Source organism: Balearica regulorum, chromosome 5, assembly GCF_011004875.1.
Source record: "Balearica regulorum gibbericeps isolate bBalReg1 chromosome 5, bBalReg1.pri, whole genome shotgun sequence".
Lineage (NCBI taxonomy): Eukaryota > Metazoa > Chordata > Aves > Gruiformes > Gruidae > Balearica > Balearica regulorum.
Window position 1 is genome coordinate 507,470 of NC_046188.1, and position 72,089 is coordinate 579,558.

The following is a 72,089-nucleotide window of genomic DNA, read 5'->3' on the forward strand; positions in this document are numbered from 1 at the left end:
GTGCTCCCTGTGCAGTGTCCTGCAGGGAACCCCATGGTCTTGGAGACAACCAAGGACACAGGGGTGACGGGTCCTCAGTGCTTGGGACTCTGCGTGAGAGTTTATTTTTCACCTTCTGGCAGGTGTCCTCTGACAGCAAGGGCTTTCCAGCAGGTATTAAATTAAGGAAATCAGGGGAATTGGCTGGTGCCAGTCACACCCATGCAAATTCCAGAGCTGCTTCACAGGCAGCTGGATGCTCTTCTGAGGGAGAGCACCTCCTTTTCCCACCCCCGGGGGTGTCTTCTTCAGCCTTGGATTAGTCTCCTGCTGGAATGCTGTTCTTTCCTTTAGCTTTTAGTTAATATACTTGTTGCTTTCTCAGGTTTCTCCGGTTGAACCACCTGGCAGGCACAGCAAGATGCTCTGCAGCGCTTTCTACACAGTAACCATCACCTGCTTGCCAACAGATGAGGATGCGGTGGTGGGGCCTATGCTTTCCTCTTCTGCACTCATTGTTTTTTGAGTGCATCTATTAAGAAAGCACTCACGGCAATTTTCGTGCTGTGCTGCAGAGCAGGGCAGTCTGGTGGTCGGTCACTAGTGCTGTGTATTGACAGCACGGTCGCTTTACATGGTGGGGCAGAGTTTGACAGATCCAGGTCCTGATGCTAGTGAGACTAAAATTGAGCCTGTAAGAATGACTCAAAAAGTCATCAGAGAAAAAATTGTGTGCGGGAAAAAGAAGGTATGGGAAGAGTTACAGAATAAAATGTTGAACTGCTCAAATGTCATGCTCAGATGGAGATTATTATGAAATAGCTGTACAATCCTGGATCCCTGTGGTTTGATTGTCTTCTCACGGGCCTCAGTAAAGAGCAGAGGTTTCTGCATCCTCTCATTGCTGCCCAGGAGCTGTGTGAGTCTAACTGCACAATATCTTTCGATTAAGAGGTCTCTGTTTACTTGGTGCTTTTTAACCACATCTGGAGTGCTGCTGTGCACTGCAAGGGGGTTGGACGGACCCCCCTGAGGTCCCTTCCCACACACATGGTTCTGTGGGTCTGTAATTTTTTCCACCATTATTCCATGTTTAGTGTTCTCAGCACTATTTCGCTGGTTTACCATTCATTTCTTTTTACACTCCCCAAAACCATGAACATGAGGACATGCTCTTGCTTCGATTTTAATTAGCTTTTATGGTAAGAGTCTTTTTGCCTTTACTTTTACTGCTTTCTTTTTTCTGCTCTTCCCTACAGAACGACAGTGTGGTTAAGCAGAACATCCTTGCGTCTCCTCACCCCCGGTGCTGCTCGCCTTACGGCAGCGGTGTGCCAGGACACAGCGACAGAGCACCACCGCCGCTTTCCCTCGCTGCCCTGCTGCAGGGGACCTTATTGCAAACCATGCACAGCACTCGTTTTCTGAAAAATGTTGTCATAAACTCTTAGGAAAAAACCCAAAACAAGCCCACACACAACTATATGGTTGTTTTTACTATGGCGTTTGTTGTTAGGCATTTCCATCCCATACGCTGATGCCGTGGTACCTGAAAATTGTCAGTGTTAATGATGTAAGACTCATCCCCCTCTCCATGAGCAGGGAAGTTTAACTGGAATAATTCCAGTAGTGAGTTGTCATGATTTTGAGAAGACATTGATGAAATGTTGAATTCAAAAGACAAAATGTCTAGTGCAAACCTGTGCAACATGGAAGAGGAGTGCACCAAGGTAAATACTCTGTTCAGCTCAGCTCGCCGTTCAGCCATGTTTCGAATTTCAGTTCAGTGGATCTCGGGATTTCGCTTTTCAATTCACTGCACCCAGTCCAGAGAATCAATATGAATTATCAGTAATTTGTCAGGGGTTGATAAATGGCATTATGATGTGGAACTGCCGCTAATCCTTGCATTGTCCTTGCTTGTTAGGTCAGCGGCATTTTTTTTTAATCCTTTGAAGTCACAGTGATATGCTATTCTACAGTAACTAATCTGCTGGCTTCTTAGGAGGTTAAGCAAACAATGGCACCGTCGACAAAATATGTTCCTTGTAAAGACATGTGTCAAAGCAGGTGTAGGCTTCCTTACGTTTTGAAATAACGGTCACATGCAATGTGGAAGCAATTATCTTCCCACGTGGCAATTTTCATTTTGTTTCACAGGCAGGGCAGGGCTTTGGGGGAGGAAGGCCAGGAGAGGCTGAGGCTTGTGGCAGCGATGGAGCAGTGGGTTGTCCAGGGGTCTCGGGACCCCCTGGGCGCCCCAGCCGTGCTCACCGCAGCAGCCGGCCCTGCACACACCCAGCCTGCGGCACTGCGGCGTCGCTTAACGTGCAATAACCCACTTCAAGAGCCTGCCGATACTGAAGGACTAAGAAGATATTTAACCTGAAACTGGAGTTCGGCTACATAAGACTGCTTATTAAAAATGAATGGATTAATCTGATAAGAATTGTAATCCTTGCTATGTGATGCAGTAGAAGAAATGGGTCTACTATTTTCTGCCCTGGTCTTCCTCAAGTACAGTCACTCCTGTGTCTCTATGTACTGAAAATACACGTGTTTTGCTTTTTCGCTCAAATTCCCCACTTATTGATCCCTGTTCAGACAGAAAGTGCAAGAAACAAAGGAAGAAGCTAAGTGAGACCTGCACAGCAGCTCCTTGGTACTCCTTGGCCACGCAGCCCATGGAAATGTCCCTTTTCAGCTGCTTTCGGTGCACTTGCACGCTTCAGGCCCACTTAGCCTTTCTTGGCCACCTTCCATCCCACTGGACATTCAAGTTTTGAGCCTCTGGGTTAGGGCTAATGTTTGTAATTGCTGTTGCTGACCACACAATAAAACCAGATACAGGTTAATTAGCACCTGTTAACGTGGTCCTTCAGCTCCGTTAGCAGCAGTGCAGAGACTCATGGGGCGACTTGAGCCCAGCAGAAGAAACAGTTGTCTTGTGTGAGTAAAACAAAAAAGATAAGCTTTCGCAGACTAAAATCTTAGCAGCAGTTTATTATCCCTGCCCTAGCTCAGTCTGCAAGAGCAAAATGATGGGCAGATGTAAAAGATATCAAGTTCCAGTAACCTTTCCTCCTGGAGATTTATAACTCAATTATCAGTTTCCCGTCCTGATAGGAGTAGCTTGCAAGTTCATTATTAATATCATTTTGTAGCTGCTGTGGCCAAACAGAATAGCAGAAGGTTCAACATTTTTGTACTGAAATGACTTTTTTTTAAAAGAAGATAAAGAAATTGAAACACTTTTCCAGACGTGAAATAATAAGAATTTCTCACAGATTAAAAATTCCCAGTCCTACACAGGTCAGCTCCTGATTTTTACTGGTCTGCAATCATATTCGTTGCTATCCTCATAAAATTAAACTGCGACTTACCTGTGCCTCCCCTCCGAACTGTGGCGTGGCTCAGCTGCTCCTTGCCCCGTCCCTGAAGCAGGGACGTGGCGGGTGCCCCATGGTCAGGCAGCAGCGGGGCTGGGGCAGGAACGGCCCCGATCCAGCGCGTCCCCATCGTGCCCACGTCCGGCCGACCACCGGCGGGCACACAGACCGTGCGGCGTGGGACAGGGAAAAGCTTTGCTTTATTTGCTGTGAGCCTCCACCGCAGCAGTTTCCCTTGCCGATGCAAAGATAAAAGTGATTTTCACCTGCAATTTCCTGCAGCTGAAGCTGCTCTGGAAAACGACACTTTTGTCCTTGGTCTGCGCAGCCCCGGTGAGCAGAGGAACTTCCCCGCTTCCAGCTTGCCTGGGCGCTGTTTCTGGATGCCAGTACATGGACTGCGCTTTGGGTCTGCATTAATGACGAGTCTGTCATTTTACCTCAGGTTTCATCACATCCCTCGGACTGGAAGACCTGTTATGTGGTCCTCAGAATGCGCAAATGAAAGAGGAGTGTGATATTTTTGTGTCTTAAGGTCAACAACTGCAACCCCCTTCTCCCCTGTGTTCTGTCTCTAACATCAGTGGTTCATTTGCACAGCTGGTGGCCAGTGTGAGTAGATAAACGTTAATACAAATGGTCCCAGCATGGACAGATGGATGTGTGCTCCAGTGTAAAATACCCACAGTGGAGCTCGAATCATAGAATAGAATCACAGAATCACAGAATCATTTAGATTGGAAAGACCTTCAAGCTCATGGAGCCCAACCGTTACCCCAGCACTGCCCAGCCCCCCACTGACCCATGTCCCCCAGCACCACATCTACACGGCTGTTAAATCCCCCCAGGGATGGTGACCCCACCACTGCCCTGGGCAGCCTGTCCCAGGCACTGACAACCCTTTGGGTGAAGACATTTTCCCTAACAGCCCATCGAAACCTGCCCTGGCACAACTTGAGGCCGGTTCCTCTTGTCCTATCGCTTGTCACTTGGGAGAAGAGACCGACCCCCCCTGGCTACACCCTCCTTTCAGGGGGATGGAGAGAGCCATCGGGTCTGTCCTCAGCCTCCTGTTCTCCAGGCTGAACACCCCCAGGTCCCTCAGCCGCTCCCACCAGACTTGATCTCTAGACCTTTCACCAGGTTTGTTGCTCTTCTCTGGACACGCTCCAGCACCTCAGTGTCCTTCTGGTAGTGAGGGTCCCAAAACTGAACACAGAATTTGAGGATGTGTGCTCTGACATCCTGAGAAACCCCAGACCTGAACTCCTGCTTGCTCTGCAGCTGAGGATGGTCTCGGCATCTCAGAGCATTCCCGAGTAATGCAAACAAAGTTGTGTTTGCATTGCAATGGAAGTGAAATGCAAATGAAATCAAGTTAAGAAAGAAGGAAAAAAGATTTCAGCTGCCTGGCTCAGGCCGAAGAGGTGATTGGTCTGTCCCTGCCCCTCTGCCACCCTCCCATGACTGGGGGATGCCAGCGCAGTCCCAGGGCTCCGGGCAGCCACTGGCATCCCCAGCGTGGTCGAATGGGAGGGACCCTGCGCCCCGGGCCAGCAGCACCCCAAAGTGCCCCGTGGCCGTGGGGCTCACCGTCTGAGCTGCCTGCAGCCTTCCAGCCCCTGGAACACGTTGGCACTTTGAATAACTCATTGGAGGAGCTGGGTTTAAATGATGGTGGGTTGCTGGTGCGGAGGAGGTCTGGCACATGCCAGATAAGCCTGGAGAGCCATCGCTCCCACGTCACCTGGGGCAGATGTATTTCTGTGTCCCAGGTGAAGAATGAGAAATTTCATCTCTCTCGTTACGCTGAGACGAATGGTACCCTGCGACTGTCGAACGAGGAAAGAAGCAAGGCTATTTTAAAAGCAGGTAATTAGGTCTGTTAAAATGGAGCTGCATGAGGGAAATAGCTCCTGCCCTTCCCTTTCCTCCTTCAGCATTGACAGGGGAGAGCTGTGAGGCAGAGGAAAGAGCGGGCATCAGTGTGGTATTGCATTACCACAGAATTTCACTTTTTGTCTAAATTTTAAATTGAGGAATAAACCCGTGCTGTCCAGGAGCCAGGGCCACGGCTGCGTCGGGGGGAGCGGAGCAGGAGCCAGCCCGGCATGGGACCGGCGCTGCCCCCAGCCCTGTGCCACGGACCGCTGCACCCGCAGGGGTCCCGCCAGCGTATCTACAGCTGCTGGGCTGCAAACGCTGAGCAAGAATTGACAGACATGCACTGGCCACCCCGCATCCGAGCAGCTTTGTCCAAACGCCGTTAAAATAAACAGATGTTCTCCTCTGTGCTGGCTCCAGCTCAGCACCTGAAGCCAGTGGTTGCTTCTGCCTGCGTTCATTAAACCATCCCTGACAGCCATGTTTAGAAAGCTATGTCAGATACTGCCTCACCTTTCCTGCTTTTTTGTTATAGCCAAGGAAGAGATTGCAGAGAATCATAGAAACATTTAGGTTGGAAAAGACCTTTAAGATCATCGAGTCCAACCGTTAACCTAACACTGCCAAGTCCACCACTAAACTACTTCCCTACGTGCTACATCTATGCGTCTCAAACACCTCCCCCACATTTCGGTCAACACTTTCTGGAAATTGCAAGAGGAACAACTGTGATTTTTTTATTTTTTTAATTCTTATTTTAAAACTCTATTCAGTTTGCTCATTTCCAAGGGAGATGTTATGCCTGAGTCTTTTGCCTGGAGACTCTCTTCATGGGCACTGAGGGTGTCTGTTCGTATTAGAAATGGTGCAGCAAATAGAAATTACATGCAGCATTTCATCAAAATCTCCAGGCTAGAGAAGGATACCCCTTTTGTTTTATCCATTGCTTTTTTTTTTTTTTTTTAATTTGTTTTGGTGAGATGCAATGTAGAAAGAAGAAAGTGATCCTAAAGGAATTATGACTCATGGAGATTAGATAAATAAGACAACTATAAAAGCCATGTTAAAAAGCAGTTTTGCATACAAGTCCTAAGAATTGTCTAGTGGTTTGTAATTCCACCATGTGAATGCAAAGCTATTTCTGAGACAAAGATTTGGGTAATAACTATGCACTTGAATTTTAGTTAAGAAAATAATATGTCCTAAGGGTACATATTCTTGAAATCATTTTGCATGCATGCCATGTTCCTTTCAAAAAGAACTGCTGTTATTTGACAGCTAACTACATAAACTGAGAAAATTAATAAGAAGATGTACTCAGAGCACGTGGCTTATCTCCAGGGACAGGCTGCTCGGCAGCGGGCTGACCCGGCGGAGCACCCAACGGAGCACCCAACGGAGCACCCAACGGAGCACCCAACGGAGCACCCAACGGCCGGTGACCGACGGGCACGTGGAGTGAGCAACCTGGCTGCACCGTGAGCGCCCCACCGAATACGTGGCTGGGGAAAACTGGGACTTAGATAAAAAGGGAGGATGATTGTTCCTCAGGGAAATTACACAAGCAATTTGTTCACCAATTTTGTTGTTGAGTTTTGGATCAAAAATAAAAAAAAGATTTTTGCGCTCTGCTTAGCAAATGTTTTTGTTATTCCAGTAATTGTTTTTTGAGGAATTGAAAAAAAAAAATCAACTGACAAGAGTTAAATGGCAACTTGAGAGATCGTGGTTATTACCTCGAAAGGGAAAGAAGTCTCGGGTGACCTTTCTCGTTCAGAAAACTGCTATCGGCTGCATTTTATACACATCTGAATAAGATATGTGTAAGTTTAACTGAAACATAAGCCTCCCGTCGGGACCACGTCCGGCGAGCCTGCCAGGGATGTCCTGCGGGGCCGGGCGCTGCCCCCAGCCAGGGTGGGAGCAGCACGCCTGGGGCCGCAGGGCTGCAACACCGCACGCCTTCAGGCACGGGCACGGGCACTGCACCCCCACGGCTTGCTGGGCTGGGCCTGGAGCTGAGCGCGGAGCTGAGCGCTGAGCACGGCCGGGCAGGGATGTCACCCAGCCCACGGACTGCCACGCGTGCAGCATTCCCCCCGAGCAACGCTGCCCAGGGCAGTGGACGCTGGGGTGGCTGCAGTTGTGGAGTGCGGTGTGGCAGGATGCAACGGGTGGCGCGCTCTCTGCTAACGAAGAGGTGCCACCCCCCGTCTGATTACGTACGGAGCCTGTGCTGAAGGCAGAAGCCCGTGGGAGCAGAGTGATGCTGGAGCACCAGTTCAAAATGAGAGGCTCATCTCCTCTCCTAGAGCTTCACCCTACTGAGACAACTTCTCCCATCCTTGACAAACTCACTGGCTCCTTCACTAATTTTCAGCACTTTAGCTGCTGCTCCACCAATCCCAATCACTTTGGTTACTCCCAGCCACCCCTAAAACTCCCCTCTGCCAGGGGTTTTCTCCCGAGCATCCTTGCACAGCTTCGGCTCTCCACCATCCTGTCTGCCCAAGCCTGCCTCAGCTCAGGGAGGTCCTTCGCATTTTTTACTGGGTCAGCAGGGTCAACACCTGAGCTCTGTGATTTGTCCTCATTTCCCAGTGGTTTCGGATTATGTTTCCAAAGTTTTGCCTGCTTTTGGGCTCTTTACTAGCTTTTGAGACTGCCTTGCTGGGCCAGGCAAGATGTAGATGTTGGCCTGTTCTTTCCTGCACTTGGCGAGTGGAGACACATCCCCAGGACACCCCGACTGCCATGTGCCAGCGCTGGGACCCCCTCCTCGCTGTTACTGGTCTGGTTTGGGGATGAAAACCATTCTTTCATGATTTATATTTAAGCAGCTCTACCTGTGGGGCTGAATTTAGTTCGACTTTTTTTTTTTTTTCATATTTTTTCAGTTCAGGTTCCTCTAGCATCTGTCAGTAGAAATACTGATTAATAGAGGTGAAGCAATAGAGGTTTTGTAAGGTGTGAGGGGCTGTGGAGGTGCCCAGGGAGGGGACACTAAACCAAGCACACGCAGCACCCTCATCCTGGTACATCTGAGCGCCAAGAGCAGGGTCCTGTCCCAGTGTCCCCATTGCTGGTGGAGACCTCCATGCACCAGGGCAGGAACGCGGGGGGAGTCTGCGAAGGGGGCTGGACACCCCAGCACTGCTCTGGGTGCAGGGGATGCCAGGGAGAGCCCGTCTGTGCTGTCCGGCGCAGCGCTGGAGTCGGGCAGCACCAGCCAGGGAGCAAAGCCACGAGGAGCAGCCAGCGCCAGAGCCCCGGGCTGGGACCCCCGTCCCGCTGGGGACGTGACCAGGCGGGCAGAGCCTTAAGGGCAGCGTCTCAGAAACACGCGGCCAGCTGCAGCTTTATTTTTGTGTTTTTTTCTCCTCAAGTACTTAGTGGCTGGACATGAGAGTATCTGCTGCAGCAGGGAAAAATCAATATGATTACTATGCCATCGAGCTACATCTCACTACAAAACCCCGGACAGGCAGGAGACACATCATTCACGGATAATGCTGCATTGCAGGTGAAGGGGAAATGTCGTGGCTGGAGGGGAGTGTGCCGGAGAGAACAGGACTAGTAGCAAAAAGCAACCCAGACCATCTTTTCCCATGAAAGCAATTACAAAAGGCAACAGACATTGACATGACTCTGTAATTAACAGGAAGGCAAATGGTTAAAGCTTAGTGGCTATTAACGAGATGCTATGTATGCAGCTTACTGGCCCTGTGCTCTAGCTGGAGGTGTGTGGGCTAGCTAAGCAGCTTGTGCTTTTGCATAGGTGACCTCTCCTCCTGATCCCGAATTTAATTATTAGTAGACCAAAACCCATGCTGACTCACAGCCGTAATTCTCAGCGGAGATGCACACCGGCTGGAAGAAAGCCAGAAAGCCAGGCCGATTCGAGGAGCCCGAGGAGTTTATGTTTGCACATATCCTTTGGGGTGAAGGGAAGGGTGGGTGGAGGTTTGTCTCCCCATTAGCTTGTTTTGAGTTACCAAGTAAAAATTAAATATTTCCTCTCTCTTCCTCTACTTTCCTCCAAGCAGAACAGTAACCTTCCACTCACCTGCCAAAACCCGAACGTGACATCCTGCAAGCAAATACAGCGCGGCTGAAAAGCATTCACAGGGAGCTGCGTGCAGCCTCCCAGGGAGGGGGGTGTACGTGCCGAGGGAGGGCTACCCCCCGGCTCTGCTGCCAGCCCGCTCGGCCACCAGTGATGTGGCAGATGCTGGCCAGGACCCACCATCCCCGATGGAAAGAAAGTCAGCCCGTGATGTTCTCCTCCCCCGGTGCTGAGCACGCAGCTCCGGCCAGGTGGCCGTGGGTAACTGCTGTGACCTGCCTCAGGCTTTGTGAAATATTTGCCCGTTCAACAGTTTGCACTGTACAAAAGTAGCAGAGGTCCCTCACTCCACACATGCAAACTAAGGCAGAATATTTTTCTGTCCTGAATTACGAATCCAAAAGTACGTATTAACCCCTTGCTGCACCAGTGCAGGTGAGCAAGTAGGAGAATTTCTTCATTGAAAGGGAGGTATAGCCTCAGAAAAATGGGATTTTTTTAGAAAGCATACTTAAATCGCTAGCTGGGCTCTGGGTGACATGGGCAGAGCTATGCTAGACCCTACCCCCAGCTCCATCTGAGCTAGGGTAGAAGAAAGCCAGCAGAGCTGCCACAGCTCCTCCCTTCCCACCCAGAGTGCGTGGAGCACATCTGCCCCATCGCCCTGGCAGACGCGCTGGAGGCTTGCCCAGCGCCGGTGCCGTCCCCGCGCCCGCCTGCTGCACTGCCCAAGGTGTTTATTTCCATCGGCAGAGGCCATGGGGACCGGTCTGTTTTGAGCAGGTGGGTGAAGGACATGGTTGCCCATAGGTATGCAGTTAGTGGCAGACACATAAAGGAGCAAGAACAGAGCTTTGGAAAACTTCTGGAGAAGGAGTTGTGAGTATGAACAATTCCTCTGGGTGGACAGGTTGGCTGAGGGATAGTTGGTCTCCACAGTTTTTACATGCATGAGGTGTTGCAAGGGGTGTCCCCGGGTATGTCCTCCCTCCGACCCATAGTCAGGTATTGCAGAGGGATGCTCCAGGCAGCCAGAGCACGTGTGCCTGCCGCTCCCGGTAGGACAGAAAACTTTGTATGAGGATGTTGAGAGTGTAAATGCACAATCTGGAGATCAAAGTGGGGGTGAGCTTTGTGTACAGGCACCTTGGCTGTCACGCAGGGTAGACTTTGCCATGGTGTGTACCACCATCTGCACAAACCTTCATCAGTAACGGCCTTAGAGTACTTATACATTGAAAAGTCACAACAATGCTAATAATACAGTTAAAAGTGTAGCACGCATACACACTTTTCTCATTTTCTATCCCCTCTCACAGGGCTGTGCTCACCCTTGCCCTGCTCCTCCGGGTCTTCAAGTCAGCGGCTTTGGACAGCTGGAGAGGATGACACTGTCTGTTATCAGCGTCAGGGTCCTTCGCTGGGAGGAACATGATGCTCATGCTGATGGTTTCCTCTTCCTCCTTCCAGGACTCATCTGGGGTCATTTTCACAGGTTTGCTAACATGCTTTTACGCCTCTTCCCTTTCTTCACTGGTCTTCGTTGGTCTGCAGCTCCAGGTTGTCTATCATACATGATGCCTTTTCAGTAGGCTAGATGTGTTTCCTTTGTTCTCTTTGCTACCCCGAAGCCATTTTTGTCCCTCTGCAGCTGGCAGTGAGTGAGGGCACTTGTCCCCTTCAGTGATGGAGGAACAGGCACTACCCCGTTGTGTACACTTGGCTTGGAGACCAGTGTGTTCTGGTAGAGTGCAAGGCCTGGCAGGAGCGGGAACATTTCCGCTCAGAAACCTGCCAGCACCATTTCTCTTAGTACTTGACTCCTCTCTAGGCAATTTTATGAATCTTTATTACACTTTGATTCTGATTATCAAAGAAAAAATCCATGGTAGGCTTAAATAAACAGATTGCCTGCTCTTTACTTCGTGTATTAATTGCTATGCACACCACAAGCACTTCAGCGATGTGAGGCATCTCGAGCTTATTTGCACAAACCCTCATATCTGGACTACCTATCTGCATGGCTAAGTTTTAAATATTTAAAAAATATATTTACATATGTTAAAATATTAACTGTTTCAAATACAAATATATTTAGCAATAACATTAAAGTGGCCACTGAAGATCTTCATGGATTTTGTGATATTCTGTCCAGATTTCTAGCACTTAACTTCTACTCATTGTACCAAAAGCATACTCTGCTTTCAAGGTCAAGGGTGGATAATTCCCTTGCCACCTAAGTAATTCTCCTTTTGAAGGGTGCATGCAGAAAAAAATGCCAGTAAAGGGTGATGATAGGGATATAGACTATCATGCTGCAAACGGGTTTTCCTCCTGCAGCTTTCCACGGGAGCCAGGAGGGAAAGGACGAGGCGGAACGGAGGGGAAGGACGGAGCCCGGAGGGCAGCTGGACCGCACAGGAGGGAGCAGCGAGGCACTGCCTGCATCCCTCCCGGGGGGCTCAGTACCCCCCGCTCCCCGGGACAGCCCTGGGCACCCGGCAGGGACGCACCCTGCCCCCCCAGCTGGGTTGTCTTGGAGGACACCTGGGCTGCTCTCGAGGAGCCCGGCCTCGGGGCCAGAGGGTTTCTGGGGCAAAATTAATTTTGGTAGCTGTGGTGTTCGCCCAGCCAAGGAGCCTCCTACCCGCAGTGCGGTGTGCCACGGCAGCTCAGCGGGGCTCAGGGACCCTCCCTGGTGTCACTACAGACCTCGAGGTCCTGATTTGGCCACCAATCCCCCTCCCAAGGGATGTGTGGTCCTGGGAACTGCTTCTGTCCTTAGATGCCCTTTCTGTCAATCAGGATGAGAAAAAAAGCCCCAGTTCTGATTGCCTATTTGTTAAGGTACGGATAATAATGGTTTACTTGGTGGGGTTATTTTTTTTTATTCATTTTTGACATTCAGGATCTAGCCCAGTCTTTCCGTCGTTCATGTTCTTAGCACTTACCCAAGGCCTAGGACGAATAGGAGGTGAAGGGGTGTTGGAAGAGGAGACACCAGAACAGGAAAGGGAGGAAGACAGAGAAGAAAGCTGCCCAGCTCTTGCTTTACAATAAGAGTTAGTGGAAGAACTAAGTTGAATAAATCTCAGAAATCACAGTCTCCTAGTCCAAGTGCGTCGCTTACTGGTTGCTGCTTGATTATAGCTAATAATTATAAATTTGTATTTAGAGCTGGCTCTATTCTAATTGCACTGTAATATGTAATTTTTAAAGCTCTTAAAAAACTATTGATGATCTTTCTCTGGAGCCCTGTTTTTAGTCTGAGAAACTGTGGACCTGAAGAGAGCATCCTTGGAGGACGGTCTGTCGGTGGTGTAGGAACCAAGGGTTGTGTTGGGGGTTTTAAGCACAGCCCTGGCTTGCAGGAAGGTTTCTTTGCCTTTTCCAATAGAACAGCTGGCAGAATGAGCTTGTAACGTCCCTGCGCTCCCAGACAGGGAACCTATGATGAGAGCTGTTGCTGTAAAGGGCATCGGACCTGATGGGAAGAGCGCGGTGAGGGGAGCAGGAGGGTGGTCCTGCATCCGCAGGTGGTCCTGGCGCAGCAGAAGGGAGCTGTGCAGCACAGGCAGCAGCCAGCTCACCGCCGTCCTGCCGAGGGGTCTGTGCCAGGCAGCGAGCCGGGACGCAGCCCAAACTGCACGAGCCGGGAAGCATCCCGTAACCTTCCTGTCACGCAGAACTACTCACGGGAAGGGAAGCGGCAGGGGTTCCTCGAGAAATGCTGCTTTCATAGAGGCAGGGCAAGCTGAGCACCCGTCAGCAGTGGGACCTAAAACCCGGGACAAGCAAAAACCAACTCCTGTTCTGGAGTCAGCCTAACCCTTGGTACCGCGTGATGGAAGTCTGGTTTAGCACCGGTAAAACGGGACGGCAGTGCAGGACAGGCATGCTGATACATGCCCCGCTCCTACCCGGCGCAGTGCGCCTCGTGCAAGGCTGGGGGGTCTACAAGAAAGAGACCTCTGACCTTTCCAGGATGCCCCAGGAGCTAACACTCTTGTCTGAGGACCACAGTTCTGCATGTGCCATGTACGAGTGCACCCCTGCCACAGGTGTGCGAGCACAAAAAGGGTGAAGGACCTCAGAGTCCTCTTTTTGTTCTTTTTCTTTTTTCTTTTCTTTTTGGACTGAAAGAAAAGCTGCTGTGTGCAGGATTTCATTCCTTTCTCTTTCTTGTACCTATTGGCAAAAGTAATGAAAATCAGAGCAGGCTATCTAAGCCTAAAATGGAGCTCACGTAACTGTCAGTTTTTAACTGAATCTCATTTTTCCCCACTTCATAATATGTATTAATTGCATTACGGATTCAGTCTGGGTAATTTTCTGGCTTACGCTATGTCAAGGACAGGCTCGGTAGCCACCGAAGTCTCTTCAAATCTATTAATGCACTGTTTTTGAACTGTGCATACCACCTAGTGACTTTCTATAACTGGATGAATCTTAGAGTCTGTGTTTATGAACCCATCCAAAGTAAGCATCACTGTTTTCCCATGTGCTGAAAAATACAACCCAAACCCAAACGGTTTCTGCCGTTAAAATTCCGAGGGTGACAGGACCTGCCTGCCGGCGGGTTTTGTCACGGTATGAAGCCTGTGCCGTTTGGAGCAGTCTCAGCCGAGCCGGCGTCACCCACCCGCCGCACACCAGGCTCCCCCAGGGCAGGATGTCCCCGGGGCGGGACGCGGCTCTGGGCTCCTGCGGGGCTCAGGCTCATCGCACGGGTTGGTACGGCTGGTGGCATGGCCTCTCGCCATGCAGGATGCTCATCTCCAGCCCCTCCATCCCTCAGTGACTCCAGGAGACAAATGTGGGGCCAGGAGAAGTGGTTTGTAACCACGTTTGCCCTCAGGTCACCTGCTGGACTGCGAGGCAACATTTATCAGTCATCTCTATCACAGAAAGGCGATGCTGCTGCTATGAATATTTGTAAACTGTCATTTAATTTAATGTCCTGTCTTCCCTGAGGTGACGGGTTTCACTGTGAAGTGGGACTATTTATCAAATTCACACTTCTAACTCACCGTTACTCATCTCCATTTCTAATTCCAAACGACATGTTGTGATTTGAAAAATGGAAAATTGTACTGGGCTGCAATGCCTACCTGCTGTTACACCTTTGCCTGCTAAACCTCTCAAGTGAAAACTCTGATTTTCAGTTGAATTGTAGCTCATCAGATGTGGTTTTGCAATAATTTCACTTATTTATCTCAATTTATCAGAAGCCATCAATACATAAAATGGGAATAATAGACCATAACACAAACCCCTGTGTTTCTCCTTGAAGATGTCTTAATGGTTACTGCAAAACTCTGTGTTGTTGTCATAGTCAGGACATATTTACTGGACCTCTTCCTCCTACAAACTACAGATTATTACTAATAATCTGAATATTTTGCAATACCTTGATATAGCCAAATAAGGCTTTATTATAAAATAGATGTACAATTTTTAATTAGATTTTATACCATTACAATATATTTTTTCTATGAAAAAGCCATTTCTATCCTGTAGTCTGGAGAAGGAGGGGGAATCGCAGAACTCAATGCATAGTTACCACCGTTACCACCTTTGAACTGTAAAGCTCACTTTTATGTAAACAAAATCGTGAGGTTTCTTACCTGATTTTCAAATTGCAAGGGCAATGAAAGTGTCTCAGTGTGTCCTGAATTGCTTGCTTTCTATTACTCGCTCAGCTCTAATGCTCATACATTACTTCGTCATCATATTAAAACACGTGGAGAAGGGATGGCTCCATCACAATAAAGCAAAGTAACAAAAATCTGTATGCATTTTTTATTAAAGCGATAGTAATATTCTCACACACTTCCGTACGCTGGAAGAAGCGTGTGTATAGCCTGGTATGGCAGGGATTACCGGGTTGTCCCGGTGAGCCGCTCCCCGGACCTGCGGAGCTGGGGATGCTGCGCGGCCGCTGCCCTGGGATGCGGAGGCTCCCGTGGGAAGGCAGCCTGGGCAGCCCAAGGGCGCCGGGCCCCGCGCAGAGCTGAGCGTCCCAGCGGGTGATGCCTGCGGCCCCGCCAGGCGTGCTGGCGCTGGATCCACCAGCAGACCTCCACCCACAGCTCACGTGCCCTTTTCTAATCACTCCTGTTACACCCTGTATCCCCCCCGTCATGACGATCACATCCTGGCCAGACCAAGTGATTGAAATGTTTAGCTGTGTCAGAAAGAGGTTAACGGCTCTTTAAGGATGAGAAAATATTTTTGCATCCTCACGTGAAGCATTATATTGCTCTGCTTCTTCTGGCTAGAGAAGAGCAACGCCTACTAAACATCTTACCACGTTGCTCTAGCAGTAGTCCTATTCTGCGTTGGGAAATTTTTTTCTTATGCATATACTTAATAAAAGATAATCTTCCTTATTAAGCCATTGTAATTAACAGACAAATCACAATAAAAATACATGGTTTTTTTATTGTCTCCTCATGGACAGTCAGTACGTGTAATCACCAGCCTGTCCCCCAGCCAAGACCGGTGTCGGAGGGACCTTGTGCCAGGGCTGGGGATGCTGCGGCGAGCGGGGCTGCTGAGCGCTGCCGTGCGCAGCCGGAGAGCAGAGGCGACGCCGTTCCCTTCCTGCTCTGCTTGGTGTCTCCTGTCAGCCGCGGGGGAATGGCTCCTCAGCCGTGGCGGGGGGGCCCCGGGGAAGCAGGAGCCTGCACCCCCCGTCAGCATCCCCCGACGAAGCAGGTTTCTCAGCGCGTGTGACAGAAGATGCTGCGCGGTCCCCATCGGCAGGCGGGCTGCCCGCGGGGCTCCCGTGCAACGCTGCGGCTGTAATCGCATTACCCAATTAACTCTGCTTTCCTGAAGTGTATTCACGAATGAAGGAGCCATCGTGAGCAGCAGTCAGAGCTCCCTGAGGACCAACAAAACGCCCCTCATCCCTTACGCTAGACAGCCACGAGTCCAGGGATATTTCACGGTCTAGATTGTGTATTACAGCATTTCCTGAAAAATACCTTGATATCGAAAAGTTTTCTGTAATTATAGAAAGTCTGAAATTGCCGGTGATAGCAGTATTCACACATCATTTTAATGTCTATTGTATCATACCAACCTGATCTATGATAGCCTTTAATAACAGTCTTTATTCCTGTTGTCCTACAGAATTGCAATGTCACATCAGGCAGCCGAGCAAGGCTTACAACGAATTGATTTGAAATTAAAAATGAAGACAGCCATTCACTTTTCATTACTCACCCTGTTTTTCAGAAAGTAAAGGTAAATCACTGTCTCTGCTTCTTAGCAGATCGAGACAGCTTAAGAAGCCACGCGCATCCCCAGGCTATTTGAGATGGCTGTGTGCGTGCTCTCCTGCACTGCCTCCTTAACCATGGCCTGATGCTTCGGGCTGAGGTTTCCATTTCCGCAGCAGTAGTTAATTATGCAATATACCATCCTTAACCGCTGGTGCCTCCGTCCTGGAGAACAAGATTCTGTTCTTCTGGATGCTGTGAAGCAATGTATGCCGTATAACCATAAACACCAACATCTGCCATCGATATTCCACGTTCTTTGTGCTTTCGACTTGTTTCCTAAAATTCTGCTGTTGTTTTGAACAGAAGTGTTTACCTACTTGCAAATATTTTGCATATATTGTCTTACAGCCTCGCTATTTACATCTGTTGCGTGCATATCCCAAATCGGCACATTTTCATTTAGCTTCTATCATTGCACGGCACAGCACATTTGGGTTTCTGAATAATTCATCACAATCTAATCTGTGTTATAAACTCTTGTAGCTTTTGAGCTCAGCACTCAGCTTGCATACTGTGGGCAACAGTTGGGGTTTTTTCTGAAGAGGAAAAAAAAAAAGGTAAATTTCTTATTAATAAATAAACTGATAGCTTTGCAAAATATTTTGGGTTTAGTGTATAGCTATAGTGAAGTGAATCACTAAAAACTCCAAATCTGAGCTTGCCCAGTTTCTCTGCAGCCTTCACCCAGTGCCAGGGTGTCCCCACCAGTCCAGCAGAGAAGGGAAATCTGAGCACAGGGCGAGAGAAAAACAGCCGTTTCTCGACCATTGCTGCATCCCTGGAAAGGAGTGGTCTGGTCTTTGCCCAGCGCTGCAGAAAGGATTTGGCAAGAGCTCTGAAAAAAGGCCAAGGAACATGATATTGAAAAGAAACTAGTTTCTTGATAATCTTAAACTGTGTTCATGAACACAAGTTTCTGAAATCATTTTATCTCATAAAAACATGATAGTACCAACAAGCTAGAAGTACCAGGCTGAGAGCTATGGGTTGGCAGAGCACTGCCTCTGGACAAATGGAGGATGGGACGGGATGGGATGGGATGGGATGGGATGGGATGGGATGGGATGGGATGGGGCTTGGCCGCCTCCTCCACGCCAACGCCCAGACCCTGGAGCACGCCCTTCATGCTGCTGCAGGCTGCTGTGTACGGACACACTGCAGGGTCCTTTCCAGAGTCCGAGCCTTCGTCTCGGCCAGTGTTACACTGGATGATTGCAGCTTTTGCTCCTGCCTTCACAACCTGGGAGTTAGCTAGTGTTGTGCCAGTTTACCCTGAGTGAGTTGTTGGTGCATCTGGCCATCTATCTCATATCCTCTACGGGCAGCTAAAAGCAGAGAGAGAGAGACGGAGTGTCAGTTTTTCCCTCTGAAAGCAGATGTGATCAGTAGCGCAGCCTCTGTAAGAGACCTGCTTTGGAAACACCAGCTCCTGTGCAACTGCAAGACGTTGAGGCTGGGATGGTTTGGGTTCCTCCCCTCGGAGAGACCCTGGCACCAAAGGGGGTGAGCGATCGGCGTGTGCTCGTGCAGTGACCTGTCACTGGGCAACATGATCATTAGTGCATTAAAGAACTGTCACACCTCCCTCTAAATTGTTTTCATACATGTCTATGCAAAGGGCATATGTTTGCATATTATCTCTTCTGTCTGTATGCGTATTTTCTCTTTAAGCTAACATGATATAAGATGAATAATTTTATAGATCAGATTTTGTTTATTATTAGTTTTTCAGACAGCCGTCTCTGATTCACCTGCCTTTCAAGACTGACAGTAGTGTTTTGAGGGGCTGGGATTTTTTCCTGAGGTACAAGGATGCCTTCAATGCCTGGGATGGTGACTACCATGCAAACCTACCAGTTAAATTCAGAGCAGTGTTGGATCAATACAAAAACCTTTCTATGTGCAGCAAAACACATTTCTGCTGTATTTAATCATGTGGTTTAATCAATTTGATGTGTGCTTCTTCAAAATGGCACTGAATCCAGGTCAAAACTCTAGCCCAAAGTCTCTGCTGGAAAAGTCATAGTGAAGTGAACAGATTTGCAGACTAAATATTGCTTTTCTAAGAGCTGATGCTGTTTGTCAGTGTCTTCCAAGGTTTCGGTGCAAGTTGTCACCGAGCTGCAGTTATTTTGACTCTGTGTGTTTTAGCTAACTATGAAGCTGATGAGCCTCACCTTGTATTTTTTGGACTGTGGCTGTTCCCTCCACCCGCCTGCTTATTGCATGTTAAATGGCACATTCCCTTCGTTTCCCAGGTAGCAGTGTATGAACCAGGCCGTGTACTGAGTCTCGATGGTAGAGGTTTGCAGTAAGTTTGTTAAACTTGATGTACGCTGCTTGAAAACCAGTCATTTGGGTTTTCTGTTTGTACCTCTACACCATTTCTTGTCCCCAGACAGGGGGCTGAGCTCCTTAAAGCAGATTTTCAATGTGAGTACACTCTTTTCCAAGGTCAAAATTTGCTTTCTGTAGATGTATTTCACATCCACATTTCTCTGGTTTTACTGCTCCTCCTTCCTTACTCAGCCTTCCTGGCACTGACTATGAAATAAAGTCCTGAAACAGAATCCCCAAATACTAGTGATATATTTCAAGATATAGAGGCTATTTATTTTCTTCTTACATAAACATAAGGAGAACTGAACTATGTAATAATCCTGCCACAGTAATATATCAAAAGTATCAAATTTTGGTCCATCCAGTTATTTTTTCTGTAACCTATTCTTGCATTAGTTTACTACCTTGAAGATTCAGAGCTGCTCATCATTTGCTTATTATTCTTTCCCTCTTCTATTAATACAAATCTACAAAGCGAAGAAAATACATTACAACAGAAACAGTGCAAACTTTGAAGGCTTTAGCATCTGCCCTCGCAAAGTTCCCATTACATCCAACAGATGTTTTGACAGTGTAAGGACAGAATGAAATCTGCAGGGTATTGTCCTATTTGAATTTTAACATGTTTTCTTTTCTTGTTTTTCCCTTGTTTGCTTTTTTTTGAAAGAGTCAGTAGCATATAAACATTGGTTCGTAAATAAGAAAGTAAAAGGTATGTCAATGCTTGCAATCTCAGAGGACTGAGAGTTTCTTTAATTCTAATTACACTTAAAGTCAGTCTCCCCACACACCTTTTGCTGAATGTTTTTCTCTTCCTAATATTATATGGGGGGAAAAAAATGCAGGCAGCGGCTGGTGCCTTCTTGACAAGTTCAATTGATCGTAACACGACTGAGAAGTCAGGCTGGTATAAAACAAGCTTTCATTGATTGCTGGAGTGGCACTGGCTTCACAGGGAATTTGAAGCAACATCAGGTTCAGGAGCAAGAGCCAAAAAAGTAACAAGAAACTGATGTCTGCGTTTCTGGAGGATTTTGGATTGGCTTTGCAGTTTTGCATCAGCCATGGTGGACTGGAATTTTATTTTATTTTATTTTATTTTATTTTATTTTATTTTATTTTATTTTAATTATATGCTTTAAACTCCAAGTAAAATTAAAATAACATTTACTAAGCACAACAATGAAATGAATATTATGTGATAGAAGGGTTTGCTTTTTCAGAAATGCATGTGCTTCTGACCATAGCAATTAGTTTAAACAAAGGATATTATCTTTCCTTACTAGCTACACTTCTAAATCCTCAGACCATCTAAATTAATGTGATTATTGCCAATGATCACTGTTAGCAAGAAGCTTAAAATCTATTGTGTGATTTTATCACTAAGTGGATCTTGATCTGTCAGCTCTTGCCATTTGTGCCAGAAAGTTAAACAGAAGTGAACGAACTCAGCATCGTTCTCTATACATATGTAATCAAGCAATTGATGTGGTATGTAACCATATTTCTAAGTGATGTATAACTAAAGGGAAACTTGAATAGTAAAACCAAATAGCAATACCTATAAATCACTGCAGTCTTGTAAAAGAAACACAAAGGCACTGCACCCCCTGCCCTGGAGGAAACCAGTGGCGTGCTTTAAAATGCTTCTGCTCCTCTATTCAATTCAGAAAGTTGGTTTGGGGGATTCTCTGCAGCTTTTACTAGCGAAGTACACAATGAGCCACATGCTCCACTGCTACAAAGCAGTACTATTTTTCTGTTAGGAATGACGCTGAACCAGTTTACACCAAATGGGACCTGCCATACATTTTGGACTAGATGATCTCCAGAGGTCCCTTCCGACCTCTACCATTCTGTGATGCTGTGATTCTAAGTTGGGATGTTCAGCCTGGAGAAGAGAAGGCTGCGGGGAGACCTCAGAGCCCCTTCCAGTCCCTGCAGGGGCTCCAGGAAAGCTGGAGAGGGGCTGGTGCCAAGGGCAGGGAGTGACAGGCCAGGGGGAATGGCCTGAAGCTGCAGGAGGGGAGATGGAGATGGGATGGGAGGCAGAAATCCTTCCCTGTGAGGGTGCTGAGGCCCTGGCACAGGGTGCCCAGAGAAGCTGTGGCTGCCCCTGGCTCCCTGGCAGTGGTCAAGGCCAGGTTGGATGGGGCTTTGGGCAACCTGGGCTAGTGGAGGGTGTCCCTGCCCATGGCAGGGGTGGCACTGGGTGGGCTGGGAGGTCTCTGCCCACCTAAACCAGGCTGGGGTTCTGTGATTTCCAGTTCTTCCAGTGGCATGCACACCTGAAGGGCTCTTGTGGGGATGAGCTGTCGCTGGAAGCTGCAGAAAGGAAGGACGGGTCCAGACCTGGGACTGTCCTGGGGTCTGGTCAGGCCAGTGACACTGCACAGGTCCTGAATCCCAAATGTCTGTACAGACCCGGGACTTCTTTGAATGTCTGCATGGAAATGTTGAACAACCTTCATGAGCTCGTTTGTGAACTGCCGATGATGGGGGCGAAGGCTGTCTAGATTAAGATCTGTGATTTCAGCTACAGCTAGTAGTGATAGCAGCTTGAATAGGCATTGTATGCATTTTTATTATATAATTTTCTGAAGTACTGCTATTAAAAATATGACATTCATTGTACATTCCAAAAGAAAATGTGCATTGTATTGATTTCTTTGTTTACCTTAGAATTCTGTTTATTCTATGTTATCTTTTCAATGAAAATGAAGATACAGAGAACCCAATGTGTTTCTTTACTGCAGTGAAAAATACCCCTCATCTTTATATTTTGAACCATCACAGAGAATGACATCCCAATTCCCTATATTTTTATCTCACATCCTAGTCTGAAATGTATCAGTGTAGGATAATAATGACTTATTTTTTCACACGATACACATAAAAGGAAACGTATAACCAACTTTCACTCTGTTATCACTCTACTATTTCAGTTGTGAATGGTCCATAGTGAAAAGAAAACAAGACTTAAACCCCAATCATTTTAATCTATAAGCTTTTTTTCTTTAGTATTATGCTTCTTGCACTCACTGAAAGCACCACTCCTCATTTTCTAATGAGAAAGAAGCCCTAATAGTTCATACTCATCGCTGTACGAAGCAGAGCATTGCCCAGCATGGCGTTTGGGGACGGGGCTCTCTCTGATGATGCCCTCACCTCGCTGCTGTTGCGTGGCATCGTTACGGACATGGCCTTTGACGATGCTCTTCTGCAAGCGGCTCAGATGGGAAAAACCCCACTGCTGCCAGCAGCGGAGCTGGTTACTGGGGGAATCGAGTGGCACAAAATCATCCACATCTCACTGAAGCAGGGATGGGAAAGTGTCCCGGTGACTTGCTGCAGGTCCTGGGGAGGAGGCATCCAGGGTCTGCGGATCAGTCCGGTTTGTGTTTGCTCTGAGGTTTGTGGGGTTTTTGTTTCGTGAGGGCTGGGCACAGCCAGGTGCCAGTCCTCTGCCACTGATAAAGATCCTTTCAAGTTCCTGATTAAACACTGTCCTCTCCCCGGAGGTAAGTTAAATAAATTTGTTCTGACTTTCTCTTGTTAATTTACAAAAGAGGCTTTTCCTGATTAGTTCACATCTAAATATCAAACTATTCTCATTCTGGCTGCAGGAATATTCATTGCCTCGCTGACAAAAGCTTCTTTTAGTTTTGTCCCTCTTCAGGCTCCTGTGCCCAGTGGCCCAGGGACCCCCGGGGTGGGGGGGGGTGGGGGTGGAGGATGGGGGGTGCTGCCCACCCCTCGTCCTGGGGCTCAGGAGCGCAGGCAACCTCCTGCCTGCAAACCCAGCACCCCGGGACACACGCCGCACCCTGAGAGAAGAGCAGCTGATCCTTGCTTTGTGTGAGTGGAAAATCCTGTCTGAGGAAGCTAAGAAAAATTGCATTTTAAAATCGCGTCTATGAATAAAGCTTGGGGCCAGGCACTCGGTGTGCCAGCGCGAGCGGTGTGTGTGGCTGCTTGTCTGAGGGGATAGCTTGATGAGACCAAAATAGGAATAATTTTTGAAGTGTTATAGCAATAATTATCCTGCCCTGAGTGAGAATTTCCGTCTTCTGAGAGGCCGCTCTCGTGTGCCACGGTGGCTCTTGGGGAATACAGATGCTCCTTGACTCTTCCTTACTCCTCCAGGCTCTCTTAACTCCGTTTCCTGGGAGGGATGTGCATCACTTTTGAAACAGCTTAGTGCCACTTACATATTGATTTCATGATGGGTTTGTACATCTGGGCTAATGCATGTAGCACCAGTAACAAGGCTCGTGTGGTAGGATGCTGTGGTGGTGTCTTGGTTTAACCCCAGCCGCCAGCTCAGCACCACGCAGCCGCTCACTCACTCCCCACCGGTGGGATGGGGGAGAGAATAGGAAGAGTGAAAGTGAGAAAACTGGTGGGTTGAGAAAAGGACAGTTTAACAGGTAAAGCAAAAGCCGCACACACAAGCAAAGCAAACGCAGGAATTCATTCACCGCTTCCCTAGGACAGGCAGGTTCAGCCATCCCCAGGACAGCAGGGCTCCATCACACATAAGAGTGACTTGGGAAGACAAACGCCGTCGCTCCTAACGTGTCCCCCACTTCCTTCTTCTTCCCCCAGCTCTATATGCTGAGCATGACGTCACATGGTATGGGATATCCCTTTGGTCATTGGGGTCAGCTGTCCTGGCTGTGTCCCCATCAACTCCTCGTGCACCCCCAGCTACTCGCTGGTGGGGTGATATGTGAAGCAGAGCAGCCCTTGACTCTGTGTAAGCGCTGCTCAGCAGTGACTAAAACATCTCTATATTATCAACACTGCTCTCAGCACAAAGCCACAACACAGCCCCATACCAGCTACTGTGAAGAACTGGCTCTATCCCAGCCCAGACCAGCACAAGTGGCACAGCAGGACCCCTGGGCTGCAAGGGGAGGTGCCGTGACCGTAACCCATCTCTCTGGGAGCTGTGGTCCATGAGCAGTGCTTATGTACAGCTTTCACGGAAAACAAACCAGGGCTGTTGCCAGCCAGTGTCTGGTCTGTACAATCTGTCCAGGATTCCAGTTTATGCTTGGGACTGGGTGGAAGTGCTGCTAGAAAATGTTTTTCATTGTGATGAAAAAGATGTTGGATAAAATGAAAAAGATCCGTATAACATTGTGTCTATTTTTATTATATTTCTCCAAACCTGCAGAAAAAAAAAATATATTTTTTCCTGGGCATGTTGCTGAAGAAAGACAGTGAAAGTATTTTCTCCAGTTTAAAATGAAAACAGACTGTAAGCTGTTGAAATTTCCCAGAGAAGAGGAAACGTGGAGTTTCAGCTGCCCGGTCTCTGCCCAGGGATGGGGACAGTGCCCGTGCCAAAGCCCGGCTTGGCTTTTGGCGCGCAGAGTGGGGAGCGGGGAGCCCGATGCTCGCCCTGGCAGGGCTGTCCCGTCCCACCAGTGGTGCGGTGCTCCGGCCCGGCTCCTCTCCCTGGCACGAGCCCTCGCTCACACAAGTGATTTACCTCCTTCCTTACGTACTTAGTTGGCCCATCTGTCTCATTCCTCCCTCGTCCGCGCTTCTCTATGGGCTTTGTATTTTTCTGGCCCTAGACACGTGCCCTAAGAAACGAGAACAGCTATGAATGTGTTAGCTTGCGTAAGAGGGTGATCATTTTGCCCTAGGCAAGACAAATGTGATTTCCTTCTGAGTCTTACAAAGTCACAGAATGTAATTTCTCTCTTTCTATAGAGCTGCCAGGGTGCGACTTGCTCCTGGTTTAATGATCAAAATCTTTTGCCTTGTTATTTGGTAAGATGTTTGCATGCCTGAGTCCTACAGTCCTACCTTTATTCCTAAACAGCCATTCGCTATGACTAAATGAGAGACAGTCTCTCATTTCTAGTACTTCTTCCTCTTTCCTATTTCTAAATCTCATTTGACGAGCTCGTTCTTAACTGTCTGGTGACAGTTTCTCAAAAACCTTTTAGATATATTTAGAAAAAATTTGCGAAGTAATCCTTAGAAAGCCTTTTACTGCTAAACATCAGTCTATGGGGCAGAAATGAAACACCTTCTATCTTTCTCTTCTCCAAAACACTTAACAAAAGTACCTAACGGTGAGTCCCTGGAACCTGCCCACTGGATGTTTTCCCACTGGGAAGGGTCTGTTTTGGCACTGGGAAAGGCGGAGCTGTGAATGCAGAGTCGGGGACGGAGTTAGGCTGGACGGGACGGGAGGTGTGCGGTGCCGGGACCAGCCCCAGAGCGGCAGCACAGCCTGCGGCTGCTCCGCACTGTCCCGCCAGACCCTACCGAACATCTCTTTACATGATCAAGCTGAGGAAGGAGAGAAATGAGACTAAAAGACACTTTCTGTTTGCACGTGGAAGCTGTCCCGGGTTTGTCCTGAGCAGAAACCTGTTCCTGGCAAGGGAGCAGACGCCTGCAGGATGCGCCGTGTGAACCGCAGCCAGAGCCTTGCTGGGTCTGGGACTGGGCTGTACAGAGCATGGATAAACACCGGACTGGAGATGGATGAGCTCTTTACAAAAATGACGACTGTACTAAAGCTGTGTTCATCTTTCATCTTCAACCCCAAATGTCAGTTTTCTTCCCTAAGACTGAAGTTTGGGGACATCTGCCCTCCCCCATGACTTTGCATGCCTTGCCCTGCTCTCATAGCCACATCTGGATGCGCTGCTTCCCTTCCCAGAATCAGCTCTTGCGCAGTTTTGGGAATATGCTCCAGCAGCAGGGTCTGTGCCAGCAAAATCAGCCCTGTCTCTGGCACAGCCATAGTGCTCGGCCCCGCAGGGGCTGCCCCTACACCTCCCTGGGGATCTCTGGGGGGACATCACACCGTGGACAAGCAGCGCTCTTCCAGACGGCTGGCTCTGAAAGCCGAGGGGGCTGAAGGGAAGGTAGAAGAGTTGTAGCAACACCCTTTAGCATCATCTCTACCACACTCTGGACTTGCAAAGTTTGTTGAATTCTATTTATTTTTCATTTTATGGGATTTTTTCAATGTCTATTCCCCCATGATTAAAAGCAGAGACAGTTGCATATCTGGGTTGAAAAGGTCAGACACAGAACCATCAAAATATTAGAGAAGGCTATTGTTAGATTTTAATTTTTGCCCCTGCCAAAGTTCATAGTAGAAGGAATCATTCATGAAGGCCCAGTCTTATGACATTTCTAGCTAGATTCGGACATCAAAGACCCTTTTCATTTTCAGACTCAGCTCTTGCATTAAAATGTTAACCTTTTTAATGTTTTGCCATTGTATATGGAATTTGGTATAGTAGTTTAGCAAGCATAGAACATTTCTTAGTAAGATATTGAAGGAAATGATTGATTTTCTTTGCAAAGGAGTTCAGCTTATTTTAGTGAGCTACTGGGTCATTTGGAAAATAAAGTTCTGGGAAAATGACAGGTCAGAAGGACTGATGAAGATCATAAAGGCATAAAGCACAGCAGCTCCTGTTCACAGGCAACTGAAGGTGAGAAAAATTTCTTATATATCTCACTGTTATTAAAATATCAAGTATCCTTACCTGCCAATTATGTAACCTCTATGCCACAAGGGCAAATTATTTTAATTATAGGATTGTTGCACATTCAGAGAAGATAATTTTCTTTGGAAAATAAAATAAGTTGAAATTCAGGCATTACAGGGAAAAAAAAGGTTAATTGCTTTGAGCCAGAGACTTGTAGTGAAGGAGGTGTGACGCTCAGAGAAGTTTCATTGGGTCTGGCAAGAACTAGCAAATTCAAGTTAAATACAGGTTAGGCTGAATCACTGCTAGCTTCATATAATTATATTATATTATTGAGAGAAAAGGCTCATTAGTGGCTGTAGCACAAAGGATGTGAGCAGAGGAAGGGACCAGATCACTTTTCCTGCTGGAACAAGGGATGAGAAGTCATCTTGACCTGTGAACAGCCAGTGCAGAGGGGCTGAGGGGGGGTCACTGTGCCCCCGACCCCAAAGCCGACAGCTGAGTCTAGCATGGTCCTATACTGGGGCTTTGGAGTTATTTATCCAACCCGCAGGTCATAGAATCACAGAATCGTTTTGGTTGGAAAAGACCTTCAAGACCATCAATTCCAACCGTTACCCCAGCACTGCCCAGCCCCCCACTGACCCGTGTCCCCCAGCACCACATCTACACGGCTGTTAAATCCCCCCAGGGATGGTGACCCCACCACTGCCCTGGGCAGCCTGTTGATGCAGGGAGGTTCTTGGCTCGACGCTTTCTGATCTATTTAAAGGGAGCCAGGAGAAGCCCTCCTGCACCAGTTGGTGCTGTGGGACTGATCCTGCCACAGGAGAGAGGGATGGAGAAGAGAGGGAGCAGCCAAGTGAAATGCACCTTTGGTTTCCTGCTCTTTTCTGGGGTCTGTGTGTGACTGTGATCAGCACGCTGAGGGTCATGGTGCTGGTTGAAGTCACTGCAAACCTTCCTTTGACTTTGCAAAAGACCTCCAGAGACACATTTGGCCACAGGATGAGCAGAGAGGACCGAGTGAGTCAAAAGCAATTAGAAGGGGGCAAAAACTTGAAGATCACCCAGACACAACCAAACATTCCACCTCACTGCAGGTTTCAGGTCTTTGGAGGCTGAATTTGGTTATCACGGGCACCAGCACCAGGCTGGCACGGTGCCTGCGGCCGGTGAGGCTGCTGGGGCTGGCGCTGTGTCATGGGGGCAGGATCGGCCCTCAGCCTCCAGCGGCAACTGCTCAGACCTCAGATGCTGCAGGGAAAGGAATATGGGTTCTGTGGGGTGGGTTAATACTGCAAGCTCTAGGAGTTGCTCAAAATGCCCTTCATTTGATAAGATATTCTCATCAGACAACGGTATCCTTTATAAACTGTCTCCTTTTCTACACAGAGGAAACAAGAATTGTATGGAAATTTTATCCTGATCTGCTGAATGAAGCTAAAAGAGTTTTGCAGATCCATTGAAATCTTTCCCCTTTTAGATGATGAATCACAGTTTTAACTAGAAGAGAGTATTAAGCTAATATCTTTCGGACCAGTAATGTATTTCAAAGGGCATGCAAGCCACTGAGGTCTCCAGTGACTCTTTGTCTTATTTTTATTAAATACTTCATCACTCCAGAAAATACCTTAGAGCTTGTTACAGCTGAAGATAGCTTTAAAATATGATAATATAATGCACCGCAATGACATATCCATTTTTACATCTCTCCATTCAGATTGAAGAGCAAGGATGCTCATAACTGATGTATTTAGGTGTCTAGGAACTGTTGCTTTCTTCCAATCACTTTCGACTGTTCCTTAGGTAACTCCCTTCAGAAGAAAGTTTCATATGGCACTCATTATTCAAGGAGCAGTCTTTCCTTTTCCAGGTAAATAATTTTCAAACATTGACCAATTTTTGTTAGAACAATATATTCTACTCACAAGAAAAAGGTGGGCTGTCACCCTGCCATTCACAGGAGATGGACACTAGAAATTCTGCTCCAGCATTTCTCTTCATCAGCCCTAGCACAAGCTCGAGCTCTCCTGGTTGCCCCATTTTCCGTGATGCTGGAGTCCCACAGCCCGTCGGAGCTGGAGCCATGGGTCCGACCCCAGCTGGGGTTTGTGCACCGGCGGCTCCCCGAGGGGCTGGGTGCTGCCGAGAGGGGATCTGCAAGGAGCCCCCAGGGCTCACAGTGCAGCAAGCCGCTTGTGCTGGTCTGGGCTGGGATGGAGCCAGTTTTTTTCACAGTAGCTGGTATGGGGCTGTGTTGTGGCTTTGTGCTGAGAGCAGTGTTGATGATATAGAGATGTTTTAGTCACTGCTGAGCAGCGCTTACACAGAGTCAAGGGCTCTTGGTTAAACCAAGACAGTGGTTCACCATTGGTAATAAACATGTGAATTTACCAATTCTGTCCCACGGTTGCATGGCCTTGGTTGGCCAAAAAAAGGCATGTCAGCTAAAAATGGTCTAGCCAGGCAAATACCAAACCACAGGAGGTGGATAAGGCACAGCCACGTCACAGCCACGGTCCCACGGTCCTGAGCCCAGCCGGGGGCTGAGCCTGCCCTGGGGCTGCCGAGCCTGGAGCTGCTCAGGGCAGGGGCTGGTGGCATGGTGCATCCCCGCAGCCGTCTGCTGCGAGCCCCACGGCCGGCAGAGCCTCCCCTGCTCCCGGCAGCTCCTCACCTCCCCGGCTTCACACAGCCGCTGCCGACCGAATCCAGGTTCATCCTTTGCTGCATCCGTGCGTGAATGGCGAGCGGAGCATCAGCTGTAATCTTCTGGGAGTGCTTCTGACTGATGGCCCATCCTCTCTCGCAGCCTTGACAAACACTTGAGAACTCAAACAGACAAATTAAAAATGAGGCACGGGAAAGCAAGACAGGTTTCCAGCAAGAGCAGTTGACATGACTGATCTCCAGGGACAAGTTTATGGAGTGCTTGTGGAATTCACATCTGAATTTATAAATGTGTGTGTGTATACATATATATACACACACACACATATGTAGACATACAAATACATATATATTCCTGCAATTCTAAAATAATTCCAGAATTCCCAGTGAACTGGGAAATGTTTCTGCTGAGTGAAAATATTTTATTTCAGTGCAGAGCTTTTGATTATTTAATCAAAAACTAGAAACAATGCTCTACGCGCACTTTAACCTTCTAAATCCAGAAACTTGAGATACTCATTGAAGCTGGCTCTCACTCCAAAGAGCTGAGGTTTAAAAAGCTTTTATTTTCAGACACAAGTAACTGTTACCCTTCCTTGGAAAGCAGCCTCCCCCCATGTGGGAAAGGATCCATCCCAGCCCCACCGCCTGTCCCCGTGCCGGGTGTCTGGGTGCGAGCAGGGGCTGTGTCGAGACATGTCGCAGCACTGTCCTCTCCAGGTGCTTGGAATAATCCAAGTGCCAGACTCACTACTTCTTATTTCCAACACCAAAATACGCTTTGTCACCCTCTGGTTGTTTTGCTTTCAGCACGAGTGTGTCCTAATAACTGAGGAGGAGAAATCTTCTTGTAGTTTTGCTTGTGGGGAAAATACATCCTGATCAACAAAATAAAACAAACAAAAAAATTATTCTCTCTGGCAGGATCCAGATCGCTAAGTGCAGCATCACCAGAAGGCTGGCACTTTCTACAGACACCAGGCCCTTGAGAGAAAATCTTTGGTGAAAACTTGCCTCATTGAGGGAACGGGCACAAAGCGCCCAGCATGCTCGTCGGCAGCTGCTTCAGCTGTCCCCTCTTCGCTGTTCGCTCTCTTTTTATCTCACCTCCATTTCAAGGGAGCTCAGACAAAGCCAAGAGCTGAGCTGTAGGAACTGGTAGAAAGATGGTGTTGCCATGTTATATATTATCACAGTGATCGCCATGGAAACGGGAGGATGGGACTGACCTTGCTAGTTTGCCACTGATCCTGCGAGGGCTCAGCCTTGCATCTCGCATTAAGCTCTTCTGGGATTGGAGATACACATCTGAAGTTAATAAATTAGAGGGGTAAAAGCCACAGAATTTTGGAAATGCAAAATGTAGGATACTTTAATCTGTGCTTCAGATGTGCTTGCTGTGAAAGGACATAGCTATTTTTGTGCAAATGGTTCACTGCGATATAAAAGAGGTTTAATATTGAGTTCACTGCTAGTTATACAATTCCCTAGGCTTTCTAGGGCCTCTTTATAGTGTAGGTCTCCGAATGGGAAGATAGCTAACCCCTTCTCTCAAAGCCTGCCTCCGCCGTCGCCCCCTCGGCAGCGCCCCGCTGCAGCCTGCAGCAGAGGGTCCTTGTTCGGGGACAGCAGCAGCCGCACGGTGCCCTGCCCGTCTCTGCCCAGGAACTTCACAACGCACCGCGGTTTTTGTTACAACCACGAGCCAAGGATCACCCTGACAGAGAGACTGGATGCTTACATCTATTTCCCTCTCACAGAGGTACGGCAGTGTTGTTTTAACCACATCCTACGTTCTATCCTATTGCTGTATTTATACAGAAAGCCAAATCTCCCGCGCCAGCCTGTGGTCCTTCATCAGCCTGCAAGTACCTGCAGAAAGGCTCCAACCGCCCTGGGTCTTTGCTCCCGCGCAGGCACCCTCTGCCCTGTGCCTGCCCACAGAGACCCGAGGGCTGCACCCAGCGCACCGCCAGCCCTTGGAAGAGCTCTCCCCGACTCGTGATGGTTTTTGCTGTGGCTATGTTTCAGACACAATGCCTTGGGGATGCCCACTGGCTCTCATGGAGATGATGCTCGTTTTGTTCTCTGCAGAAGTGGCAGCGGTCCTCGGGCCAGGATGCCCCAGGGACGATGTAAGGAGGTCCCTGCTCCGGCGGGGGACGAGGAGCAGGTACAGAAGTGCTGAGTGTCCCAGAATTTCTAAGAAAATGTGTGCACTGACCCTACTCTCCTTGTGCTGTGGCAGCCAGGCACCAGCATCTCCAGGCCAAGAGGCTTCTCGGGGTTTCTTTTGTATGGGGGACCTCCCTGTGACACTCACTTCTGTTCGCAGAGAACAAGGACAGGAAAACAACCAAGACAACAAGAGCAGGCTGGTCCCCTGGTACTGGGCAAAGAATTAATTACAAAATACAACCGTAAAGTAATAAGAATAATTGATGTGCTGAAGTAATCCAACACTGAAACGCGCAAAAGGCCAGCAATGTAAGAAGCTGGGTGTTTACAGAACTCAGGCTACAAATTTACATAATCTATTCTAAACCTGTAGGCTCTGTTTGCTTGCAGATGCCCACTGTAGTGAACCAAGAGCTTGTGCTGCATTCCTTCCCCTCTAGAAACAAGGGTGTTTTCCCCTGTGGGATTCTGAGTCCATTTTTATCAATAACAATAGCGATGTAACTTTAAATTCATTTGAAGAATGGCAGATTAGGTAACCACTGCTATCTGAATAAATCAGTTTGTCTCCAGAACTTGATTTCAAATGCCTTACACTGTTATTTTAGATACAGGCTCATGACTGGAAATGTACGGAAATATTTACATAGGCTTAATTTGTTCTCTGCTTTTTGACCTACGTTCACAAGTGACCTATATAGCTTTTAGAGAGCTGTTTGAAATTATGATGCTGTTACTTTCATATTTACATTTAATTTAATTTGTGAATTTATTGCAGGTTTTATGTCTTTTCTTGCTGTTTGCTTTATTGGGACTAGTTTACAGCTATTTTCAATGGGGATAAATCTTTTTGCATTCCATCTTCTCTGCTATCTCTTCATTTTCATAGTAGTTTGTCTTCTGATTGGTGTTACAAAGCCATCACCTTCCACACAGAAAATATTCAGGATGGCCTGAAAAAAACCCCAACTGTTATTTAAGAGGCTAAGGCAGACAACCTTATTAGACCCGCACAGCTCTAATCAAGAGCTATTAATATGAAACAGAAAGGCTTGCCTAACTCCAGCTTTTGGGGAGCTCTGACGTCTGTGCAGGCTCCTTTTGTTTCCCTTTCATTGATAAACCTCATTTCTAAATGACACCGGCGTTAGCATACGCTTTACTTCGCTGGTCACTGCAATAGCAGGAGGAGGGAGGGATGCTCCCGGGTCCAGCTGAGGCCGTTTGTTTTTTTTCCCTGTGAAGTTTCCATGTGTGGCTGCTACATTTTTGTGACCAGTCACTGATGGTCTCTGGTAGAGCAAAACCAGTGGCAGCCGTTCCCCGCCGCCCCTTCCCAGCAGTGATGCAGAAAGCCTGGGTACCACTTACGGTCCCCCCAAAGGCTGCTGGGGGGTGATGCAAACACATGCACAGTAACGTGACGGGGCCAGGGAAGAGCTAGCAACTTCTTAAAAACAAAAACTCAGTCTTAAATGCCTTGAGAGGAGCACCCTGCAGCCACTGGTATTTTCTTCACAAATTATTCTCTAATTGACTCAATTTGAATGTCACCGCCATGGAAGAATGCAGTAGCACCGCCTTCTGTCTGCTTTTACCTCCCTACCCACGCCATCGGGGGCCGGCTGGATTTCCAGCTCTGGAAATCCCAGGGAGGGAGAGGAAGGAGAGAGAGAGAATGAGACATGCTTATATGAGGAAAAAAATAGCAAAAGCCCCCCCAGATTACTTTAACAGGCTCTACACAGCTATTACTTGGGCTCCACTCGTGCCCCCAGACTCAACAGCAATGCCTCCGTCGGGGAGGTATGAGTACCACCACACGCCTTCCCCCGCGAGGGGCAGGAAGAGGTTTCTCTCCGCAGACAGCTCTGTCTGCTGCAGGCGGCAGGAACGGGCACTTAGCATTAGGGAAATGGTTGCTTGTTATTAATTTTTCAACCCCTTAACGAATCCTAGCCCTGGAGCCAGGCACTCGGGTGATATCTCACTCATGGCGAATGCAGGAGCAGTCCCTGCGTGCGGTGGCTTGCAGAGACACGGCACGGCGGTTTGGACAGTGCCCACATTCCTCACCCGGCCGCGGCTGCCGCACCCCCGGGGCTGCACTCCCGTGCCACGGGCAACTTTGCTCGATCTGCACAGGGAACCCCGCATAAAACCGGTCTCAGGAGCCCCCGTCAGCTCAGTGTCACCAACCCCACCCTTCTGCCACGTCCTGCACGCTCCCATCACCGTGCGCACCTCCATCTTCCTGGCCAGGCACGGTGCATCACCCCGGAGGCCTCTGAGGCTAGCTCTCTGGTGTTAGCCAGTGACTGAGAGAGATTCTCCCGGTTTCATCTGAGAGCATATATATTTCCTTCTCTGTTACGAACAAGCAAACAGCCACCCCCCACTGACCCAGCAGCATGCTCCTGGAGGACACGGCTCAGCAGGGCTTTCACTCGTGGGCTAATTCGGCCAAGAGACATTGCCGAGCCGTCGTCCCGGCAGCGATAAGCCAAAACCCACGCAGGTATGTTGGCTGCCAGGGAAAGTGCAGGTGTTACGAATGATAGAATCATAGAATGGTTTGGGTTGAAGGAACCATTAAAGTCATCTCATCCAACCACCCTGCAGTGAGCAGGGACGTATTCAACCAGATCAGGTTGCTCAGAGAATACTGCGTCAGTGATTTCTCAAGAGCTGCGTGAAACCACGTGAGACTCAAACTATGCACAGGAGGAGGAAGACAGTTGCCCTTCAACGTTCTCTTTTTTTTTTGGTTAGTGTGAAGAAATGATTCCCCAGTCCTTCAGATGGAAGAACAATGGAAATACTGAATAAAAAGGTGTTTGCTTCAGTTCAAAGCCAAGTCTGCTTCAAAACTCCAACATTTTTCTTGAGCATGGAGCTCTCGTGGGATTTCTGGCACCTCTCGCTTCCTCCCAGGCAGAGGCAGCCCGAGAAGAGCTTCATCTCTTCCTCAGCCCGGCGGTCTCCAAGGACACGACCCGGCGGATGCCTCACGTCTCCCTTTGCCTCCAGCCGCTGCAGGAAGCAGCTGGAAGTGGCGGCACGCCGGGGAGAGTCCTGCACTGTCGCGCCAAGTCCTGACAGTGGCGAGGGGAAAGACATTGCCGCTCCTGGCCATGAAAAGTCATGAGGCATAAATGCATATTTTGTAAAATAATATTTTATCTTTTCTTTTCTTTTTTTTTTTTTTTTCTGAGGAATGAAGGTGTGCCTGGCTCATGTATTTAATTTTCTCTATAAATAACACAGGCTAAAAATAAGACCTTGGCAAGGCATTAGAGAATTTGGTCAAGTTTTACTAAATGGTTTGAGGTGAAACATCTTCCAGAAGACATAGCAATTTATTTCATTTTTTTAAAAAAATCAGTATTCAATTTCAAAAATTAAATTTTAAATTTGTCAGAATGAAATACTGAAGAGTGTTAACAATGAAAGATAGAGCAAGCTAAAATTGTTCTTTTGCACTGGAAAAAAGTAAGCTCAGACTTATTTCTGGTCTTATTACTCTTACTATTTTCAAGAAGGTAGCAAATAATGACACAAACAAAAAAATCAATTATTTGCATAATCTTGTTGGAATATACTTTAAGCTGGAATTACCTCATAAGCACAAAAGTCTGTATGTTGGGGTTTTCAGGAGTGCGATAAAGACGCAGCATTTTTGATAAAATGCTGTATATTGGCAGTAAGGTGGGGAAGAGCCCAAGCTATAAACTTTCAACCCACAAAGAAGATCAGTTTGAGGCAAAAGGTCCGACTGGTTCCCCGTGCCACCCAGCCTTGTTCATTCGTTCCTTCTTAAAACATCTGGATTCATCACTCTTGTCCTGCGAGCGGTTTTGTCGCTGCCGGCGCTGCCAGGGGAGGGTCACTGGAGTCGTTGTGGGCTCTGCAGTGAGACACGGGGTGGTTGTTCAGACCCAGTCGCCAGCTGCCCAGACGGCACATTAGTTCTTGGATGGAGATGCCTATGGCTGTTGGAGATGGACATGCTTTTGGTGGTTGGAGATGGAGGTGCCCATGATCATTTCAGATGGAAGCACTTATGGCCATCGATGACAGAGGTACCCGTGGCCATAGGAGATGGAGGTGCCTGTGGCCACTGGACACTTCTGAGAGTGCCTGAACAGCCAAGTGGGGCTGGCAGACAAGGTGGCACTCAATGGGGCACCACTTCTCTCAGAAGAGTCACCTGGAGGCCAGGCATGGCATGTACTAGGATGTCTCAGATGGCACTGGGACCTGTATCAGGAGAACACCTTAGGTAACGGTCACACCTATAGCGACATAATTCAGTCTGCCTCTAGTTATGGCCACTGGTGCACGTAAAACAGCCACAAGCGTTGCAGAAGTACTGTTGCATTAGACAATCCTGACCAAATCTGGATAAAATGACCCATTTGGACAATAAGCAGGGAGCATTATTTCAGGGAAGCCTTACTGGCCTCTGACACTCACTTTGGGCCTTTACTGTTTCAGCCAGCCCAGCCCAGGTCTCTGGCATAAAACTCAAGCTAGTTCATGCAAAAAGCCTTAATCTTCTATTCTGGTATTTGAAGGAGACCCGGTACTTGGACGTCATCAGGAGGCCATACATATCCATGAAGACAGGTGGGTGAGAGAAAGGGGAGAGCAAACTGGAAGGATATTGCTATTGATCATATTTACTCCACACAGGAGGAATAAGGGCAAATCTATTCATCTGTCCAAAAGTCTCAGGCCTTCCTTGGGAAGTGAGAATAATTATGTTTGAAAAGGTCAGCGCGAGAGTTTAAATCCAGAATGCCAAAGAGGAGAACACGTCGGATGCTCTGTGACAAGGGAAAGTTGAGCACACACACACAAGTTGCCAAACAAAATTGGATGTGTCATTTACTTGAAATAACTTGATTTGCAAGAGCACACGTACCCACTTGGCCAAGGAAGGAGCTGTGGTCCACACGGCCTGGTGGTCATGGCAGAGCAGCATGGCCGGAGCAGGGCAGGGGCTCGGTCACTGTCAGACCTGCTCTGCAGTGGAGCCCCTGGGGACCCTCCTGGTGCCCCTCGTGACAGCTGAGCACCAGCACCACTGGGCCACCAACCCCACGAGGTTCCCACTCTTGTCCCCCTGCTTCTTCTCCTTTCCCTTTACATTGCTGAAAAAAAGGATGTACTCTTCTTTATTTTTGAGGTGGAAAACAAAAAAGAAAACTTTCATGGGAGAGCAAAATGCCTTTTTCTCATCGTTTTACATTATTATTTTTTGCTGTAGAGCTTTGTACCATAGTGCCTTCAGTAAGTGACTGAAGTTTGAGCATCTGGACCATGGCTGAGCAATGCAGAGTTTAGATAAAGCCCCACAGCTCCAGGTGAGGGTAAGGAGTCCTGGTTTCAGCAGAGATAGAGTTAATTCTCTTTCTGACAGCTGGTTAGGGCTGTGTTTGGATTTAGGATGAGGATAATGTTGATAACACACTGATGGTTTAGTTGTTGCCAAGCAGTCAAGGACTTTTCAGCTTCTCACACTGCCCTGCCAACGAGAAGGTGGGGGGCACCCAAGGAGCTGGGAGGGGACACGGCCGGGACAGCTGACCCAGGCTGGCCAAAGGGATATTCCATACCATGTGACATCATGTCCCATTTGCAGCTGGGGGCCTTGCGCAGCATCGACTTTGGAGCGATGGCGTTTGTCTTCCCAAGTCACGGTTACCCGTGATGGAGCCTTGCTGTCCTGGGGATGGCTGAGCACCTGCCTGCCATGGGCAGTGGGGAATGAATTCCTTGTCTTGTTTTGCTTCTGTGTGTGGGCTGGGAGGCTGGGGGTCGTGCTTAGCATTGACTTCAGGTGGTAAGAAGTTGTGCTGTTCATCACTAGTATTGCAATTATTATTATTATTATTATTATTATTATTATTATTGTCCTTTTTGTGTTTGTCCTATCAAGCTGTTTTTATCTCAACCCATGAGTTTACTCACTTTCACTCCTCCGATTATCCCCCCTGTCCCGCTGCAGGGGAGTGACTGAGCGGCTGCGTGGGGCTGAGCTGCTGGTGGGGTCAAACCACGACATAAGGACACGGCGTCAGCAGCGTGGAGCAGCAGCCTCTGCTCAAGCCTCCTCCCTTCCCTAGCAGGAGAATCGTGGGGTTTGCAGCTCCGCTTCGCTGAGAGACGGCCGAGGGTGTGTGCTGCAGCCCCTGAGAGGTGGGTTGCACAAAGCCGGACGATCCTCGCTCCTCGCCCCTCAGCCCACTGCCCCTGCCTGCCTCCCGCTCATCACCCCCCACACGCCCTCAGCACCGTGCAGAGCTTACAGCCCCTGTGCTGCAGAAGGCATTGCCGATACACGGCGCTTTGTTCTGCCCAGCCGGGTTCCTGTGGGCACTGCACCGGGGTGCCAGCCGCAGCCGGGGGACGGTGAGCGTGGCAGCCCCGGCACCCCGCACCCCTCAGCCCCTTTGTCGCTTTTGGAGGTTTTGGCTGTTGCAGGTGTTACTTGAAACTTCTCTTTCTCTTTGCAGGCGTTCGTTTCTTTCCTCGGAGCACCATGGACTCCTGAACATGCCCCACAGGTTTTAGGAGGCACTATAGAAAAGCCGGTGTTTTCCGACGTGATTCTTTCCACCGCAACGGTGCAGAGAGGGGCGGGAGGCTGGCGAGCAGCACGTGCAGAAGGGGGTCTCGTGTTTGCTGTCAGCAGCTGGGCTGGTCCAAGGGCTGTAAATGCTCTGTCCGGAACCGGAGCTGCACAGATGCTGCCGGCACGGCACGGCACAGCACGGCACGGCACGGCATGGCACAGCTGCTGGCTCTCCAGGGAGTCACGAGCTCCTTGGGGGCATCCATGGTGAGATGCTGCTGCTGAAAACTGCAGCATGCTGATAGTTTGCTACAGGAATTCATTTTTAATGTGGAAATTAATTAGTTTGTGTCTGTGGTTGCTCAGAAATATAAGATGAATCCATGCCGTAGTCTGGCCAGGACTGAGTGGCCAAGCAGAGGAGATATGAAGGATTCAATTCCCTGCCCATAGTTAGCTGATATTATTTTATCCAAGTAGGAATGCAGGTAATTTCAAAGAAAAAGATTATCAGATATCAGAGTGGTTAACTTTTAGTTAAAAATAAAACTTTTCTTTTCTTTATTCCTCAGGTATTTAGTGAGAACAGTACAACTTAATCCATCTTCTAGCTATCAATGGTACTTCTTTGTGAGAAGTGATAAAAGAGAGGTTTTAAAAGACTGTGATGCCCTGGGGTCCTCAGTAAGACCCGCCACAGAACCGGATCAGAAAACAGTGAATAGGAAAGAGAGTTTTCCCTGCTGTTAATTAAGCAGAATTTTTCATCTGACTGCAAAAAGATTAAAAATAAAATCATAGCTGTGGGATGAAGAGGTGGGAAGATTTGAAGCTCCAGAGCCGGTCCAGGCTCGCCGTTGCTCACGTCCCGAGGCAGGTTCCTGGCTGCAGGGCATCTGGGGCCACCGGAGCGTCCCTGGGCACGGGGCTGAGCTGCCGGGGCGGGGGTCACACCGACCGATGGACGGTGTCTCACCAGATCTTTCTGTCCTCTCCGCGTCAGCTACCACATGCCTCTTGGGGAGCATTCGGGCTGAGAATTACGAAGGCCCTCCGTGACAGAGGAGGCACGGCAGGTTCTGGAGGACCGTGCTGATCGACCCCGGTGGTCATTGCTCAAAACCACCTGCCTCTGCTAAACTGACCCCGTCGACCTGCAGCACCCGGCCCTTGCTTTGCCAAGGGAACCAGGAAGGCTTTGCTCAAACTTCGGTTCACGTGTTCACAGATAACGCCATGCTTTCATTCTTCTCTTAGCTCAACTGAGCGTCCAGACGGGCTTCTGACACCTCTCGCTGAACACCCGATGTCTCCCAGGCGCTGGTGGCTGTCCCTCCGCTCCCGGCTCTGCCGCTGGTGACCTGGCCCCAGCCCGCTCCTCCCGTGCCGGTACCTGCCGCCGATTCAGCGTGAGCCAAACCGCTCGCACGCCTGGCCGGCTGCCTTTTCTGTAGCCTTTGCCGTCCCACGCTGTCATGCCACGTGCTGTTCAGTGTCTTGGCCACCACTGAGTGACCTGGGACCAGGCTGCGGCACGAGCCGAGCTGTAAAGCTTTCCCTGCAAAGCCTGGGCGGTTTTCTCATGGTAAATGCAGGCGGGCTGTGGCTGAGAATGAACTTACCGCAGAATAACTCTTACTAGCAGAGTTTCAACATAAATGGAAATTAGACATGAATATAGAGATGTCTCATGCATGTTCGCCCTGAAATTAATTTAGGATTCAAACAAATAGTCATATATTCTATTACTGTATTCGCACAGCTCTAATCTAGAATAATAGACTTTGCTGGATAATTGCAAAGACTTTTTAACATGCAGCATTGCATGAATTAAATGAGTCAGAGCTGTTTTGCAGGCTAACGAGGAATCACAGCTACGGCTGGCAACAGCAGAGACGCGGGTGTCTCCAGAGGGAACACGAGTGAACCGCCGGGCTGGGGATGCTCTCCCCCACGCTGCCCCGTGTCCCGCAGGGTGCCTGTCCTCGCCCACCCCTCTGCCGGAGAGCCACTGCCTCCCGCCGACCATGGAAAATCCTTCTGCAAAATGTTTTGCTTTATTTTTAATAGAAAACAAAACCCAAAACCTGAACTTTTCAAATTAAATGAATCTCACCTGAAGAGAACAAACTTGTGCCAGAACAAGCCCCTGTAGCTCACACCACTGCCAGAACGGCCCCCCCGGGGGCTTCAGCAGGGGCCGTGCAAGGGCAACGGCCGGAGCGCTTTGCCCACGCGGTGCTGTGCGAACGGGCTCTGCCACATCCTCCCACACCGGCTGGCTCCCTCCTGGGCACCAGGGATGCACCAGCCATGAGCTCTCGCATCACTGCGTCACCCCGCATCATCGTGTCACCCTGCGTCACCCCGTGTCACCCTGCGTCACCCCGTGTCACCCCGCGGTAGCATGGCCCGAGGGACGGGTGGGGCCGAACCTGCGGCTGCATCCGCCACAGTGCAACCGATGTACCACACCAGGGGGCTTTTAATTTTCTTTTTCTTTTCTTTTTGGAAAGTGCTTAATCATTTAAACTGCTACTTTCCCTGCAAAAAGGTTAGTGATACTAAATACAAAAAAATATATTTTTTCAGCATGTGTTAAATGAAAGTGTTCCTATTTTATTTAAAATGTGTTTTTTTCATAAAGATGGGGAAGAGTTGAGACACAAAATAGGTATTTTTCATTTCTAGATATGTCATGTTCGGCTGGCTTATTCCTAGCCCCGACAGGCACAGAGCAGAGTGAGACGGGGCCGATGCTGTCGGGGGGGCGAGGACCCTGCGTGGCCGAGGAAGGGGGGGCTGCAGGACTCGGCAGCCGCTTTCGGGTGTCTGGGGGTGTCAGCCCCGCGGGACCCCCGCTCGGAGGGTGTGCTGAGGTCCGACCGCTCTGTGCCCATTTGCAGGTGAGTCACTGCCCCTGAGGTCAGGCTCCCTGCCCTCCCGGCCGGGTGGAATGGCATTAAATGCTAATTTAGGTGGTGCAGCACCGCAAAACCTTGGCTCACTCAGATGGGCAAGGGGCACAGACCTGAAACTAATGAGACTAAAAATACTGCAGAAAATGCACAGGATCCATGCATACAATTTTGAATGCTGTTAAAACTTAATATATCAGCTCAGGCATTCCAGATGTCTCTTTCTGTCACATGTTAAAACTAAAATATATCCAGTGTGCTTGATATGGTTCAATTTAACAGGCAAATTGCAAATATAGCTGCTCTCTGAAATCAGTGTAGTGCTACTGCAAGAAGTTCAAATGCTAAGGCTTTAATCAAAGATTTCCAGTTCTCTTTCCTTTGCAATCAAATTAGAGCTGAGAAAGTGCAGAAGTGTCCATGTTTCCCTAAATGAATGATCTGTGCTTAGACACGGTAGAGTGAACAGTAAATATATAAAAATACTTATTTCTTCTTCATTTTATTAAGTTAGCCTGCTTTGTTTAAGGAAATCGATGCTTGGAGATGATGCTGGTAATGATGACAAAAAAGTTTTCCAGATACTCCTCATTACAAAAACTCATTTTAGCTGCTAATAACTTTGCCAAGTTTTCCAAATCAGGCTCTTCCCTCGGGCTGATGATTTTGGGATGGCGTAAGAAAAAAATATCTCTTGGCAAGGTTTGGTTGTCTGTTTGCATCCCCTCCCTGTCCGGGAGGACAACTGAAGACACCCAATGCCACATGGTGCGACGGTGCGTCCAGCGGAAAGGGGTGCTGGAGGTCCCCTTCCCGTTTTCCAGCCTCTGGCGGGATCGGCTGCGCTGGCGGAGCCCCCCGGGATGGGACTTTTCTCCAGCAGCCTCCAGGGCCCTGGCCAGCATCCCGCCCCCTCGCCTCCCCTGTCCTGGAGCGCCCTCAGCCCCTCTCCCAGCCGGGGGGCTCACCCCGGTGCCCCCGGGGCTGCCTGGCGCTGGGGACAGCTGTGCCCACCGAGAGGGACGGACCTCATCCCGGGAAAGGCGTTGTGCCTTCTGCAGCGCGGTGCTCAGGGAGGACAGGGATGGTGGTCCCTGCGCCCCCCGCCCCTCGGTGGGCTGCGAAACAGCCTTTCTGCTTTCCAGGAGAGTCGTCTTCCAGGGAGTTTTCTTTGTGCAGACTTTATCACTTTATTTTACTCGTCGAGGTGTTATGGGAAAGGGAACTTCTGGTTCAAACACACCTTGAACGACTTTAAAGAGCGCGATGCCCGGCAGCCGCTGGTCCTGGCGTCAGCAGTTCCCACTCGGTGGGAGACGAGGGCACGGACTCTGCCCTGCCGGCTCCGGGTCTGATGGCTCCTCTGTCACCGTCAGCCAAGGGAACGGAAATTTTCACCTCCTTCTGTATAATCTCATTGTCCTGCTCTTTTTCTTGCTTTATCACCATTTTTTAGTGAATTACCATATCTGCTATAGGCTGGAAAAAAAGACATTTTTCATACCTTGCTACCATCGGGTCTCATCGCTCCTTCCTCTGTATATGTTTTTCTCATTCTATTTTTAATCAGCACAACCTTTGGCTTCATTGTTATGCAGATAACATGCAAGTGTCTGACTGTTTCTTGAGATTCTCTGAAAATAATTTCCACTACTGATTGGTGTTTTCTAATACTATGCATAATAGAGTCTTTCTGAAATAAACATCTCTCCTTGATTTCTTTATTGAAGCCCTGTAATTTTACTTCCCTTCGCATGTCTGTGGCTCCTGATGAGAAAGCCGGGGCCGCTGCCTGCCAGGAATGCCGATTCCCCGCACGCCCCGGTCCTGCCCCGCGCAGCCCCACCGCACCAGCACGTCTGCCGGCCGCAACGCGGGCTGCGCTGTTTCTGCGAGGTCACTCTGCTTTGGACATTAAATAATTGAAATGGCTTTAGTGGATCTTAGAAATAACGTAACTGACACCGCCTGAAAGGGCACGAACAGAATAACATATGCACTTGTAGCCTCTATAATTAATTGTTACCACTCGCTTTCCTCTCGTGTCAGAACTCTGCTAAAACTCCACTCCGTGCAGTCTCAGCAGGATTCAGTCGGCTTCGTGAATAATTCGTAACATTATCTAATTGAATGTCCATCTGGGGGGGAAACTGATGGGAAAAGCGGTCTCCGTATTCGTGGTTATTTGTAGGCTCAACACCCAACCCAGCCCTCTCCAAACCCTGCACTTTCCTTCCCTCAGAAAGACCTTTTCATTAGTGCGCGGTCAATACAAGTTTTCAAGAGACTTCTCTAAGCAACACGTTTCTGCTCCTGTGCCCATATTTTAATGACCTGTCATCTCTCCAAACAACTCCAGCAGTAGTTTATGGGGTCCGTGCCTCTCTGGTAGCAGCCCTTCTCTACGACAAACATGGCGAGGAGACACTTGCTGAAGCAGGTGCTGTTTGGAGATGCTCTGGGGGAGCACTCACTGGGTCCGGCACCTGCCCACGCACCGTCTGGCCGGGTCTGCACCGCTGGGCAGGCTCGTGCCCAGCCCACGTGCTGCACGGCCACTGCGCTGCTCCTCCTGGCCTTTCCTCATTTCTCCAAGATTTTTCTGTCCGAGCTGACCAGAACATTTTCCACAGTGCATTTTTTCTTCAGTTTTGTTACTCATGTGCCAATGAAGTTCAGGAATGGATGATAACGAATTTCAGAAATAAAAATACAGTTTTGTGGTATCATTGCATTATAGATGGGAGAGGCAGCACTGTCACGGAATGCGCCGTTGAGGGGGTGCATCAGCCGACACCTCGCTGGGGTTGCTTTTGCCCCTTTTGACAGGAAGGATGATGTGGAGTTTCAGCTGGATGAGAGTTCACAAAAACTAACTGACCTTCAGTGCTGCCTTCAGGAAAACCACTTCACAGCTCTCGATCTCTGGATCACATCCCCCATCTCTCAGCCTTATTCATGGTGCAAAGGCTTCACGGCCAGGCAGGACTTGGTGCTCCGGCTGTGTCTGTCGGTGCCTTGCACAATGGTGCCCAGACCCAAGCTAGGAGGTGCCCCTGAACAACCACTGCTTGTGTTGACTGTTCTCCATCTGTAGAATTTGAAGAGCAAACGTGCCCAAAGAGAAGACAACTACAGCCTGTCGCTCACTCCAGTCCCAGCCTGAGCTGCGCAGTGTGTACCTGGCTGTACAGCCACCAGTGAAATGTCTGGAAATATCACCACAAGGCAGGATAACATTTTTTACTGGTTCTTCAAAGGTAGAACAGAGCTTGCTGTAGGACTACGTCCTGCTCGCTATTCATGACGGGACTTCTCTGTGCGGTCAGAGCTCTCACCGCTGCGGAGCGCGCAGCAGAAAGAACAAAGGAGGGCGACCAGCACTGCTGGGATGAGGCACGTGCAACGGAGATTCATGTCATGAACTAGATCTCGGAGTTATCATTTGGAAACAAATTCAATTTCTCTTGAGCCCAGAACTGCATTTTCACTGAAGTGTCATGAAAGATGCATGCTTTGTCCGATTCATGTCTGGTTCGGTTCCGCGCAGTTTTGCAGCATTGTACCAGGGGTGAGGGGCAAAGTCACTATCCTAATGTATGGACAGGGAAGGCACTCCTCAGAGGGATGCGAATCTGGTGTGATCACTATATTGTCTGGAGTTAGCATGGTCTGAGGAGCTTTGCTCTGTGGTGCTACAAGGGCGGGACAAAACTGCCCCCAGACCTCCTCCCAGAGAGCAATTGCCTTGAAGAGGGATGCAGCGCCCAGAGCCAGACACTTCAGGTCAGCATCCTACGGAACCGTTGGTTTTAAGTGTGCCAGGCACCTCCAGTTCCCATCAAGACACGTTTTGAAAACGTCAGCCGTTGTACATGGAGCACGGTTACCGGACCGGTGACTCACTGAAGAGCCTCTTGTGCAAAACCAAGGCGGTCCACGTGCCACCGCCTGGCTAGGAATGAGGCAGTGCTGGCCTGTGGGGGCTGGCAATACCCACTGCCGACAGGACACTTGGGAACTTGCTCCACACAGCGACCATGTGAAACACTTCTAATGTCCCTAAAAGAAATGGGGGCTGCAGAAACCCAAGCGAGAGGCAAAAAGGCTCACTCAAGCCTTTGGCTAGCTTCCCCTGCAAGGGTTTTGTGAAACAGCGGCAGTGTCAGCTCATCGGCAGAGCATCCTCTTCTGCACCTCCCTCTTCTGCTCTGCCAGACACCCAGCAGATGAAGGCCCTTTGCAATGACAGGGAAAATGATCTTTGCAAAGACGAAAAAAGGAGAAAAGTGCAAGTTTGATTCAGTTTGCACAGTGATCTGTAAGACGAGCTCTCTTTTAAACGTGCCACTGCAAATCGCATACAAATTGCACGTCACGCTGGCAGCCAGGCTTTGCGGCAAGCTGCTTCCCCAGAGCCGCTCCTGACAAGGCAGGTTCCTGCCTGTGCTGCCTGCATTAGAAAGAGCCATCCTGCAACCTCTGCCAGCACGCAGGTGAGCGGCGCTGAGCTGCGGGAGCCCGGGCTGCTCTGCCCAGGTGCTGCTTGGCAAACCCGGGTCCCTGCAGGAGACAATTCTTCCCTTCCTACTCAAGCACGAGGCCGTGACCAAGGTAGACCCGCGCTGGGTGTTCCTCCCCACCGCCTGGGTGACCCCGGGCAGCACCAGCTCTGCAGAGACATCTCCAGCTCTGGGGCGCTGCTGCTCGGGACAGCCGGCGTCCGCACATCCCTGTCTCTGTTCGGGCAAACCGCAGAGGAGCTGGTGGGACGGCGGGGATCCGTCCCCGAGCCGCGAGCTGCGGGGAAGCTAACGGAGCAGCTCTGCACCCCGTCTCCCCTCGGCAAACAGGACCCATCCCACACAATCTCTGCAGCGTATTTGGTGAGCGCAAATTTAGTCCCTTACCTGTAAAATACAGTTACTGCGTCCGTATGTGTGCGCAGACCTGTGTGCATGTGTGTGTGTACAGACATGTGTGCATGTGTGTGTGTACAGACATGTGTGCGCAGACCCGTGTGCATGAGTGTGCGTACAGACTGTGTGCATATCTGCGTGCGTGTCTGTGTGCACACGCTTTTTATAAAGGAAAAGGAAAGAGAAAGCCAAGGGAGGCGGGAGTACTGAAACCCCACAGGTTTCTGTGGTGTGTAGCACCTCTCTTGAAGCTTCTCAGCCAAGACAAGTTACACGTACCAGAAATACCGTTTGCGATGGAGGTAAGAAGTTCTTGGAGACAAAGCGCGCTGTGACGACAGCGCTGGATGCAGACAAGCCGTGGAGTGCCACAGATTTGAACCTGCTCTTTCTCCTCGCTGCCCGAAGCCTCCGGGAGCGGCGATTCCCGTGGGAAGGCTGTGCTTGCGGCCGAGCAGAGTCGGGAGCCCTGGGTTTTACCCAGCGTGCGATGTTCTGCCAGGCTTTGCGGCGGCTGGGGGCTCCCGGCAGGGCAGGCAGGGCAGGCAGGGAGGGCAGGCAGGGAGGGCAGGCAGGGCAGGCAGGGCAGGGCAGGGCAGGCAGGGCAGGGAGGGCAGGGCAGGGGTGCTGTGCCCAGGCAGGCACTGGCGGGCTGCGGGGGTCAGGACAAGGGCTGGGCTTCCCCCCTGCTGCCCCTGCCCGCTTGGTTCGGGCTGTGCAGAAACTTTTGAAAATTTTGGTGAATTTTGATTGTTTTGATCTAAAACAGACACAGTCAAGGAAGGGAAATCTGAAGAGACAAAATTGTTTTTTCGCTATCTCAGAATGAACTTTTTTTAATTCAAAATCATTAAACTGTGCTAAATATATTTTTTAAAAAAATATTTAATGTGCAACACAGTTTCCATTCTGATTGAGACAAACCAAGCTATCTGAAATTATCGTTTAAGCACAACAGAGCAGATGAAAGAAGAGGATCCTTGGCCCTTATTCAGTCTGTTGCTTTCTCTCTACATCTTGGAAAACATGTCAAAAAAGGTGAAGTGAAATCTGTTACAGGAACAGGATCTTACACCTGAACAGGCACATTAATTTACTTTCTTTTCAATAGCTCAGCTGTCTTATCTTTCGCAGCCATTCAGTCTAATTTAATTGGCTGAAAAAAGTTAATTCTTTTTCTCTTACTCTGTCATATTTTATAATCCTGGAAACAAAAAAATCTAGCTACTCTGATATTAAATAAAAACTTTTGAAGGTCCGGCTACATTTCATTTTCAAACACAACAGAAAAACAGACTGAGTTGCATGATTAATATCTTTGGTCCACAATTATTTTATTAAGATGCATAAGAGGAAAATTTATGAGAACAATGTAGCAAAATGCTAATGTTGGAAATGAAAAATTATTTCATCTTCACAAAATATGTACACTGAAATTCATTATCAATAAAAATTGAGGTCAACACTTTCAATCTTTTAACCAGAAACTTTCAAATTTCCTAAACCTTTTAGCATAATCAGAGACTTTGAATTTAAATTTAAATTTATTTTTACTTTTTTCTTCATAAAATAAAAACCACACACTTTATGAAAAAAAATATTTCAAAGCTCTCTAAAACATTATGTTCATATACATACATAAATAAACTACATATAGAATGCATATAACATTTATGTATGAATAGTTTAATTATATATATATTATACTTGTTACAGTAGTATCATACACTGGTACAAATACTATCATTGCATACTTTTTAAATTATACAATTATCTTTTTAATATATATATACACACACGACTTTCCTTGGGTCAAAGTCAATGTCTAATGCTTTACTGGTACAGCAACAGGCTTCTTGCAAAAGTTTAAGTGAGACCATCAGGCACGTTTCCCAGAAATCTCTACAGTGTACCTTTATGCTTTACGAGAAATACGGTGCTTAAATTTGGGGCCATATCAACTGAGTGATAAAACCCCCAGCAAACCAACGACCCACATGTCAGGAATGATTTCTAATCCTGGCCGATGAATTTATCTGGTCCCAGGACGTCTTTGTTGTAACAGACAGACGGAGACGTGCTGCGTTTGCAGAAAGTTGTGAGGCTTCAGCCCCGCTCCCAGCTGCGCCCAGAGACCGAGGGCAGATAGATGGGATGGGAGGCAGAAATCCTTCCCTGTGAGGGTGCTGAGGCCCTGGCACAGGGTGCCCAGAGAAGCTGTGGCTGCCCCTGGCTCCCTGGCAGTGTTCAAGGCCAGGTTGGATGGGGCTTTGGGCAACCTGGGCTAGTGGAGGGTGTCCCTGCCCATGGCAGGGGTGGCACTGGGTGGGCTGGGAGGTCCCTGCCCACCCAAACCAGGCTGGGGTTCTGTGACAGCAGATTGCCGTCGAGCTTGGGCATCTTATTCAGGCTGCTAATCAAATAAATAAAATCAAGAAAGTCTGTCAGTGGCCAGACGTTTAATACCGGGGCTGAATGCTTGCCCTGTGCCTGAAGACCAGCCTCAGACCTACAAGGAGGCGTCTCACTGGGACTTTGGACCTCGCGTGATGGCTGATCCTTCCCCTCCCAGCGCCCCAGGAGAGGGAATGCGATACAGATCTCGAGAAAACGCTTCAGCAACAAAAGTCTGACAGCTCCTCTCTGCTGCTTCGGCTGTGAGAGTTTGCAATGACGGGTTTGGTCTGGGGAGCTGCTAATTCCTCACTCTCTGGAGTTATTTTATCAGTGTTGGAAGCCCGCACCCTCTCCCAGCGCCTTCCCGCGTGGGCTGAGCTGGGGCCGAGAGGTGCCGAAACCTCCCAGTGCGGACGTGGAGTGGGGCACAGCAAGAGCCTGAGACGGGTCTGGGTAGGGGCTGCCGTGCTGTTCCTTGGGGCCATGCAAGGCACTCGTTCCTCACAGCCACTGCCTGCAAGGTGACAGTAACAGCAGATACAAGAGGGCTGAGATGTTTCCCAGACTGTAAAAAAACCCCAACAAAAAGAGACTAATCCAAGGACAAATAACCCAAGGGTGTGAGGGACTCTGCAGGAGAGGAGCCCCAGGACAGAGATGCTCACCCCCCAGCCAGGATGGGGACACTCACCCTGGGGTGGGATGGGGTGCTCACCCCCAGGTGTTGGGAATTCCCACAGCCCCGTAGCTGTTATGTCCTTCTCTTGGTGAAAGATCCAAAGGTACCGCTGTAACTTCAGTTCACAGGCAGTGCAACCACAGATTTTAGACAAGCAACAGACCAAAAAGACTCTGATAATTTTATCTTCCTCAATATTCATTCATCAGAAAGATAAAAAATCAGTGCAGCCATTGTGCCAACAAATACCAGCATTTCCATAAAGCAGAAAATTTTAAGTCAGCCTTCTTCTTCATGATTGCACATCTGCGAAGTTTCATTGTGATGGAAAAACATTGCTTTAGTACTTCTCCAGGTAAAACCATCTGTGCAATGTAAATAACATTCATAGAAAGTTTAACTTCTGTTTATCTATTTTTCTCTCATAGTCTCCTCTTCCTCTATGTGCACTGTCACAAACCTTGCATGTTTGTGGGGGATAAAGAAGAGAAGAATCATAGAATTGTTTAGGTTGGACAAGACCTTCAAGCTCATCGAGCCCAACCGTTACCCCAGCACTGCCCAGCCCCCCACTGACCCGTGTCCCCCAGCACCACATCTACACGGCTGTTAAATCCCCCCAGGGATGGTGACCCCACCACTGCCCTGGGCAGCCTGTCCCAGGCACTGACAACCCTTTGGGTGAAGACATTTTCCCTAATAGCCCATCGAAACCTGCCCTGGCACAACTTGAGGCCGGTTCCTCTTGTCCTATCGCTTGTCACTTGGGAGAAGAGACCGACCCCCCCTGGCTACACCCTCCTTTCAGGGGGATGGAGAGAGCCATCGGGTCTGTCCTCGGCCACTTTTCTCCCCTGCCTCTGCATTCTGCAACTGGTGGGGGGGTGTGGGGGATGTGGGGGGGGGGGGGGTGTGTGTGGGGGTGTTATCTCCAGGAAAGTGCAACCTGTTCTGCCAGCCAGGCTGCTATTCTGCAGCAGTCACACTTTGCACCGATTCATTTAGTGGATTAGGCTGTTTGCAGTTTGCATTTTCAGGTGAAATCATACCCCTAAAATGAGCAGAAATGGAGGATCTGGAGCAAAATGTGCTTTGCTTTCTGCTCACAAAACAAGACAGGATAGCAGCTACCAAGAAATAAGGCCAAGGCACGTGCGTTGCAGTTCGTCGTGTTTTGCTGGAGGAAAGCAGTGTGCTGCATCAAAGTGCTCTCTCTGCTTCCGTTCACTTTGCATTGTTAGGATCTATCAAAAATGAGGTTTTGAAGTAAGGTGTTTTATTAGATGCTGAGTATGTCATGATAAAAATATAATGAAATAAGCAAATTTCATGGCAAAAAAAATCTACTGCCTGACAGAACTCTCTTATAGCTGAGAACCATCTCCTGCCGAGAACTGTGTACAAAAATCATAGTGTTTTATTAATACATTTATGTCTACGGAAAAGAGCTGCAGGAAACGAAACAATCCCTGCCTGAAATTACAAGTAGTTGTGCATTTGTGTGACACTTTAGGAAAGCTGCATTTCTGAAACAGAGCCCCTCTGCCTCTGGGAAACAGGATGGGCGCCCAGCACCGTGTTCATTAACGGTGAGGAGAAGGGGACGGCAGGGAGATGACAGCGAGTACCGGTGACACAAAGCTACGCAGGTCAGTCAACGCTGCAGAGGACGCTGAGGAGACCACAAGAAGCAGGTTGAGTGGACGTGGGGAGGGCTGGTGAAAGCTGGCACTAAAGAGCGCGAAGCCAAGCACACCGCCGAGAACAATTTGGTGCTGGGATCTGGATTAAACGCAGTCCCTTAGAAACCCCAAAGGTGTAAGGGCTCAGGGACACAAAAGCAGCCGGGCAGTGCTGTGCTCCTGCTCGGCGGCTGCTCGGCACTGACAGGGGCAGGCACAGCACCGACGTGGCCCTGGGGTCCGTGCACCCCACACACCTCACCCTGCGCGGTGCCGGGGGGAATCACGCTTGTAGCCCTTGCAGATGCCTCCCGAGGGTGCAATAAAGATGAGACGCTAACACGGGGAAACTTGCATTTATCATACATTGAAGTAAGCTAGGATCATAAACATGGACACAACAATGAGCTGAATAATTGTAAATGGTTACTCTATACGATCCTGCATTTAAGCTTCGGAGTCATCAATAAGACTGCAAGGGAGATTTCAGATTTACGCTCAGCAGTTTTTCAAGAAAGAGAAAAAAATACATTTTGCAGAAATCCACAAAAGAGGATTGAAAATAGCATGGCATTTCATAGGTGAGTGGGGCATCCTTATCTGAATCAAATGCTGAATTGAATCTTTATGTTAAAGAGATGTTGATTGTCCAGAAAGGTGCAAAGATGGAGCAGAGTGATTTGTATGTGTTGTTGGGAAGGGTTTGGGAGGGACTGGGGTGGTATCATGTGAAAGGTAATTAAACAAGATATGATGAAAGCATAAATCACTCCATGTGCCCCCACCTGTCCCCTCTGCGGGCCAGGAATGGCGTCCAGAAGCACCGCAGGGAGAGGCAGCAGGAGAAGGGAGATAAACCCGTGTATCCCAGGGCTTGGCCGGCCTCTCATCACGGGGGGCTGGGATCTCCCCTGGGAGCAGGGCGTTGCTGGGGGGTTTCCTGCACCTCCATCTGCAGAAAGGGAATTGGCCACTGCTGAAACCTGGAACCTGGAGCAACCAGGTGGTATATCCTGACTGGCAGCATGGTCTAAAAATTTGGCTTTATTTAAAACAGGCTATGAATGCCTAATTTTCCTGAACCATAGAATCGTTTAGGTTGGACAAGACCTTCAAGCTCATCGAGCCCAACCGTTACCCCAGCACTGCCCAGCCCCCCACTGACCCGTGTCCCCCAGCACCACATCTACACGGCTGTTAAATCCCCCCAGGGATGGTGACCCCACCACTGCCCTGGGCAGCCTGTCCCAGGCACTGACAACCCTTTGGGTGAAGACATTTTCCCTAACAGCCCATCGAAACCTGCCCTGGCACAACTTGAGGCCGGTTCCTCTTGTCCTATCGCTTGTCACTTGGGAGAAGAGACCGACCCCCCCCGGCTACACCCTCCTTTCAGGGGGATGGAGAGAGCCATCGGGTCTGTCCTCAGCCTCCTGTTCTCCAGGCTGAACACCCCCAGGTCCCTCAGCCGCTCCCACCAGACTTGCTCAATGCATGTCTGTCTGCATTTACATTTAAAAGATGTTCTTTCTATTTATATATACATGGGCATATACATTCCACAGTCTGGGAGTGCAGTTATGAAAAATATACATGATATAAAAATGATGTATTTGTATCTATGGCAGACGTAGGAGCTCACATGTACACACAGGTGTACACAATGTGTATACGTGCACGCACACTCCTCCCTATCTGCCGCCTCCTCTGAACCGTGCCTGGGATTTAAAACAAGCTGCTGCACCGGCATCCCAACGCCCCGGACGTGATTCCAGCTAAAGAGCCAGAAAAGGTGCACTCAAGAGGAAGGAACGTTTATGAGTTTAATGAAGGCAAACCATGTTTTGGGGCATATTAGCTCAGAATTGTCCTCCAGGAGGACACTGCCAGGCTGAACATTGCCCAGCCAAATGGGGGCTCTGGCTTTGGCACGAGGCGTGTGCAAGGGCACGCACGTGCAGGGACGCACACGTGCATGGGGCTGGGGATGGAGACAAGAGGGGATGCTCCCAGGAAGCGTGCCCGGCCCCGGCGGGGTGTGCTCAGACCGCCGTCCCCTCCGCAGCTCCTGGGGCTGGGCGGCCTCAGCCAGGCTGGACCTGGTTTTGACCACTGTCACTTATATCCATCATTAGACATCTCCAGCTTTACAGATTTGTCTTCTGGAGAAGAAAAGAAATTCAGAGTCCCATTCAGGGGTGCAAAAGGATCCTGGAAATCATTTATTCATGACCAAAATGTAAGTAATTCAAACTTCCGTTCCTGGATGATGAACTTCAGTTTAGGAGTTTGAACTGTTGCTGCCTTCTGGTTGTTCTCGTTGTAGTTTTGGTTGGTTTTTACCACTCATGCTCTTGTCAGAAGAGAAATTATTGCTAGGTTTCCAGACGGCAACTTGGCGTGAGTGTGTGTGCACGCGCGCACACTGGTGCAGTCGTGTTATGTGGCAGTTCAGCAGCAGCGCTATTGTGATCCACCCCCTGCGCCGAGGACGTAAGTATCTGTATTTCAGTCTGGTGAGAGGCTTTCTAATCCTTCATTGTTAAGTAAAATTCCAAGTTTATCTGAAACATGGATGAATAGTTAATACATTTTGTTTCAGATACAAAGGACAAGGTCTGCAGAGCAGAAATCTTCAAATTTCTTGTAAACCAGGATTTATGCTGTTTCTTCAATAACCTGTTAATTATTTTGTCTCAGAAAGATTCAGCTCCTTTCGAACATGCTTTGAAGGCATTTCACTTTCCTGTACGCTCTGCTACTTTCACCCCAGGTGCTGGAGAGCAGGAAGTCCGTCCATCTGCCCGCTCCCCAGCGTGCAGCCATCCGAAAGTGCGCCGGGCTGCCTGCGGCCGGGCGGCTGCTGCCAGACTGGGGCTGCTCTCGGCATGTCTCACCCCAGTCTGTACTGGGGACGAACCCAGCGGTTGTACTGGAAAGCCGCCCGGGTGCTGCTGGAGGTGGCGGCGGGCAGTGGAGGTGCCGGAGGCGATGGCTCCCTGCCGCGCTGCCTGCGGCTGTGTCCGGTGGCACGGTCCCCGTCTGCGGTGACAGCAGGGCGGCCGCAGGAGAGCGGGCAGCCCGGGGTCAGGCTGCTCCTCCGGTGCCGACAGCCTTCTTGCTGCGGTACTTAGTATTTACTGCTATGCTTCTCTTAGCTTTAAATTAACTCTTATAATATACCTTCAGGACTAATGAATTTGATGCATAAAGCCCATGCACTAGAAATGGTGCCATTCGTTTTCTGATGTTCTCCACATAAAATGATTGTCAGCTCCTCAAGCCTGGCAGTACAAACGCTGATATGAATCCCTCGCTGTAATTATATTCCCCCGGACTTCCTTTTCATTGCTAATACAGCCATCTCTTCCCCTTTCTCCCTTAATAAGGTTGTTTGCCTCCTTGGCAAGGACACTGTCATCCATATTTTGGTGCCACATTCTGCGCCTCCTGGTTTCTCTCTTCAATTTTAAGATAAATTATCTTGCCTTTGCAGGGCTGTCATCAGCATGTTTTTGAAGAACTGCATTATCAAACAGTATAAGGCTTGCAGTGGGGCAGCCTAACCTAAAAAGACATGTTTATCTTTATTATCACACTCCTATCTCTTCATTAACTTTCAGATATCTTTATGTTCCAAGGGTAGCTGTTGTCACATCTTGTGAGCGATAGTATTAATCTTCCCCCGTCCCTCTGCCCGGGATCGCTCTGCCCCATGGCTCCCTTTGAGGTTTCCTGTTATTTTTGTAATCAGGTCAATATTACAGTTCTGCATAAACAAACAAGTAATGTTTGTTATGAATCCTTATGAATTTATTATGATGGAAATTCTTCTCTTTTATATGCATGGCTATTCTCTGACCTATTATTCCACATTTCTGATGTATAGAAGGAAGAGCACGAGCAGTTGTACATAATTTAATCTCTTCTTCCGTTACATTAACGTCCACCTCTTACTGAGAAACTCACTTTCGATGGCGATGGCATTGCGACAGCCTGGCAGGGCCACCTACGCTGGCGGTGACTTGCCAAAGGGAAGGCAGCTTTGCCGGCTGGGAGCGAGAGGTGCCTCTTGGTCTCGCTCCGCTGCCGCAGGAGCGGTGGGAGCCACGTGGGATGCTCCTGCACATGTTCTTGAGCCCATCCCCTGCCCCGGCTGCGTGTCCTACCAGAAGCAGAAGCACTGCGGGCGTTGCGGGAGCAATGCAGGGGGCTGCTGTAGGAAAAAGAAAAATTCTTCCTTACTTAAAAGGCAGTGTTTTATGTTTTTGCTGGGATAGGAAAGTGAGAATGAAGCAGCAGATAATGGTGCAACGTATCTAACTTGCGGGGCTGGCTGTCCCTTCCCTGGATATCACCGAACAATGCGACTGTGTGGCCGGTGCAACAGATCCAACACCACCAACCTCTCCTCTCCAGCACAGCTCTTAAATCCTGGTCCTGTTCTGCTTTCCCTTTCACAGCAAACCATGGTCCTGCCACCCAGATCAACTTTACTGGAGATCCAACAAACAATAAAAATGGGGCATGGATGCAAAGGCGGGGAAGAGCACGGCACACCCTGGAGAAGAGACGCCAGGGGCAGTGATATGAGCCATGCTGCTTTCACAGGAAAAAAGCAGCTGAAATTGTGAGGGCTGGCAGGTGGCTTGTCCTTGGGCAGGAGAATGTCCAAACCCAAACTCTCCAGCTCTCTGTCAGGAGCCTGCTGCTCTCCAGCTGCCACCAGGATGGGCTGGCTGTAAATACTGGTAAACAAGAGTGGCACATCCTGAATCCTCCGGTGGCTAACGAGACGGGAGAGAGAAGCAGCAGCTGAGGGGTGGTCACAGCCGCACACAGACTGGGAGACGCGGGGCTCAGAGGGCTGCAACGAAGAGGCATCGCTGATGGAGGGAGGCTTCCTGAATGAGGGGTGAGGTCTCGAGGGACGAAGGGCCAGGCAGAGGAGGGTGCTGGTCCTGCCTGGAGGAAAGGTGCTGAGGAGCCTGGAGAGGAGTGCGGGGTGCCCCGGGCCCACCCCAACAGGAGCTGGCAGGGGCTTCTGCCCCACCGCCCTGCAGCAGCAGCGTGTTGATGCTGGGGAGGGGAGCGAGAGCATGAGAGAGGTGAGCAGGGCGTGAGCTCGGACCTCCCCAGGGCTGACAGCCACCCCAGGTTCCAGGTCCAGGGCAGGGTGCTGCTTCCTCGGCCCTGCCTGGGCTCGCTGGACTGCTGCAGAGATGAGCACAGCAGAAAACAGCAGCAGGCTTTCTGCCCTCCGTACCATCCATCGTGAGATAACCTAAACTCCATCCCTCATCTGGTGCCAGGTCTCAGGCCTGTCCTCAGGGGCTTATCTGTGCGACGAGGAAGATTAAGGTTCCCTGTCGATTCCTCCTGGAGTCAGATACACTGAGCAGATGTTAAATGACTGCCGTGGTGCCGGAGCTGTTAGCAGGGCTCATGGGGCTCCTCGCTGCATGCAGAGGATGTGAAACGCTGCATCCACTTTAGCATTTTAGCTCAGAAAGAGTGAGGTTTTGAAGCAACTTCCCTGTTTGAGTCCATTGACTAAGCATGCCTTGGTTTGCAGAGTGATGTTGGGGCATGCAAACCAGAAATTAAAGCAAGAGATCCATTCCAGGTGCATTTCAAATGCTTTCCAGTCCCCAACAGATACAAGGGTCCAAGGCAATGAGTGGCCCTTCAGACAGCTTCAGACCATGTCTGTGACGGGGATGCTTTAGCTGAACCGAATTAACTAAGCCAAAGCAAACTACATCTCAAGGATGGAAACTCCCAGGTCACAGACTGTGTAGAAAGGTGGCTCTCAGCTCCGCTTGATTTCGCTCAGTGATGCCTTTCTTTTGCACTAAACAACACGCAGATAATATGTGAATATCTGGAATAAGATCCGTGCCAGCTTGCTGGTGTTAGGGGGCTGAGTGAGACCCACCGGCACTCTTCTATTCCCACAGGCTCTTCTGCCCTATGTTTGAAAACCCACTGGTTACTCAAAAGACACATCTTATTTAGAATCACAGAACCCCAGCCTGGTTTGGGTGGGCAGGGACCCCACAGCCCACCCAGTGCCACCCCTGCCGTGGGCAGGGACACCCTCCACTAGCCCAGGTTGCCCAAAGCCCCATCCAACCTGGCCTTGAACACTGCCAGGGAGCCAGGGGCAGCCACAGCTTCTCTGGGCACCCTGTGCCAGGGCCTCAGCACCCTCACAGGGAAGGATTTCTGTCTCACATCTCATCTATCTGCCCTCCTTCAGTTTAAAACCATTACCCCTTGTTCCATCAATACATGCCCTTACAAACAGTCCATTTCTCGAGCTCCGGGCTCTTCCAGCCCTTCTTCACCACCATCCACCACTGCCAGCTGCGCTCCAAAGCCAGAACGAAGCTGAGTTGTTCCCAGAGTCAAGCTGCTCCCTGTCCACAGTGACCACCTGCTTCTCAAAGTTTGTCATTATACTGTCCAGAACATAAAGCTTTTCCTGAGGCTATAAATGAGCCTGCCCACTTCCTCGTGCTCTAAATCCACATCCTTTTCCAATTTAATCAACACATGTAATGAGAAGATGGCACTGTTCCTGTAAGATAAGAGAAGACAAATATGGAGATGAGCAAGTGGAACAGTTAGGGTTTGTGGGTTTTTTTTCTCTTTTTACAAACGTACATTTCTCTTTTTTTTTTCCCAAATCCGACAATTCAGTGTCATTCATGCTCTTATCCGCGCCCTGAGCAGGATGAGTCAGTGCTTCAGATGCGAGGATGTATGCTGGTATCTGCATCAGATCTCTGGCAGCTCCCACAGGTATGTTCCTGGGCTTTATGTCCTCAGTGAACACTGAGCAAACAGGCTGCATGGGGGGCATTTTTATTTTTCTGTATCTTTAAACCGCCAAACTGAGTCATAACTTCCATTGCTACTGCTTTGGAGTCATCCAAAATGATTTTTTTCTTGTGCAAGGATTACTAGTAGCAGTTTATCGTCAACTTCCTGATTTTTAACACAACTTTAATCTAGAGGGAACATGAGTAGATTTTAGAAACAGCAATTTCCAGCAGGCATGCATTACGTCTGCCCACAGTGTTGTATTAGAAAATATGAATGTTGCAGAGAAGGTACAACACTCTTATCCTTTATACATTTTACAGTGTGAACTCCCTCTGTATTGCGGAGATTTAATGGACAAACACAATTTGGGTATGAAGTGTCTGCCAGGTAACACGACCTTCAGGCAAACCATTGTACTCTCAGACATTGTGCTCCCAAGGTCAGATTTTTAGGTTTGACCAATTGACATCTCAGTTACAGGAAGGACTTGCCTTCACGACGCCTGAGATGGACCTTCCCAGTGGGCAGGTAACTCCTGGAGAGTATCTGCGGGGCTGGACGGGACCCGGCAGAGCTGAGCAGTGAACGCAGTGCGGAACTCTTGCGGGGGAACACTGACACGGTCCCTGCATGCAGAGCTGCAGGAGCCCCACAGGTTGTGCTGCCCCACGGCAGGGTGGACGTCACCTCCAGGCTGGCCCTGACGCCCCATGGGGACCCCCCAATCCCCTCTTAGCCGGGGGCTTCCTGCAGCTTGGGATCAGCACTCCTGGGGGCTTCCCGTGACTAAGGGAGGATGCTGCGAAGCACGGGCTGGGGCATTCCTTACCTCTGGGTCCTGAGGTCTATCCGCAGCCTTCTGTTAATGAAGTTACAGCCCGGGCTGCCCAAGGGGCATCGTCCGCTGCCGGGCTCTGCAGAAAGGGCTGTCCCGGCCAGAGAAATCATCTCCTCACATTTCCTCCAGCCCTGCCTGCCCCGTGCTTCCCCTCTGCAGCCTTTTGTGTTCTTGCCCATTTTCTCTACTACATGTGTCCCTGGTTATGAGGCCGAATAATCATTTCTCTGAGAAGCCTAAAATAACTGTGCATAAATAGGATCTTGTTATGCTGACTGTAGGTTACAGAATAACTGCCACAACCCAGGATAGAAAATAACTTTATAAATAAATTAAAAAGTGACACCATGGACTTTATTAGGGCGTGTATTAATGGGAGCTGTGCGGAGGAGAGCAGTTCCTTCCGGAGCAGGCCAGACGCAGAAATCCCCAGCTGCAGAGCTGTCTGTGTGGGGACCGGCTGGGTGTTTCCTTCCCTAGACCTTGCCAAGTCCCTCGAGTCGCTGGTGCGTGGGGAAAATCGCTCGGGTGATTTTGGGCTAGACTGTGCAGAACACCAAACCTCACTTTGTTTTGAGATTTGCGCTGAGATAGAAACAGTAATTAAACGTTTGGTACTGAAATTTCTCAGTATAATGGCAAGAAAGAAGCTAAAGAGGTTGCTGGAAACAGCCCCCCTTGTCTCCTGTGGAGGAAAAAAGTTTTTAAACTCCCGGTACCTGTGTTAAGGGAGAAAACCCACTTTTATATTGGCTCTTGAAAACTGTCTGGCATGCACAGCTGCGGATTGTAATTAGTTTTAAACCCAATCGCTCTTCTCTCCCTTCTCCCCCCCGGTGCTCCCCCGAACAACCCAGCCGCCCTCCCGCTGCTCCGGGCAGCCCGGCAGGCAGGACGCCGTGACCGGCTTCGGGTTCGGGGCCGCTTCTGCCCCTGCCCGGTGCCCGGCCCCGCATCTCCCCCCCGCGCCGTGCCAGGCTGCCGGCGGCCAGTGCCCTGCCCGGGCTGCGGGAGAGGAGGTGCGAGTGCTGCGGGCAGGGCCCCGGCTCACCCTCGGCAAGCGGAGCGCTGCCTTCCCCTTCCCCGGCCCCAGCGTGCGCTGCTGGCCGCAGAGCCCGAGACCCCCGGCTGCTCTTCGCTGGCTCCTTACCCCCGGACCCTCGCCGGCGCAGCCGAGGAACGGCAGCCGCTCGCCCTTTGCGGCGGTGAAGGTGCGGGGCGCTTGCCAGAGGCACGGCCGGTCCCCAGCGCCGCGGAGGGCGGCCAGCGCGGGGAGGGGGCGTCGGCACTGCGCTCCGGGGGGCTCGGGGTGAGCGGGGCTGTGCCCGCTCCGGCTCCAACCCTTCGGCTGCCCGGCGGGGCAGGGGGCATCTCCCACGGGGAAAGGCGCGTTTTGGCGTGCCGGGAGAAATTCTCCTCGGCCAGGACAAAGACATGCGTGGCCGCTTCCAAGCCGGCAGAGCGTTGCACGCTGACGGACATCTCTCCTGGTTTCCGTCTGCTTTCCGAGTTCGGCGGTAGAGGTGAAGAAAAGGCAGTGAAGGAAATATGCAAAAAATGAACCGACGATGAGTGAAACTTTTCATTTTTTTTGCATAATTAAAAGCGTGACATGAGAATGTGAAATGTCAAAAGGATCAACTTCAAAGCTGTGTGAAATGAAACCTGCACTTTGATTTGAATATTACTTTATGAAGAAAGACATAAGAAAAAGAGCTTTCTGTGTAAATATTAGAATTACAAATCACAACTTTCATGATTAAAATCGTACTTGGAATAGTAAAAAATTTCATACCACTTCAGAACTGGCAGAAGAGCAGAAAAGATGGGTTTTCTTCTTGCGTCACGACATCGGCAAGTGGCACGTGGAGCTGGGGGCTGCCTTCTCGGTCCCGCACCTTCCCTTTGAACCCAGACGGAGCCTTTGCCTCAACCCCCTCCTGCGCGGAGGGATGCTCCTGCTGTGCACAGACCCGCGTGCTGGCCGGGGGCTCTTCCCACACCGACACCCCACGTCCTTCACCCTGCGGTGCAGAAATCCCCTTCTGCGGCTGGGGAAATGTGCCTGCCGTGCCTTGGTTTTCTTCTATTAATATTATAACCTGATACCTGAATCATTTGGGCCTCCAAAATCTTGGTAGTTTGTTTTGGTTTTGTGGGGTTGTTTTTTGTTTCAAGGTTGCAACAAACCATAGCAGAATACTGCCTGAGACTCCTGTGCCATGATCGTGTTAAATTAAAATGCAGTTCTGGGTCTGTAACCTCCTCTGTTCACACTAGACGATGCTTTTCCAGACACCAGTGAACATTCCTGGTACCCACGTACGCAACTGTGGACAAGAGACGTGGCTTCCCACGCGCACTCTTGGGTCCAGCCCGGAGGTTGCTTGTTTCTGCGGTCACCCGAGGGACACGTTTCTCCTGCTGCTGCTCTGACTATGCTCTGATCTTCTAAGGAAAAAAAAAAAAAAATCAATTAATTTTAAAGCAGCTCCAGCCGTGGGTTTACCTCTGAGAGGATCAAACAGAGAAACTGCTGAGGTGTCCCGCGTGCGTATTACGGAGTAGGAATCCCCTGTCCTCACACATCGATGACATCAGCATGAGCACCTGCCTTCAATTCATCCAAACACACAGGAGTCTTCAGTCCTTTGTTTGACTGAGGCGGTTTCTTAGAAAATTTTACATTAACTGGAACACACCATGATTATAACCCGAGACACATGCCCATACTCATCCTTCAAATTCCTCGCCATGTTATTGAAACCTCGATGCCCACAGCTGAGGTGCAATATACACAAAATATAAAAAATCCCTCAGGTATATGGGCATAATCTTACTTCATTGCTGTGTGTCTTCTCTGATAAAATTAACCTGTAGGTTCATTTTCAATCAAAGTAATCAGATTTTCTGTAGCACCCACACAGCAAAGAAACCAACACATGCATTTTCCTCTCCTTTGGCTTTCTCTGTCTTGTAAATACTTGTGACTTTTTTTTTTTTTTTTTTTATAACAAAGAAAAGTAGGGGCTCCAGATCTAATTGAACACTTCACATTTGGGGTTTTTGTTTGGTTGGTTAGTTGGTTTTCTGTCTTCTGGAGCCAGGCACTTGCGTCCCCTGTGTCCCACCTCCGCCAGCTCTGAAACCAGCCCCCGGCGCCCGGCACGACCTGGCTTCTGCCAGCCCTCACACCTTTTTCTGTCCACCCAGCAACTTCTCCCCTCGTGTCCATTTGTGTCCGGTGTCCAGGCGGGGTGGCACGATGCGGGGGCCGGGTCCGCACGCCTTATCGCACCGGTGCAGTCAAGGGATGCCCGCCCGAGAGCGCTGCCACAGAGCCATGCGACTGCTCAGCCTCTGCCGAGGACTGGGGCATCGCTCTTCCTATTGCACCAAAATCCAGGGAAAAAGATCCCAAAACATTTGATTGCCAGGAAATAACATACACAACTGTTCCTGAATCAAATCTTCTGGCTCTGTCCTCAGCTGCGCAGGCAGCCTTGCCTTGTTTTTTAATAAAATACAGCTGGAACACCTTGCCCAAACCTTTCCTTCCAGGAGCCTTGCTGTCTGTGCAGGACTGAGGACTGTCCTGGCCAAGAGGAGAGCTGTAAGGTTTCTGTTCCGATACTGTGGGGAATAACCAAACAGCACGTTTCTTCCTGGAGCTTGTAGGCACCGTGCGTCACCCCTGCCTGCGGTACTCACCCTCAGATGCTGATGCCGGTGCGTTATCTCACTGGGAGCAAGTAAACGAACGCAGTGATATTTTTAGAGCCTGCTCATTTCTTCATATCCTGGTTATATATCTAGTGCATACTGGGGAGACTTCTCTGTTTCACTTGTTACCTAGAATGAAATGCAGATCACAGATGTGAGGCAGGATATTGGATTAAGCCACACCTCTACCTCAGCAGAACAAAGATCTCTGCAGGCAAAGATTAACATCGCCTGTGTAAAAAATATTACAATATTTAGATGTGATTTACAAATATTTAGATGTGATTTACATTTGCAGCTTTCCACGTTGGTTGGTGATGCACGTTTTGTGCAAACGAAAGCTCGGCTCTCAGTTTACAAGCTCCTCAGGTTTTTGGTACGCTCATATCAGGAAGATGCAGCACATCCTTCACACGCCTGTGGGCTGCTCACGCTCCCATACATGGAGAAAAACTAATTGCTGGCATATTTAAAATAACAAATGTGAAGATAAAATGAAAATTGGAGTTTCTTAGTCAGCAGAATACAATTTTTTTAAAGTGAATTATTTTCAGTTTTCTTTCTATTCAGTCTGAATTTCGTGGAAGGTGTCACTGTGGTTGCTTATAAATGAACACTGCAGTCACCCCAACAAGCAGAAGATAAATTGCATTACACGTATTTAAAATTCATCATTTTCATCCAATCTGAAGCAGAGTTTTTTACAATAGCATGGAATGAAAAATTAAAAGCTGCTCTCAGGAGCATTGAATAAAATTGTCTAAATTATCTACTCAGGGCAAAGAATTGATTTGTGTGGTTGGGGGCAAATGGTGAAAATTGACCTTCTGTCAGCGGCTGGAGCAGGAAGATGCACCTCGAGCACGGGGACATCGCTGTGTTGGAGCACAAAGGACCGCCACCTTTCCATTGCACCCCTCAATAGACACTGACTTGCGGATAAACCCCCCTTTCTCACTTCTGGTCAATATGACAACCTATATGTTGGGCACTCCAGGGTGTTTTGGTCGTTTCTTTGCTTTTACCCGTGTTTGTCCTCAGACTAATAGGAGGGTTTTAAACCACAGCAAAATATAGTTATTTTTTGGTGAACAAACACCCCAGACAGCTGCTGCGCTGCTGACTCCGTGGTGCTGTGCCGGGTGCTCGGGGGGTGCAGCGGGCTCGTCCCATGGACCAGGGGCTTCCTTGGAGCCGTGCAGAAGCCAGCGGGGTGCCCCCCGCGAGAAGATCCTCTCTTAGCATTTCTGCAGGCGGGGAGGAGGCTCTTCATGAGCGGCGCCTGAACCGGGCTCCGTGCAGGGCTCGCTGCCTCGTTAGGATAACCACGCTCCATGACGAGCAGCCCTGCACAGGCGGCTCATGGCTCCCCATCCTCCGGGCAGGGCTCTGCACAATTAATTAGGGCTCTGCACAATTAGGCTTCTGCAGTGGTCTTCACCCAAAACCCCTGCTCGGCTCATGGCACCACGTTTGCACAGGCTGAGCCGCGCTGGATCTTTGCTTGTGGCCTCTGGCCTGCATGTTTATTCCATAAATAATCTGAACCGAGCTAAATAACTCACTAGAGGAAATGTATAAAATCCTGTTTCAGTTCAAGATACCATCATCACTTTTTAAAAATATATCTCTTATGGTAAGTCCATTAAATATTATCAATTTTCTGATTAAATATTGTTTGGATAAACAGAATTATCAAACACCAAAGTATTTCTCAAGTGAATTAAGTGAAAACACTGCTAACACTTCTGGGTTTTAGCTGCTGTAAGGATAATTAGGAGGACAGCTATTTTTAGCCTTAGACATTTTAGTAATTTGAAGAGATTGTCCCTGGGTAACAGCTGTAAAAACGTGCCGTGAGGGTCTCCCGTGATGCGACGCTGTTTCCCGCAGCGGTACGTCCGCCCCTGCCTAGTCTGACCCCGGGCTGCAGGGCTGGGAGCCCCACGGCCCAGGGCTTTTTACTGCCGGGTGCAGGACCCGTTCCTGGCTACTTCTGCCACATCCACAGAGCGGTCTGGGGATCGCCCGCTGCCCTGCCCCAGGCGCTGCCGTGCGGGGCTGCGGGGTGGGGGGCTCCTCACGGACACCCGTGGGATCCGGGCGGGCTGGAGGCAGGGATGGCCCCGGAAGGTGCATGCCCTGGTGCTGCGGGCCAGCAGCCCAGCAGCATGCCGTGAGGGTTTTGTGTTCCCAGTTCTGTTAGTTTGCATTGATAAAAGGTGATATTTTTGCGTTGGCCTGGACAAGCACCTCTGGAGCTGATGTGTGGAGATGGGTGAGCAACAGGAGGCTGGGATGAAAAGAAGGTAATATCAGGAAACAGCCAGGGGAGATTTTTGTCCAGGCTTTTTATTTTATTAGGCTTTAGTTTAGGCTACTAATGCTCCTTCTGGCCTCATAAATTCATGGGAATAAACCAGAAATATTGGTTCAGCATGGTGCTTAGGGCCAAACACTCTCCCCTGGGTATGGCATCCATCCATCCATCCCTCCCTCCCTCCCTATATCTTTCCCTCCCTCCCTCCAGGCTGGGCTGGACCCCTCCGAGCATTCTCCCTGACATGGTCTGGGAAGGAAACCCCCTCCCTGAGCACGGCACCCTGAGTGGCTGGGATGCAGGGGTGCAGGGAGAGCAGTGCTTGTCCCACATGCCAACACAGGCGGGCACCTCTCCTCGACACATGTCCCTCGGAGGCACGTCGATGAAGCCAGGGGAGGACTGGGATGAAGTCTGGAGCCAGGCTGGGAGGAGGATGCCTCGGGGCACCAAAGCACAGTGATAAGACAGAGGTCTTCTGGGCTGCCCTTTTGGGGTTGCTGGAGCTAGACAGGACACAGCGGTAGAGAGGACAGGGATGTGTTTGGGGACTAAGAGCATCCTCTCTCACTGGTGTACGCAGGCGGGGCACTGATTGCTGCCATCCCTCTGGCCCTTCCCCAGCCCCTGCACCCTGCACGTGCTGGCAGGAGCAGAGGAGGCTGGAGGATCTGTCCCCTTCATTTTGGCATTCTCCCTTCCCCATGACCCACCTCTGCCAGGCCTGATGGAGGTTTTGTCCTTGTTGCAAACACATTTTTGCAGCATCAGTAAAGCAGGTAAACAGCCAGGATCCCTTGGCCTCTCTGGCCTCACGCGCTCTGCAGAGCTCCCCGCCGAGGGCTGTTTGGGTCCCACCAGCCGGTTGGGGTGAGCACAGGATGCTGCACAAGCTGGGCACGGGCAGAGCCCCTGGGCACGTCCCAGGACAGAGCCTCTGCCTGAGCTGCTGCTGAGCTGCAGTCACCGCGCTTGGGAGGACAGGTCGTCTGCTAATATCCCTCTACACCATTGGATTTTAGCACTTGTCTGTGCACGCCCTGTGCCCGACGCAGCTGGTTCCCTGGGTGTTGCCTCTGTGGGTCCTTTGCCCAGGAAGGGGGTCGCACCCGGCAGCTCGAGCACGATGAGGGTCCTTCCAGCCCCTCTCAGGAAGCTGCGGCAGCAGTCCCGGCCGAGCACTCTGCTTTGGGGGGATTTTCCAAGGGGGAGCCAAACTCACCTGAAGAGTGAACCCGAGGCAGCGACACCATCCGCTTCTCTGCAAAATTCTGCCTTGAGCTGAAATTCAGCAGGATTTTTCAATTGCTTTTTCAACATCTCCTACACTCCCTTGAGATTAAGCAATTATGCCAGGAACCAAGTGTATTTTTTGTACTTTAGAGACTCCACAGTCCTGATACTCCAAAAGTAAGTGCTGTATTCAGTGAACTAGAGCAAATTTCATTCTCAAGTGTATACATCTCTGTAATTTTCCTTTGTAAGTTACAATATAAACTACAATATAAATGCACATATATTTTAAAAAACTGCCTGAAAACAGGGAGTGAATAGTTGGCATGCATATATTCCTATGTGCCCTACTAAATTCCCTCCAAATGCGGAGTAAATGGTAATTCTTTAAGTCAAACACTGAGAAATTCAGGATATAGGTTTTGATAGGATGGATTTAAAGATCCAGTATAATTTTTACCAACACAGTTAACTCTAACCTCATCATGCATGATTGTCCTGGTTCTGGCTAGGATAGGGTTAATTTTCCCAAGGAGCCAGGACAGGTGAGCCAGGCTGGCCGGGGGCTATTCCATACGGTGTGACACCATGCTCACCACAGAAGGGGCCAGTCGGGGAGGGGCAGACTCGGTGTGGCTCTGGGATGGGTTGAACATCCTGTCTGTCGGTTGGTCCTGGGATCGGTAAATTGCTTTCTGTTATCACCCACTGTGGATATCTGTTATCAGCACTGTTGTTGTTGGTCCCCTCTCCCTTGCCGTCCCAGTAACCTGTCCTTACCCCACCCCACCTCCCAGTAACCTGTCCTTACCCCAACCCATGTCCCAGTAACCTGTCCTTACCCCACCCCACCTCCCAGTAACCTCTCCTTACCCCAACCCACGTCCCAGTAACCTGTCCTTACCCCACCCCACCTCCCAGTGACCTCTCCTTACCCCAACCCACCTCCCAGTAACCTGTCCTTACCCCACCCCATGTCCCAGTATCCCAGTAACCTGTCCTTACCCCAACCCATGTCCCAGTAACCTGTCCTTATCCCAACCCACCTCCCAGTAACCTGTCCTTACCCCAACCCACGTCCCAGTAACCTGTCCTTACCCCAACCCACGACCCAGTAACCTGTCCTTTCCCCAACCCACCTCCCAGTAACCTGTCCTTACCCCAACCCACGTCCCAGTAACCTGTCCTTACCCCAACCCACGACTCAGTAACCTGTCCTTTCCCCACCCCACGTCCCAGTAACCTGTCCTTACCCCAACCCATGTCCCAGTAACCTGTCCTTACCCCGACCCACCTCCCAGTAACCTGTCCTTACCCCACCCCATGTCCCAGTATCCCAGTAACCTGTCCTTACCCCACCCACGTCCCAGTAACCTCTCCTTACCCCAACCCACGTCCCAGTAACCTGTCCTTACCCCAACCCACGTCCCAGTAACCTGTCCTTATCCCAACCCACCGGCCAGTAACCTGTCCTTTCCCCACCCCACGTCCCAGTAACCTGTCCTTATCCCAACCCACCGGCCAGTAACCTGTCCTTACCCCACCCCATGTCCCAGTATCCCAGTAACCTGTCCTTACCCCAACCCACGTCCCAGTAACCTGTCCTTACCCCACCCCACCTCCCAGTAACCTGTCCTTACCCCACCCCATGTCCCAGTATCCCAGTAACCTGTCCTTACCGCACCCCATGTCCCAGTATCCCAGTAACCTGTCCTTACCCCACCCCACGAAGCTTTGCCATTGCTTTCCCATTCTCCTCCCCATCCCGCCGGGAGGGCTGAGCGGGTGGCACGTGGTGCTCAGCTGGGGCTGAACCACCTCAGTGATGCTCTTCGTTTACTTGCCTTTCTTGACTGGTATCTTGTACTACTTGTAATTTACTCTTTACAGGGGTGTCTTCCTCGGGAGCTGTGCCTCTCAGTTCATGCCATTTCCCCATCAGACATGGTATCATTATGTCTCCTCCGCATCCCACTGGATCCGTGGCTGTAGCTGTTAGGGAAGTCCCAGCTGTCACCCATTAGCCTCCCTGAGCCCTTTCTGAGAGATGCTGATGAGATACCTGCTCTATTGCAGGTCCCCAGATGGTACTCAGCACGCCTGAGATAAAATCCAAGTACCAGACCAGCTTTGCTTGAATGGGAGGGAGAAAATATGGGAAAGGCTTAAAGACCAGCTGGAGACCTTTTTCTTTTTTTAAAAAAAAAAGAAAAATAAACCTGGCTGTTGATCCTAGAACTATCCAGGGATTACGTTGGTTCTTGCATACCATTAAACAGCTTTTGGCTGCTCTGGCTCATGCCCATTATTTATGGATGTCTCTGTGATAGCTCTGCCCCAGGAGACCTCCAGCTGCCGATGGCCTGTGGCTGCCCCTGGCTCCCTGGCAGTGTTCAAGGCCAGGTTGGATGGGGCTTTGGGCAACCTGGGCTAGTGGAGGGTGTCCCTGCCCATGGCAGGGGTGGCACTGGATGGGCTGGGAGGTCCCTTCCCACCCAAACCAGGCTGGGGTTCTATGGGGCAGCCCCTTGTCCCTGTGCCCAGCGAATGCCTTGCAGCTGGCATCTCCACCCAAGCTGCGCCAGTGCTGCTACGGGCAGTGCTCGCCTCCCCAAAGCCTCATCAAGGGAGAGCAACTCCGGATTTCCTGAGAGCCAGCCTTGCTGGAGCAGCTCCCTTCGGTGCAGCTATCGCTGTGCCCAGCAACCCGTGCGTGCATCACCTGGTGTGCGCGGATTGCTTATGGACTGGGAGAAGAAAAGGGTGGTTTGGGAAAGGCGAACCATTTTGAAAGAGCAAGCCTTTCATGACTAAATCAGCCATTTGATCCTCCATGAAGAATAAAGGCTTATTTTCTGGTCGCTGGCTGCTTTGCCATGAGGGAAAAGCAAGCAAACAAACAAAACATGAGCTCGTTATTTTCTGATGTGCTTTCAGTGTTAAACAATAGATGGCTTTCAAAGGGGAATAAAACACACGCAGTGATGCATTGCTTATTCCAGTGAGGTCTCTTCTCTTTTAATTTTTTTTTTTTATTGGGTCCCAAAGTATTGGTTATAATCATTGTTGCCTGAGAAGTGCAACAAAAGAGAGAGAATATGGGACTATGCGAATACGGGGTGTGGGGGAAGGAAGAAAAAGAGAAATTCTCTTGTGTTCTTTTTAGGCTGCGCACTTGTTATCCGTTAATAAGCACAGAAAAATGTGATCGTGTTACTTTTCTTGCATTATAGTTAGAAAGGCAATAAGCCAGGTCTGAGTAAAGGACGTGGTTCCCTAAGTGGAATGTGATGAAAAAAGGCTGAATATGAGTGATGCTTAAAGAAAGATTTTCTGGAATCACAAAGTTTCTCTCATTAAGCAACATATTTATGTTTATATGCTTTCATTAATTAATACCAAACATATGACATACAAATAGGCATCAGAAAGTAAAAAACTGTTTGTCCCATTTTATTAACTTAAACCTATGGTTTCAGTATTGCATACTAGGTGTTAAATTTGAGCCTTATTAAAATAAATTGGATGTTAACACAGGCTTCAGTTGAGACAAAATTTCACCTTCTATATACAACACAATTAGTTTGTGGATCTTTTTGTCCTGAATACGTGTAATTATTTTTGAGCATATTTATATTTTTAATTTCCAAACTCTCCCGTGGCTCTCAGTTCCATGTTTAATTATGCATTATGTGGAGGAAAAGTTCTACTAATTAAACTGTATTTTTATTTTAAACCTACCGTTGACTATTTGTTCAGTGACCCCTAGTTCTTATCACGGGAAAAACAGCAAACAAGTGTTCCCCAGTTATTATTTTTTCATGCCATTCACCTTGGCTGTTTTGCATCAGAAGGCTATGTCAGATTTGGAAATATAGCTATAGTTTATCTGCTTACTAGTGATACCCAACAGCAGCAGCCTGACTGACCACAAACACCGACAGATCAAACACGATCCTGCAAATATGCAACAATCAGTAAAGTTGCTTGAATGCGTGCACCATGATTTTTTTTTTTAATTTAAAATTTACTATAAAGTGGGCCGAAGTCGAGGTTTGGCTCGAGAATCCTTGGTGCACTATTTGTGTAATATACACATTTACACACAATATTGCCACTTTTTGAGTACGTGAATGACACAAAAACCTGAGCGGCCAAGGCACGTGGAGAAACTGTGAACCACCGATTCTGCCTGGGACGGCGGGATCACAGCTTTCATCCTTCCCATTCCACAGCAGCTTTCAGATGGACTTTCTACGCCTGTTACCTGTTGCTGAGAGAACCAGTTCACTGGTTTTATCGCTCTAAAAGCGTTGTGTGTAACTCCTCTGCGTGCCTGGGATAGGGCTCACCGCCACAAACCAGGGATGTTTTAGGGGGTCTGAGCAGCGGGATCGCCGCTGCCGGACACTTTGTCAGAGGAATATCCTCCCGTGGTGCAGATCCCCCACGGTACCATCCCGCGGGGAGGGCGCGGGGCTGCACGCACGGCGGTGACTCTCTCCGCAAGGCCAGGGCAATCCCTCCGAAAGCAGCTTTTGGGCAGTACCCGTGTGTTCAACACCCGTTTCTCTGCCAGGGCGCCGGGTGAACACAGGCAAAGACGTACGGAGCCGCCACCACAGCAATGCCAAAGTGTCCTGTCTCCCAGAATTATATCCTGACTTGCTCGTGTTTTCTTTTCGCAAGGGACAGGCAGGTTCATACTCTATGTCTTGCACCCTCCCGCAGCGGCAGCCAGAAGATAAAAGTGAGGTGTGAGCAGAGCCGCGTGCAGGGGGGTGACGGCTGCTGCGGAGCCCCGGGGGGCAGAGCTCCTCGGCCGGCGGGAGAGGATGCTCCACGTGGGAATGAACGAACCGCTGCCGTGGGGAGCTCAGGGGGTGCCGGTCGTTGTCGTTGTCACCCACGGCTGGCTCCTCCCGTCCACCCGCTCACAGCACCCACGAACATCCCCCGAGCTGCTGAGAGCTCGGAGACACTGCTAAGAAAAACGACCTGCTTAGTTTCATTTGTTGTTTAGCACACAAAAGCACTGTCTGTGGGATATTGCCACCAATAAAATGCTTTTGTCAGAATACCTGAGTGTACGTTTCCTGAAATAAGCAGTTAATTTATTCTTTTCAGACAAATTTATTTTACTTGCCTTTGGTTTATGTATCATGAATTGCAAAAGGAAATGAGATTTAAGCCATTTATTTTATTGCAAGTTAGCATTGCAATAATGGTAACTGTAAATGTCGGGAGAAATAGTTGGAGGTGGGGAGGAACCTTGCAGTCTTAAACTCCTTCTGCACTGCACCTTGACGGAGACATATGGTGGCACAGACATGCCACTAATGGCTCCGGTAGGGCCCCAGACGTATTGCACACCTGTCACTGGGAGAACCGGGTGGCTTTGGGGGATTTTGGAAGGCCCTTTGCATGATTTTCTCTCTACAAGCTAAGCCTGCAGGCAGGTTTTCATCCTGCGATTTGTTGGTTCACGCACTTCTGCAGGTGAGTGTTCCGTGAGCTTACCCCTGCAGTGTCCTACCAGCCGGAGCATCTGACCAGGGGGTTTGCAACATAAACCAGACCATCCATCATCAAACATCCACCAGTTCCTCCTCATTGAGCCTGTTCTGTTTGCCTTCGAGAAAGATAAAAGTGATAAAATGCAGCTCATCTCCGATACCAAGTGAAACGTCCAGGATTCTCGACCCTCCCTCCGTGTTTCACAGCCGCACCGGTTTATGACCAGCTCTTGACCCCACACCACTGGATGGCTCATCCCCTTCAAGATGTGGTCACTCATGGGCCGGACCCACACCCAGGCATGGCCAGCACGTGTCCCCTGGGTGCTATCTTCTCTCTTCTGAGCTGTTTAAAGAGGAGAAGATGCTCTGATGGTAGCAACAAGGGACCCTAAGGAACGTCTCCTCTGGAAGGAAGTGCAGACCTTGGGTCATACTCAGCCCAGGCCAGGTACCGGCTCTGGTCTGCGGCAGCATCTCTGGAGGCCAGGAGGTCACCCCGTCCCCTGGACAGCCCGCGTGGGACGTGGAGCAGCCGGCGCTGCAGCGCGGATTTCAGCTGGTGCTGTTTTACCGTCACGGACCGGTATTAATGTTACAGCTGAACAGCTTTGCTTCTTCCAGCGTAGTTCCCAACACAAAGTATTTGTTCTTCAGTAACAGGACATGTTTTGATTTAGTTTATGTTGCTAGGGCATAGATTTAAGGTATATTGAAAAAGCTGCTTTATTCAATAGCAGTCACTAAAGGAAGAGATATAGTGAAATAATTACTGTAGTATAGTTATATGGTAATTATGTTGGTATAATTGATGAACCTTTCCGGTGCAGAAAAACCCTTACTGCTAATAGCAAAAAGAAATTGTAGTGTTCCTGTCTTCAGAAAATGGTTTATGGCCCAGTCAAAATACATAGGCAACCAGTTTGATATAGAGAAATTTAGGCCAGAGGGGGAAAGATCTCCACAGCATAATTAATCTGGATCTATCTAGAGCCCCATGTGAAGGGCAGAGTAAATTCTGGGATATAATTAAGCTTTAGTTCAAAAGCCTAAACTTAAATTGCGTTCCCTGCCCTGTTGTACCTCTCTGGGCGTTTCACTGACAACATAATAAAAGCGTGCGATGCTGATAGCCATCGGATACCAACTCCATTTGCTGTAGAGAGAAACTTTG